Genomic DNA, 72,089 nt, shown 5'->3' with positions numbered 1-72,089 from the left:
CAAACAAGATTATAAGGAAAAAGAGACAACAGATAAAAGAGCAAGACAAAGGAGATGGACAGTAGCTTATACCATGAATGAGAGAAGAAGGCAGAATTGTATTTCTAAAGTTTGAGGGAAAAGGATTTAGAATTTTATTGCAGAAAATTGCCATTTAGATAGAGGGTATGAAAATATATTTTTGGCTATGTAGGGCTGCAGAAGTTCTGCAACACAAAAACCACACTGAACACAGTTGTGCATGAAGCACAGAAAAATAGAAGACACCGATTCAGCCGATATTTGAAAAAAAGATGAACAGATACCTTAGTAATGTTTGTTACTTTCTTAAACTTCTCTAGATCTATCTATGTACTTATCTAGATCTATCTATGTATCTGTTCATCTATGTATCCTTCATAACCCAGCCTTAGAAATCTAATAGTATGATGAAGTTGGAAGGAGATCAAGAGTTTTAAGAATGTAGAAAGTTATTTTAGTTTTAGGCTGAAAATAAAGATTCCAATTTTTTTAAAGGAAAAAAAATGGAAATATAAGAAATTACAATAAACATATAGTAAATTATGTTATTGAAGCAGACTTAAATATATTGATATAAACAATTAATAGGAATGGACTAAACTCACCAGTTGAAAGACAAGAATTGACAAATATAATAATAAAGGCTTGGAGTACACCAATACTCTTTTTTCTTTTTCTTTTCTTTTCTTTTTTTTTTTTTTTTTTTTTGTCTGTACTCACTTCTGTGTGATGATATCATTTAGCCTCATGGCTTTAAAAAAAAATTTTTTTTTAATGTTCATTTATTTTTGAGAGAGACAGTGCATGAGCAGGGAGGGGCAGACACAGAATCCAAAGCAGGCCCCAGGCTCTGAACTGTCAGCACAGAGCCCTACAGGGGGCTTGAAACCAGGAACCATGAGATCATGACCTGAGCCAAAATCAGACGCTTAACCGACTGAGCCACCCAGGTGCCTCACTAACCTCATGGCTTTAAATACCATTTAAATACTGATGCCTCCAGATTTATATTTCAAACCTGGACTTCTCAAAACTCTAGACACATACCCAATTGCCTGCTCAACAACCAGAACAAAACAAAATCACATGATCTGTCATTAGAAGAGGTAATGGGATTATAATCTGAGGTGGTCAGTAAAGGTTTCATGAGATAATCGTATTCATAGGGAAATTTGAAGAATGAATATGGGGAAAAGTTTAAGTTGGGGTGGAAGCAGAGGACTTTCAGGGGAAAAGGAACAGACTGAGCAAAGGCTCTGAGGTAGGAAGGAGCCCAGCATCAGAGGAATTGAAAAAAGGTTGTTGTGATGATGGTCACCAGAGAAGAAGAGGGTGGGAGATTGGCATAATGGGTGAAGGGGAGAGGGAGACACAGGCCTCCAGTTATGGAATGAATAAGTCATGGTTATAAAAGGCTCAGCATAAGGAACGGTAGCTATGCGTGTGGTGAACGTAGCATAAAGTATAAATTTGTCAAATTCACTAAATTTGTACACCTGAAACTAATGTAACATTGTGTGTCAACTATAGTCAGATAGATGATAGATAATAGATAGATAGTTTCCACATTGTGCACACTTAGATGTGACACCCTGAGAAGGACATAGTGTGGCTGAGAATGTATAATTCAATATATAAATCAATGTATAACTGACAAAATCATCAAACTGAAAATGAGAAAAATTCTATTTAAAAAATTAAACGGGGAACTCTGTTCTTCCAAAAAAAAAAAAAAATGCCAGTATCATAAAAGACAAAGAAAGTTTGTGGACATGGTTTAGGTTAAGGAAGATTAAAACATTTACATGCAATACCTGCCCCTAAACTTGATTTCATACTTGTTAGAGAAAAGGAAAACAGTCTATGAAGAACATTGTTAGATTAAGCAACACAATTATTGTATGCACAGTGAATTAAATAAAAGTATCTGTAAAAAAAAAAAAAAAAGGTGTCGTGGCCATATGTGAGCACACTACAGAAAAGTGTTACAAATGTGGCTCTAAAGATGGTCAGGGCCAGCATCCTCCAAAGCCTTTGAACTTCTTTAAAGATTTTGATCTTTATCCTTATAACAATGAGAGGGGATTGAAGGGCATTAAGCATTAAATAATCACATTTTAATTTGGAAAAACACCTTAGGAAAATAAATCGCATCTTATTTATGTCCAGCATTTAGCAGAACAGTCAAGGCTCAAAAATGTCTTTTGTATGTATGTGAGATTATTCAAAGCTACATTACTTGTTAATAACCAAGTTTTAATAAATTTTATTATTACTTTCTAATACTGGGAATTGCTTTTTCATCAGCTCTGCAAAATTATATTACTTCATGTAAACACTCCCTTCTTTTAGTATTATTTTAGATATAGGATGAGTTAGCCATGAGTTGTACTTTTCAGGAGTCATGATTTATCCATTTGATATAAAAGTGAAAAGGTAGAGTGCATTTACTGGGAGTTATGAATATCAATTGAATGTTTAAAAATCTTTGGGTCATTTTGTGTGCTAGGTAAAACTTCAAAACCTACTTTTGACTCAGTTGTAATTTAGGACCCTGAGCTGCTAATAGAAATTAAAAAGAAAAAAAAATACTTTCACACATGGTCGGCAAACCAAATCTGCTGAGGTTTCTAGCAGTCTAGCTTGCTGTTGTCTGCTATTTAATTAACCAGTACACAAATAAAATGTCCTCAGTTTAATTTCCATTCCGTAGCTCAATACTGTAAACTATTCACAGCATAATTAAAAGTCCTGAATTCTCCCAGGAATGATATTACCAGTAAGCAACTAACCCATGAAATAGAGAAGCCTGACTGTTACTCTGCTAAATTGTGTGTGTTAATAAAGCTGCACAAGTGTTCTCTGCTTAATCTGACTGAGCTGAAAAAAACCCAGCTGGCATGCAAGCTACCTGCTTTTAAAACCTCTTCAAGCATCTGAGCTCTGGGAGAGCTTTATTAAAGTTAATACAGGAATTGCATTGTATTTTATTGAATTTCATTGAATTTTCTTCGTGAAAGAACTTACTCTCAAATCATACAAATTCACTCCAGTGTCACCAAGTGTAATTATTGTCAGGCTTCAAGTTTGATGCTTATCTTGAATCAGAGGAAAAAATAAATGTAATATAAGGTTTTAAAAGAAGAACAAAAAGGTTAAAGCCTGGCTTATGTCATTTAGAAAAATTACTCAGCTTTATTCTGATATTTAAAATTAAAGGCTATTTCTTCTATGAGTATTCATGATTTACAGAATCAGTAATTTAAACTTCTAACTAAAATAACTACACTGGGCAAATTGACCTAGTTATTTCAGCCTATGCAAAGAACCTGATTATGGCATGGTGAATACCTCTTCCAATTGCTTTAGTAGTCACAGTAAAGAGAATATAAATATGGAACTAATAGTGTATGGCTACAGTATTTGTATAATTATCCTAGATATCCAAACTCTCCTCCCCTGGAAGTCAAATATTTTCAGAAACCTAGCCTGTTACTTGTTACTTTGATATTTTTGCTGCAACGCATTAAACATGTTTCATGGTTTGGATCAGATCTCAGTTTTATGAATGATCCTCCATCTGCAATATCTCAATACTTGATTGTTTTGTTGATAAATAGAAAAAAGGGGGGGGGGACGTTTGGCCTGATCACTTTATTTCCTGAAGGATTGCTCGTTTGTTCCTTTGCCAAATCCTAACTGATCTCACATTTGAAAAATTATCACTTGAATAGCACTCATTTATTCTGCGTGCGTGTTAGGGGCGATTGTTATGTGCAGAATGCTAGTGTCTGTGAATGAAGGAATGGATAAGAGTTGTGCTGTATTTCACAGATGTTTTCTTGGCAGGTGACCATGAGGGGCCAATCCTATTGATTTTGATGCTGACTTGCATATTGCATATTTAGAGAAGTTCAATATCAGAATTGATTTAGGTTAAACAACTGAGTATGCATACTAGGCCATCTTGATTGTTACCAGATTCGTAAAAGTTGAAGGCTAAACTGAGCATATAGAAATTTCCCAGTTTAGAGCGGGAAACATGTATCAATATGGCTGTAAACATTTCAGGGGAAATGTTCTATAAGCTCCTTTGATTAACTCACACTGGTGGTCAAAAATATTTTTGAGAAATGTTTCCCCATAAATATTCTCATATATTTATTTATACACTTTAAACATTAAATAAAATGTTTACTTTGAGAGAGAGAGAGAGAGAGAGAGAGAGAGAGCGAGAGCGCATGCGCACCTGTGAGCAGGGCAGAGGCAGAGAGAGAGGGAGAGAGAAATCCCAAGCAGGCTCCGTGCTCATGAACCTTGAGATCATGACCTGAGCTGAAATCAAAAGTCAGATGCTTAACCAGTTGAGCCACCCAGGCTCCCCTTCATGTTGTTATTTTTATCTTAACTTGAGTAGAAATGAAGAAACATGTTCTGAAGTTTAAGTGTTCCTTCTTATAAATGAGAAATGGATAACTCTTTTCTTCTCTAGACGAGATAAGGAGTCAAACTTGAGGCCCAGTTTTTATATGGGGGCTGTTTTGTTAAAAGCATTTTGTTGTTAGTGTCTACTCTGTATTTTAAAAGGGCATAATACTTACAAGAATTGGATTATAACATAATTAGTTTGGTGCCTACCATTTCACCTGGAATGCTTCATACGTGTAAGTTAGCATCTCTTGTAAACTTTTGAATATGTGTTATCTGGATTAAACAGTCTCAGTTTTCTACGTCTACTTTTTATTTTTTAAAAATATTATATTACCTGAACTTGTGGGACTAACTTCTCTCACTTAAAATGTAGGTAAATTTCGTCCATAGTTTTGCATAGATTAATAATTTATTCCTTTTTATTGATGAGAATTATGTCATTGCATGGGTGTACTGTATATTGTTTATCCATTTACTTATTGAAGAATATCTAGATCGGCTTCATATTTTGGTGATATGATAAGACCACTGTGATATTTGCATATAGATTTTGTGTGTGCATCTGTGAACATCAGTTTTCAATTCACTTGAGTAAATACCTGAAGTGAGGTTCCTAGGTCTTATGTTGATTGTGTTTGCTGCCAAATAGATTTCCAAAATGGTGGTACCATTTTGCGTTACCACCAGAAATGTAGAATTCCACTTCTTTCACATCCCACTAGTTCTTGGTGTTGTCAGCATTTTTTCTATTTGTTGTTTTAATAGGCATATAATAATATTAGGTGTATTTTTAATTTGCATTTCTGTAATGACAAATGAAATTGAACATCTTTTCACAGGCAAATTTGCCATATGTATCTCTTCTTTGGTGATGTGTCTTTATAGACATTTTTTTCTTCTTTTTTTATTTTTATTTTTTAAATTTATTGTCAAGTTAACTAACATACAGTGTATACAGTGTGCTCTTTGTTTTGGGGGTAGATTCCCATGATTCATCACTTACATACAACACCCAGTGCTCATCCCAAAAAGTGCCTTCCTCAATGTCCATCACCCATTTTCCCCTTCCCCCCATCAACCCTCGGTTTGTTCTCTGTATTTAAGAGTCTCTTATGGTTTGCCTCCCTCTCTGTTTGCAACTATGAAGTCAAACTTTCACTTTTCACAGATGACATGATACTCTACCTGGAAAACCCGAAAGACTCAACCAAAATGCTGCTAGAATTGATACGTGAATTCAGCAAAGTTGCAGGGTACAAAATCAATGTACAGAAATCAGTTGCATTTCTATACATCAATAATGAAGCAACGGAACGAGAAATCAAGAAATTGATCCCATTTACAATTACACCAAGAACGATAAACTACCTAGGAATAAACCTAACCAAAGATATGAAAGATTTGTATGCTGAAAACTATAGAAATCTTCTTTTTTTTTAAATTTAGTTATTTCTCTTCTCACTGTGAGTTTTAAGAGTTCTTCATATACTATCATGGGGAGGGGAGAGGGTGTCCTTTATCATGTATGTGATGTGCAATTATTTTTTCCCCAACTGTGACTTGTCTTTTTTAGTTTCTTAACAATGTCTCTCGAAGAGTGAATGTTTTTACACCAAAAGTGCAATTTGTCAATATTTTTAATGCTTTTGTTGTGGTATATAAAAACTGTTTTGCTAAAACCCAAGCTCCCATATTTTTTCTCTTACATTTTTCTCTAAAATTTTAGAATCTTAATTTTATACTTAGGTTTATTGTCCATTTTGAGTTAATTTGTATGTAAGTGTGAATAAGTTCTGATTTTTTTAAATATATGGATGTTTTAGGTTCCAGCATTATTTGCTGAAAACACATTTCTTTCTCCATTCAATTGTTTCCATTTCTCTGTCAAAAATCAGGTGTCTATATTTGTGTGGGTGTATTGCTGGATTTATGTCTAATCTGTCCTATTGATCTGTATGTCTAGTCTTTTGTAGATATCACATTATTTTGCTAATGCTGCTTTTAAAGTAGATAAAACTGCTTCTTAAAATAAAAATCACGTATGTTTAAGGTTAACAACATTATATTTTGATATATATATATATATATATATATATGAATTATTTCTGCCGTCAAACTAATTAACATATCCATCTCCAAAGGTTGCCTTTTGTGTGTGCCTGTGCTGTGAGAGGACCTGGAATCTGTTCCGGCAAATTGCCAGTATACAATACATAATTATTAACTATAATAATAACAAATCATCTTGTATATTAGATCTCTAGATGTATTCATCTTCTATAACCACAACTTTGTATCCTTTGACCAACATCTCCCCATTCTTCCCCCCCCCCCCCAGCTTCCTATCCCTGGCAAAAGCACTTTTCTACTCTTTGCTTCTGTGTGTTCAACCTTTTTAGATTCCATGTATAATTGAGGTCACACAGTATTTTTCTTTTCTTTTTTAAAGTATAATTGACATACAATATCCTATTAGTTTCAAGGTGTACATCATAATAATTTGATATTTTTATATATCATGGAGTGATCTCCATGATAAGCCTAGTTACCATCTGAGAGGGAATACTTTCCTTTTTGTGTCTGGCTAACTAGGATGACATGATACTATTACTTTAAAGTATGTCCTTTAATGAGACACCAGGGTGGCTCAGTCGGTTAAGCATCCGACTTCGGCTTAGGTCATGAACTCACATGAACTCGTGGTTTGTGAGTGCGAGCCCTGCTTCAGGTTCTGTGCTGACACCTCAGAGCCTGGAGCCTGCTTCGGATTCTGTGTCTCCCTCTCTCTCTCTGCCCCTCCCCTGTTCATGCTCTGTCTCTCTCTGTCTCTCAAAAATAAATAAATGTTAAAAAAAATTTTAAATATGTCCTTTAAACTGACAGTGTGTGTCTTTGAGTTTTGTTCATTTTCCTAATTCTTTCAGCTATTCTATTCCTTTCCTTTTCCTTATAAATTTTAGAATCAAGTTTGTAAACATCTTCAAAAATTTTCTGAGATTTTGATTGCAAATGCATTAAATCAATAGACCAGTTTGGAGGGAAATGACATCATAATACTGAATCTTCTAATTCATGAACACAGCCTATCTCTCCATTATTTTAGATCTTTTTTATTTCTTTCATAAGTGTGTGTGGTTTTCAGCTTCCAGATGCTTCACATATTTTGATAAATGTGTTCCTAATTATTTAACTTTGTTGGCACTAGTATAAATGGTAATGTTTTGGTAATTTCCAACTCAAATTGATAATTGCTGGTATGTAGTACATAGTACAATTGACTCTTGTATCCTTACTACTTGTGAAACTCATTATTTCTGGGAGCTATTTTGCAAAATTTTAAGATTCTCTACATAGATGATATTTTACCTTCGAGTAGAGACAGCTTTCTTTCATCCACTTCGATCTGCATTTTTTAATTTTTAATTTCTTTTTATTTCACTCTTACCGTCACTAAGACTTCTAGTATAAAATTAAATGAGACTGGTAAGAGAGAACATCTTTGTCGTATTCTTTATCCCTAGGGGAAAGCATACAGTGCTTTGTTATTAAGGTATTAGCTGTAGATTTTTGTAAACACCCTTTATTAGGTAGAGGAAGTTCCTCCCCACTCCTAGTTTGCTAGGTGCTTTGTATCACAACTAGATATTGAAATATTATCATTTTCTTTCATTTATTGAGATAATCATATTTTTTTCTTGTTTTAGTCCACTAATATGGTTAATTTCATTGATTATTTTTATTCACACAGACTTGTATTCCTAGCATTAATCCATTTACTTTTAATACCTTATACTTTTTACATATTCTTGAATTCAGTTTAATAAGCTTTTGTTGAGAATTTTGGATCTATATTCAGGAGAGATATTGGTCAGTGATAGTCCAGCAATGTCTTTGTCTGATTTAGTTATTAGTGTAATGAAAGTTTCATAAAATAAATTGAAAAGTATTTCTGCCTCTTTTGCTTTTTCAAAGATTTTGTACAATTGTAATTTTTGTTCCATTGATGTTTACTACAATTCTCAAACTTTGGGAGAATCCATTACTGAAAGAATCTAGAGCTGGGGTTTGTATTTTTGGAGTGTTTTTAACCATAATTAAATGTATTTAATAGATACAAAGCTATTAATATTATTTACTTATTTTTGAGTAAGAGTTAATTTGTGTTTTTTAAAGAATTTGGTGCATTTTAAGTTGTGTAGGTTATGAGCATAATAAAATTGTTCATATAAATACTATTTTTCCTATTGTAGTCTGCAGACTCCTTAGTGATGTCTCTGGCTTCATTCCTGACACTGACAATTTGAGTCTTCTCCTTTATTTCTTGATCAATCTGGCTAGAATTTTTTTTTCAATTTTATTGATATCTCTAACCAATCGTCTTTGGATTTGATTGGTTTTACCGTTTTCATTAAATTTTCTTTTTCAGAATTTATTTTTTATTTTATTTAAAGTAAACCTTGGGGTGCCTGGGTGGTTCAGTTGGTTAATAAGCATCTGACTTGGGCTCAGGTCATGATCTCAGGGTGAAAATATCACATTATTTTGTTTGCTACTGGTTTTTGGTTTGGTTCCTGAGTTTGAGCCCAGCCTCACACTCTGTGCTGACAGCTCAGAGCCTGGAGGGTGCTTCAGACTCTGTGTCTTCCTCTCTCTCTGCCCCTTCCGTGCTCTCTCTCTCTCTCTCTCTCTCTCTCTCTCTCTCTCTCTCTCTCTCAAAAATAAACATTTAAAATTTTTTTAAAAATTAGGTAGATTTTAGTACATTCACAAAGTTGTACAACTATCATCACTAATTCCAGCGTATTTTTGTTATCAGAAGAAAATTTAATACCCATTAGCAATCATTCCCGATTGACTGTCCCCCCAAACCTTGTTCACCATTAATACATTTACTCTTTCCATGGATTTGCGTATTCTAGACATTTTATGTAAATAGAATCTTACAACATCTGGCCTTTCCAGTATGCCTTTTTTTTCTTCTTAATGTAATCTTTTCAAGTTTCATCCACCTTGCAGCATGAGTTATTATTTTATTCCTTCTTTTTTGGCCGATTCATCTTCCATTGTATGGATGTACTACATTTTGTTTGTCCAACCATCAGTTGATAGACATTTGGGTTTTCTCACATTTTGGCTGTCATAAATAATCCGGCTATGAATATTCATTTATAAGTTTCTGTGCAGATATATTCTTTCAATTCTCTTGAGTATATACCTAAAAGTGAAATTGCTTGTTCATATGGTAACCATATTTTATTTTTTGAGAAACTACCAAATTGCTTTCCAAAGTAGCTGCACCATTTTACATTCCCACCAGAAATGTGACTGTTCCAATTTTTCCACATCCTTAGCTATACTTTTTGTGTCTGTCATTCTGATGGTAGGCATCCTAGTGTTTCTGTAATGATACCTGATCATGGTTTGGATTTGCATTTCCCTCCTGTCTCATTTTGAACATTATGTGTGCACTCATTAGCTTATAATTCAGATATAATAATAATAAATTCAGTTCTTATTTTTCTCAAAATATAATTTCTTTTTAATTTTTGAATGATGCTATTGCTAAATATGCAATTATTGGTTAATAGTCTTTTTCTTTCAGTACTTTGAATATAACATCCCTGCCTTGTGACCTCCATGGCTTCTGAAGAGAAATCAGCTATTAACACTATTGAGGATTGTACATGAGTTGCTTCTCTTTTGCTGTTTTCATGATACTCTTTGTCTTGACAGTTTGAATATGATGTGTCCAAGTATGAATATCTTTAAGTTTATCCTACCTGGAGATCTTTGAACATCTTAAATGTGTATATTAATGTTTTTCAACAAACTGACCTGTTTTCTGACAATATGTCTTCAAATATTCTTGTGTCTCTTTCTGTCTCACCTCTCCTTAGGCTTTCGTTATGTGTATGTTGATAAGCTTGATGGTCTCCAACAGATCACTAAGTATTTGTACATTTTTCTTTATGTTTTTCTTTCTGTAATAAAGAGTGAATAATCTCTGTTGAGCAATTTTCAAATTCATTGATTTTTTCTTCTGCCAGCTGAAATTGTTTGAGCCTCTGTCATGACATTTTTTCAGTTACTATACTTTTCAACTCCAGAGTTTCTATTTGTTTTTTAATATAATAAATATCTTTATTAATATTCTATATTTGGTGACACATTGTTCTCAAGCATTCTTTTACTTTTTCAACCTGATTTTTTTTATTTTCTACATTTTATATATATATATATATATATATATATATATATATATATATTTGAGAGAGAGAGAGAGACAGAGCGCACACAAGCAGGGGAGAGGGTCAGAGAGAGACAGAGAATTCTAAGCACACTCTATGTTCAGTGCAGAGCCAGACATGGGGATCGATCCCACGACCCTAGGATCTTGACCTGAGCCAAAAGCAAGAGTCAGAATCTCAACTGACTGAGCTACCCAGGTGCCCTTCATCCATTCTGTTAGTTTCTATAACATATTTGTAATAGTTTATTTAAAGTATATTTCTGGTAAATCTAACATTTAGACTTCCTCAAGGATGGTTTTTATTGACTGATTTTTTTTCCGATGCTGGTAATATTTCCTAATATTTTTGCATGTCTCATGTTTTCATTGTTGAAAATTGAACTTTTAAATATGTAATGTGGCATAGGCTTGTAAAATATTTCATAATTTTGGGAAATCATTTTTCATTCCATAGTGTTATATGTTAATTTTCTTTAGCATTTAGCTATTGTTTTCTCAGTAAACAAAACAATAGTGATGTTATCCCAAAAGAGAAACTTTTCTTTTCAACTAATTTTCTTGGAATCCTTGGTGAAATTTCTTTGAAGAGTGCAGTAGTGTATGCCAATAACTATAAAAAAAGTGGAATAATTTATAATATCATTATTACCATTATCTAATACTTTTGCACATTTTTTTCCATTTCTTTACATTGTATGTGAAGACTATACTCATGTTGTAAGCCATAACAATTTTTATTCACTGAAAAGTTCGATTGTCATAAAAATTGGAAGAGTCCAAGGCTTAAAATTCCTGAGAAATCAATTGAGCACATGGTATTAAGTTAATTGCTTTACTTCCTTACTATATAGTGATTTATTTAAATTTAGTAACAGTCTTTAGGTCCCTAACTTTGGATTTGTTGCTTGTGGCCCCTATTGCAGTTTTTAATTTAAAATACTTTTTTTTTCTGAGTATAGGTGGTTTATTTCTTCATATGTCTTCTAATCAAGAAAACTCACTTTCTAAGCATATATTATACTATGCTATTTCCCATTTAATACTTTGAAGTATGTAACATTTATATTCCAATAGTGTTGATTTCTTAATTGGTTGGAAAAGTACTTAGCATTATAGCTGACTTATATTCAGTTGACCCTGTATGTATGTGTGTATATATGTATGTATGTATGTGTGTATATATACATATATAAACACAGATTTGAAATGCCAGGGTCTACTTTTATGCAGATTTTTAAAATAAATATACTATAGTACTGTAAGTGCATTTTCCCTTGCTTATGATTTTCTTAATAACTTTTTTGTCTCTAATTTACTTTATTGTAAGAATATAGTATATAATACGTATGACATACAAAATGGATTAATCAACTATTTATGTTATTGGTAAGGCTTCTGGTAAACAGTAGATTATTAGAGGTTAAGTATTGGGGGACTCAAAAGATATATGTGGATTTTCAACCGTGTGGAGGTGGGTCTTAGCCCTGTTGTTCAGGGGTCAACTGTAGTTCTTTCTGATTCGTAAGTAAGAGATGCTATCTAACTTTTCTAAATGATATGCCCCGATTTGAGAGACCCCCGAAAACAAACCACCAGAGTCCAGAGCCAAAGCCAAGCGGCAAGGGTCGTTTATTGCAGATTCGAACCGGTCCTCCGTGCACTCGTCGCCGGTGATGCAAGATGCCCCCAGCAAGGATCTTACAGCTTCTTTTATAGACAGGCACAAACAAGTTAGGGATTTTTTGAGGTTACAGAGTTGTTATAGGCTGACATTTAAATTTGAACGCTCAGCAGAACTTGATTGGTTCCCGCCTTTATTTCAAACCATTCAGCAGAACTTGATTGGTTCCCGCCTTTATGTCAGACTACCACTGGGCACGCCCTGGCTGGTTTCGGGAACGGTGGGGGAAGGGAAAGATTTTTCTTTGCAGTTGTGAGTACACCTGGTAACTTTTCTCTTAGCCTCTCATAAACACACAAACATCTTTCTAAGTAAAAAAAAAAAAAAAAAAAAAAAAAAAAGTTTTTATTTTTTCCCTAAGAAATAAATACTTTTTAGCTAAATTAAAACAAAGCAAAACACAACAAAACGTATCTTAACATTTTCAAGGTATCAACAGTCCATTCTACTTGTACAGTTTTGACAAAAATAAGTATTTATATTAAATAAACATAATTTGAAGGTGTTTATTCATTAACACTCGTGTATAGTATCTAACAACCGAACTACATATTGCATTTCCATGCTATGGAGAAAATGTTCACGTAAAAAAAAGAGAAACGTGAAGTCGGAATGTCTGGATAGTAAATTCAGGGCACATAAAAAAGGCAATAAACTATCTAAACTTGGATCTCATATTTGTAACTTGAAAAGCTTTTAAAAAGTATTTTTAAGAAGGTATAAATAAGATAAAAGAAGAAAAGAAAAATCAGACCATAAATTCTGTTGTGAGGAACAGTAGTAGAGCAAGATAAAAATTCATATTATACAATTTTAATGTTATTGTCTGCAGGCTTTTCACATATGTGCCTCACATCCAGCCAAAGTCTTCTCAAGGAAGGTAGGGATATATTCCTTTTCAAATACCGTTAGTCTTAATGAGGTATTTTCTGTGCCTTAGATCCTTGGTTCTGCAGTAATGGACTGTTCCTTTATAGAAGGAGTTATAAATTATTGTGTATCTCTAGATCTAATCAGAAGGGGCTAGTGAACACTTTTAGTGTTGTTCCTATTGTTCAAGTGAAGTCATGCAACTTTTATTCACCCTTAAATCTATACGCTGGATTTCCTTGCTTTTGGCTCCTAACTCACTGTTCACTTAATTAGTTACAGGCCTGTTCCTCACTCTGAGGCTAGGAAAGCACTTAACCCAGATGCTCCTGAAACTGCAAACTAGAATGCTTTTCAGTTGAGAACAGTATGTGGGAATTATTCTTAGTCCCTCCAGGAATGGAAATTATGAGTACCTCTTGATGTTTTCAGCTGCTGCAGGTAAAGTAAATAGCACTTGTGCTATTCATCTTTGTCCTAGTGTTGCCATCTGAAAGCTAAGAAAAACAATATATATTTACAAAACTAATGTTATATTTTTAAAAATAGAATTATTTTAACGTTTGCTGATTTTAATCTCATTTTAGATGAATTTAATGTTTATTTCATCTTTTACGTACCATTTGGGATATCTTAAAAATGGAATTAGGAAGGTGTAATATGCTGTTAATTTGTGAAGATGCAAACACATAGATTTGACATAATTTTAATGCATTGTCTACCAAAGCAGGGAGAAAGAATGCATGATTCTGAAGGAATTCAAGACAGCAGGAGAGTGAAGCAGAACCAGTAATAAGCTTTATATTATTGGGATATATATATATATATATATATATATATATATATATATATATAATATACCATTATATCTATCTATCTATGTATATATATACACACCTTATATAAATACCATTATATATAAATAATTTTATATATACCAGTTAAAACCATTGTGTATACCTATATATATATACACATATATATACCTTATATATACCATTATTTATGTGAATCATTTTATATGTACCTATTAAATATATATGTGAATATTACTCAGCCATCAAAAAGAATGAAATATTGCCATTTGCAATGATGTGGTTGGAGCTAGAATATATTATGCTATGCAAAATAGAGAAAGACAAATACCATGTGATTTCACTCACATGTGGAATTTAAGAAACAAAACGGATGAACAGGAGAAGGGGAAAAAAAGAGAAATGGAAGCAAACCATAAAAGACTCTTAACTACGGAGAACAAACTGAGCGTTGCTGGAGGGGAGGTGGGAAGGGGGATGGGCTAAGTGGGTGACAGGTGTTAAGTAGGGTATTTGTTGTGATGAGCACTAGGTGTTATATGTAAGTGATGAATCACTAATTTCTACTCCTGGAACTAATGTCACATTATATGTTAACTAACTGGAATTTAAATAAAAATTTTAAACAGATATATCAAACTTAATGGATAGAGCAAAAACAGGTCAGATTGAGTAGCAGCAGGTAAATATAACCTGAGTAAAGGAAAATTATTCGTCTTGCATGCAGAATAAGGTAAGTAGAACAGCAAGGTCTGTAGGAGTTCTTAGCAGGAATTGGTGTGGGTGTGTTGTTACCATTTGTGTTTAGCCTGTTGGTTGTTATTGCAAAGGCTTCTGCACTGGCTCTCATCTTTCTGGATTAGAAGACTGAACTGATAATATTAGGAAAGCCCCATTCACTCAAACAACCAAAGCTTTTAGCAAACTATGTCCCTTAGAGCACTGGACCTACCACCTTCCTTGTAAATACCCATTCATAAAATTCTGTGTAATACTTCCCTCGCTTTGAAATCTTCAAAGTGTACTGGAAATTTAAAAGCTCTGTAATCTCTTGCAGCAAACAAATCTGACTCTAATGTGTAATTTAGTGTCTCCTAAAATTAAGAAGATATTCATTTATTTATTCATTTTTTACTTGTAGTAGGATATGATTTCACATCTTATACAACACGCTTTTAGAAATACTGTCTTAATTCTGCTTTACTTAGAGTAGCCCTTTAGATGTTTAGAAAGAATTATATTATTCTTATTAGATATTCTTCTCTCCAGGTTTCAAATCCAATTTGTTTGTATGAAAAGATTTTTAATTCCTTCAGTATTATAGTGAAAAAAAAAGGCATCTTAAAATTACATTTGTAGAATAATATAAAGGAACAAGAAATTGAGGGTACTGGATATATGAGTTTGCCTTTTTGTTCTATTACTAGGTTGTTAGGTCAACAAGGGTCATTACCTAAAATCACTGTTCCGTGTTCTGGAAGAGAAAAAAAATACTCATGCAATAATTAAATAGAATAGGATTTTATATGTATATAAAAGCAGTTATTTTTGTTCCTATCTCCCAAAAGTCATTCAGTCAATCCTATTTCCATCTTATTTTCTCCACTTATGAAATACATATTTTTTATATTATCCTATTTATGAGAATTGTATATTTAAGAATTTAATGTAGTTTGTTTTAAACCATGTATTTAAAACATTTCCCCCAGATGAATGATGGGGAGCATCTTATCAAAAAAGTTTTTTTTTTTTTTTTGAGAGAAAGAGAGTGCAAGCAAGGGAAGGGTAGAGGGAGAGGGAAAGAATCTTAGGTAGGATCCATGCCCAGTGCAGAGCCAGAAACATGGCTCAGTCTCACCACTGTGAGATCATGACCTGAGCTGAGATCATGACCTGAGCTGAAATCAAGAGTCAGACACTTAACTAACTGAGCCAACCAGGTGCCCCTCAAACAATTTTATTAACATGAAGATTTTTAGATACTTATAAAGGATATTTGAGAATAGGAAAATTCACATTAAATATTTTTTAAGAAGTTTAACCAATTTGCATCAAAACCTTTAAAAATATGTTTTCCTGTGATCTAAATTTTTTAATTTTATGAATCTATCTCAAGGTAATCATATAAGTACACAAGTGTATGTAAGGAAGCTTAGTAAGAGGCCATTTATAATGAAAAATGTATATCAGAACATGGATAGGCAGTGAAATACTGTGTTCAATATTTTTAAGCAATATATTTTTAGAAAATTCTGGTTGGACATATATTAAAATGTAATACTTTTTATTTCTTAGTGGTGAGGAATTAATACATTTTCCCTTTTTGCTATCTGTATTTGTTGAATTTGTATAAAATAAGCATGGATTAGCTGTGTAAATTTTAAAATAATGAAAATTAGTTGGCACAGAATAAGCATTAAATATTTTCTTATAATTTTTAAGAGCAGTTTGAATCTTTGTAGACCATTCTAAAGAAATTGAAACTTTGTTTAAATGAAGTGCTTCAAACTTGGCTTAGCCGTGGAAATTGTATGTTTCTCCATAGCATCCCTGAAACTGTGTCTATTTCTGTCCTCACTAAGTACAAAAGACAAGATGAAGAATGGATAAATTCAGAAAAATGTCCCAGAGCATTTCTGATAACAGTTGTAACATTTGCTCTATCAATATTTTGTAAATCAACTAAAGACATTTTGCAATAGCAGTTGAAGCACAATACTGTTCCATGAAATTAGGTCACTGAAATTTCAAGCCGGACTTTATTATTTGAACAAGTCTAGCATTTTTCAGCAGTTCAAATAGACTGTAAATGTGCAGACAGAACTAGGCTTTGGCACTAATTATGTTCTGCTTTGTGTAGCACAGCCTTATTTAATATTCCTAGTGCCATAGTAAATCTTACCACAGTTTAGGCTGCCTGTTGAGATTTAGCCAAGAAGAACCCTGAATGGGAAAACCTACTAATAACTCAAACGTAATTTGAATGTTATAGCATACTATAGGCCCAACTGCAGAATCAGAAAATAGACACCAAAAATGTCAAGGGACATTGACAGTGCATATGTCTCTTAAACTCTTGTGAATCCCAAGAGGGAGGTGAGCTTGTTTTCTATGTACCTACCTTTTCTGCTTGACCCAAGACATACTAACATTTTTGAGAATGGAAATAGAGGTAGAAAAACAAAATAAAATAATTAAATATCCTACAAAAATATATTTTTATAGCTTTTGAGGTTTCATTTGTATTGCTGATAATTTTAACTGAATCTCCAAAGTTTTGTCAGTATAAGCTCTATTTTATTTCCCTAGAAATTTAGGAAGAAAATACCACAGACAGGGATAATAGAACATTAGTGGAGTTTGAGTATACAGTGTTAGGGTGGGGAAGGATAAAAGATGCTACCGATCGAATCCAGGAATGGCAGTGCTGAAACAGAGAAGTGGATGGTACATTAGAGTCCCTGACCATAGTCTTGAAGCATTTAGGGTCTAAAATTAAAGTAAGTAAAAGCTTAACATTCTATTTGCTACTATCATTAAAAGGTAAAATAGTTTATTTTGTCAAAAAACTGTCAAAAATAATTACCTAGTATAGCTTATGTAGATTACTAAAGCCCATGTGTTACAAATCTTCAAATGCCTAACACTAAAAGTAGTATGTTTAAAATTTATTATTTTTTGTTGTCAAGAATATTGCCAGATTGCATATTATCACTGAATCATAACTCTTGGGTAGAACTGTGTTATAAACTTGCATTATTTGAAAATAAAATGTTCTTATGTATAAAATGTGGGAAAAACAGTGGGAAAAGTAGATGTGGTTTCTATTGACCAATGTGTCTTCACATCATTATAGTTGTAGTTAAAGTGAAAACAGTCACAATTCCAAATTGTAGCCTAGGAGATTTCTTTTGCTTTTTTAAAATTTTATTTTATATTCTTATTTTTTTAATTCGAGTATAGTTAACATATAGTGTTATATCGGTTTCAGGTGTACAATATAGCAATTCAATTCTATACATTACCCTGTACTCATCTTGATAACTGTACTCTTAATCCCCTTATCTATTTCACCCAAGACCTCACCCACCTCACCTCTTGTAACCGTCAGTTTGTTCTTTATAGTTTTTTGGCTTGTCTCTTTTTTCCTTGTTTATTTATTCTATTTTTTAAATTCCACATATGAGTGAAATCATGGTAGTATTTGTCTTTCTCTGACTTATTTCACTTAACATTATACCCTCCAGATCCATTCATGTTGTTGCAAATTGCAAGATTTACATTTTTATGGCTAATATTCCATTGATGTGTATATATTCATTTATATAATTTATATATATATTCATTTCTTTATCAGTTCATTTACCAACAGACACTTGGACTGCTTCCATAATTTGGCTATTATTAATAATGTTGCACTAAACCTATGGATGTATATATCTTTTCAAAATAATGTTTTTGTATTTGGGGGGTAAATACCCAGTAATGGAATTACTGAATCATATGGTAATTCTATTTTTAACTTTTTGAAGAACCTCCATACTGGTTTCCAGAGCGGCTGCACCAGTTTGCATCCCCACCAACAGTGTAACAGGGTTCCCCTTTCTCCACATCCTCGCCAACATCTGTTGTTTCTTGTGTTTTTGATTTGAGCCTTTCTGACGGGTGTGAGATATCTCATTGTGTTTTTTATTTATATTTCCCTGATGATGAGTGATGTTGAGTATCTTTTAATGTGTCTCTTGGCTATCTGAATGTCTTCTCTGGAGACATGTCTGTTCATGTCTTCTGCCCATTTTTTAATTGGATTATTTGCTTTTTGGATGTTGAGTTGTATAAACATCCTTATCTTGTTGCTGGTCTTAGGGGGAAAAGCTCTCAGTTTTTCCCCATGGAATATGATGTTAGCTGTGAGTTTTTCAGATCTGTCCTTCATTACCTTGAGATGTGTTCCCTCTAAACCTACTTTGTTGAGAGTTTTTATCATGAATGGATATTGTACTTTGTCAAATGCTTTTTCTGCATCTACTGAAATGCTTATAAGGTTTTTATCCTTTCTGTTGTTGATGTGATGTATCACGTTGATTGATTTGCAAATATTGAACCACTCTTGCATTTTAGGAATAGATACCACTTGATTATGGTGAGTGATTTTTTTAATGTATTGTTGGATTCAGTTTGTTAATATTTTGTTGAGGATTTTTGCATCTATATACTTCAGAGAAAATGGCCTGTAGTTACCTTTTTTTTGCTGTGTCTTTATCTGGTTTTGGTGTCATGGTAATTCTGGTCTCATAGAATGTAATTGAATGCTTTTCTTTCTCTTCTGTTTTTTGGAACAGTTTGAGAAGCATAGGGATTAACTCTTCATTAAATGTTTGGTAAAATTCACTTGTGAAGACATCTGGTCCTAGACTTTTGTTTCTTTGGAGTTTTTTGATTACTGATTCAATTTCATTGCTGGTATTTGGTCTGTTCAAATTTTCTTCTTCTGATTCAGTTTTGGGAAGGTATATGTTTCTAGTTATTCATCCATTTCTTTTAGATTGTCCATTTTTTAACATAAAATTTTTCATTATATTCTCTTAGAGTTCTTTGTGTTTATGTGGTATCTGTTGTTATATCTCCTCTTTCATTTCTGATTCTGTTCATTGGACCCTTCAATTTTTGATGAGTCTGGCTAAAGGTTTATTAATATTATTGATCTTTTCAAAGAATCAACTGCTGGTTTCATTGATCTGTTCAAGTGTGTGTGTGTGTGTGTGTGTGTGTGTGTGTGTGTGTGTTTAGTTTCTGTTTCATTTATTTCTGTTCTAATCTTTATTATTCCCTTCTTTCTACTGATTTTGTGTTCTTTTTCTAGCTCTTTTAGGTGTTTTGGTTGTTTATTTGAGATTTTTCTTGCTACTTGAGGTAGACCTGTAGTGCTATAATATTGCCTCTTAGAACAGCTTTTGCTGCTGTTCTAATCATCCCAAAGATTTTGGACGATTGTGTTTTTATTTTCATTTGTCTCTGTTTATTTTTTAATTTTCTCCTTGATGTTTCAGTTGACCAATTTATTGTTTAATAGTATGTTATTTAATATCTCCATGTATTTGTGTCCTTTCCAGATTTTTTCTTGTGGTTGATTTCTAATTTCATAGCATTGTGGTGGGAAAAGAGGCATGGTATGTATCAGTCTTTTTGAATTTATTGATACTTGTTTTGTGGTCTAACGTGATTTTCTACAGAATGTTCCATGTACACTGGACAAGAATGTGTATTCCACTCTTTGGGGATAGAATGTCTTGAATATATCTGTTAGATCCATCTGATGTATCATTCAAAGCTGTGGTTTCCTTGTTGATTTTCTGTTTGGATGACCTGTTCATTGATTTAAGGATTTAAGTGTGGCATAACATCCAGTACTATTATTGTATTACTATTGATAAATTCCTTTTCTGTTTGTCATTAACTGCTTTATGTATTTGAGTGCTCCATGTTGGGTGCATAAATATTTACCATGTTATATCTTTTTGTTGGGATATTTTATAATGATTATGTAGTGTCCTTCTTTGTTTCTTATTACATTCTTTGTATTAAAATCTATTTTGTCCATTATATGTATTGCTACCTTGGCTTTCTGTTCATTTCCATTTACATGATAAATGTTTAGAAAGCAAGGTATGGTTTCAATGAGTATTTATTGCTTCTGGAGTCACTGTGCATCTAGACTCTGTCAGTGGACAGAACTTGGAAATGTACCTATATTAATCCAGCCATATATACACAGCAATATCTAGTTCTATATTTATGTATTTAAAAACATGAATTTGTATTGATATCTTTGTTTCCAATCCAATCATGTAAGTTTATTCTAACGTTCTCCCTTTCCTTTGTAACTTCTTTCTCTAAACATGAAAAATTAAGTTCATTATGTATAATATATATCCTTATATTGTCAGTTCCATTATACACATAAAGGCCTTTCAGAATTGCTAAACCATACCCATATGAAAAAAAAACAATTTACTAACTAGAGTTCAGTATTTCTGGACATTTCCTTTTGTCTTTAGCCTTACAATGTCTAGTCAAGATGCAATTATCCAAAGTAAAATATTAGTTCCTTTCTTTCTCAGTATAGTTACATTATTCATTTGCAATATAGTTCATTTGTTACTGTTTTTATTCCACTTGCCCCTTCTATTATTATTTGTTCTGTTTAATTTGTTGAGGGTTTGTGAAATAGTACTATAAATATTAGCAGTCATGGCTACACAAAAATGTATACTAAGAGAAGTATCACTTTTTCTCAGTCCCTGCCATCCCATCCCATTTCACTCTTCTTTCCAGTCCTTTCCCCTAAAACCCTCTCAGTAACCAATTTTTTTTCTGGCTTCTTTTTCCTGTACTCCTCTTGCAAGGATAAGAAGATAAATGTGCACTTTCTTATGTCCTCTTCTCCTTACATGAAGGATGGCACGTTCTTTTCCATTTAACAGTTATATTAATTTGTGGGGCTTGCCATAACAAAGTACATACCCTGGGTGGCTTAAATAACAGAAATTTATTTTCTCACAATTCTGGAAGTGAGAAGTCCGAGATCAAGGTGTGGAGAGGGTTGTTTTCTTCTGAGGCCTCTCTCCTTGATTTATAGATAACTATCTTTTCTCTGTGACTTCCCATGATCTTCTGCCTTGTGTGTATTTGTGTCCTAATCTCCTCTTAGGAAGACTAATCACAATGGATTAGAGACCACCTCATGACCTTATTTTAAGTTAACTCTTTAAAGACACTATCCCAAATACAGTCACATTATAAAATAGTAGGGATTGAGACTTTAACATATGTATTTTGCAGAACATAATTCAGCCCATAACAATAATATATCATGGAAAACACTTCATATTTAAGTTAATAGAAATATCCCTCTTTAAAAGAAATAACAGCTTCCTCATATTCCATTGTGTTGATGTGACAATATTGATTCACCATTTTCTTTTACATGATCACACAGGATATTTCTAATATTTTGCAGTTACAAACAATGCTGCTATCAATAACTTCATACACGTCTATTTTCATACAGATAGAGATGTGCCTTCAGGGTAGGTTTCTAAAAGTGAAAATTTGGGTGAAACAATAAGTGCATATATAGTTTTGTTAGGCTTGAAGATTTTCTATCTAGAAGAGTTTTATCAGTTTATGTTTCAAACATTCAGTGTATTAGAGGACCTGTGTCACCAGTGTCACAGACCTTTTTTGATCTTTGACAATTTGATAAGTGGGAAATTATATTGTTAGTGTTACTTTAATTTGCATTTCTCTAATTCTGAGTGAATGTATTTACTTAGTCTGAAGGCCATTTTTGTATCTTATTTGAATTATCTGTTTATGTTTTTCCTATTTTTAAATGTAGTTTTGCTCTTTTTCACCCAATTTTTAAGTGTCTTTACATATAAAGGATATTATCCTTTATACATATGTAATACATAATCATATGTTTTTATATATAATATACATTATATTCATATAAAATATATAGTAAGTTTTTTCCCAAATTACTGTCAGTTGTTGTCTTTTTAATTTATGTGTGATTTTTTTAGACCATATAGAATACCACACACACACACACACACACACACACACACACACGTCAAATTTGTCAATTTATATTTGTTATAGGTAGAAAATTTCCCTAATCCCGAGGTTAAAGAGGAATTAACCCATTTTTTTCCCTAGTGTTGTATGTTGTTACTGTTTTTTATTGCAGTATAGTTGATACACAACATGACATTAGTTTCGGGTATACAGCATAGTAATCAATAAGTCTACATGTTATGCTAAGTATATGTAGGCTTTTAACCTTTAGATCTCCAATCCATTTTGAACTTATTCTTGTGTATAGTGTGATATATAGATCTAATTTGATTTGTTTCCAAGTCGTTACCCAGTTGTCCCTTATCACCTAGGAAAACATTTACCTTTGACTCAGTGACTTAATAAACCATCCTTATCCTATACTGAATTTCCACATATATTTTCGTCTGTTACTGGGCTACTTAATCAATGTTTCTGGTCTTTTCTTAATTGGTGACTTTATCGTACATTTTAATATCAGGTTGAAACCGTTCTACTGATAGTTTGGGGTTTTTTTCGGTGTTTTTCTGGTTATGCATCTATGCTTAGTTTTCTATGCAGACTATGTTTGGTTTCAACATGTCTAATTCCTTAAAAAACTTGTTGATGTATTTATTAGGACTGCACTGTATTTGCGAATTAGGGAGAATTGAAATTATACAGTACTGAGTCATCCTGTGCCAAAGCAGGGAAATTCCTTTCATTTTGTTGAGTCTAATTTTATGCTTTCTAGTAGTGTTGTAAAATTTTCTTCATACTGGTTTGTGCATTTTTGTTTGTTTTTTCCTAAGTATTTAATCTTTCTTTTTTGCCACTATAAATACCATTGTCCTTTTAACTGCTTACTCTTTGTGTGTGTGAAGGCTATACATTTTTGTTTGAATGCTACTATGTTTCTTGCTTATTGAATTCACTCATTTATCTTATCATTGATTCACTAGGGTTTTTAAGACGTGCTATGTGAATATACAGGTAGTTTTAATTCCTTTTTACACTTTTTTATGTATGAAATAGTTTATTTTTTCTCATTTTAATGGCAAATATGGGCTCAGTCAGTTAAGCATACAACTTCGGCTCAGGTCATGATCTCATGGTTCGTGGGTGTGAACCCCACATCAGGCTCTGTGCTGACAGCTTGGAGCCTGGAGCCTGCTTCAGATTCTGTGTCTCCCTCTCTCTCTGCCCCTCCCAGCTCATGCTCTGTCTCTCTCTGTCTCTCAAAAGTAAACAAACATTAAAAATTTTTTAAAAATGGCAAATATCTCTAGTGCAATGTTGAATAATAGCTGAGAGTGGCTATCCTTTCCTTATTCCTAATCTCAGTCATAATGCAAATAGTTGTAATGCAAATAAGAACCTAACTTGAAATTTATAGAAAATTAGAAAGTACAGAGCTCTCCTGTTCTCCATACACAGTTTCTGCTATTAATATCTGACCTTAGCATGGTTGAAATTAATTACCCAATATTGATATATTGTTAGTAACTGAAGTCCATACGTTATTCACATCTCTTTAGTTTTTATCTAATGTCCTTTACTGTTCAGGATGATGCTCAAGATATCACATTACATTTAGTAGTTCTGTTACTAAGGCTTTTCTTGGCTGTGACAGTTTCTCAGACTTTCCGTGTTTTCGATGATTTAACAACCCTCTATTGGATTTTTTGGATGTGTCTCCCATGCTTAGGGGGAGGAAGACCATAGAGGTAAACTACTTATTTCAGCCTATCATATCATGGTTACTTACTGTCAACATGATGATGATGTATCCCTGTTGATATAAAACTTGAGATGGTATTTATCAGGTTTCTCCACCATAAAGTAACTGCTGTTATTTTTTACCCCTCCATACTGTACACTTTGAAGAATTCACTGTGTGCAGTCCACACTTAAGAAATGGGGAGTTACGCTCCATTTCATGGGGAGACTATCTATATAAATTATTGGTAATCATTCTGCATAGATTTATATATATTTTTTCTATTTATGTATCAATCTCTTACATATATTTGTATAAACTCATGGAAGTGGATTATATACTTTGGAGTATATTCCAATACTATTTATTTATTTTGTTGCTTGAATTATTCTAGCTTTGTTCTTTGTTAGCTCTTTTTGGGTCCTTTTGACATACCACCATCATTATAAGATTTGTTTGTTTGTTTGCTGTAAGCATAAGATTCTTCAGGCTTATCCTGTATAATTCCTGCCCAGTCCTAAAATCAGTCATTTTTTCCAAAAAGCTTGTATCCTTTTACTGGAGGACAGTAATAGAAACCAAGATCTGGCTGCTAGATATATTCATTCATTCCCCAGTGTTGTTATGGCTTTTAGGCTTTCTCAACTGATAGAGAAAGGAAATATGTGTGTGTGCATATTAACCCATATGCATACACATATGTATAAATATTCCTATGTGTAACCAACTGTGTCTATATTTAGCTAAACATCAGTTCATAGCATAGATTCCAATTATAATTCATTAGCATGTGAGTAACTCTAGCATCTTCCCTTTGCTTATATGTAAATTCCCATTCTAACAGTAAGAAACTTGGCTATCAACCTAAACCATTGTTCATATACACTTAATTGTGAATATTGTTAACAAAATTGTTAACCTGTATCCATGTGGAAAACAATTTTATTAAGCAGAGTACATTGCTTATGTAGTTTATTTTGCCTTTAGTCTTAAAGACCTGACTCCTTTACAAAGTTATTTAGGTTAGTGACTTCCCACCTCATCTCTCAGTGAAGTTATTTCACATATTTGTAATACAGTTATGTTGTTAGCCATAGTTTGCAGTCCATCCTAGGATCTTCTAATCTCCTAAATTGTATAAAATAAGGTTCATTCTTGGTGATGTAACAGTCTATGTTTCTTGACAATGTATAGTGTCATGTATCCACCACTCCAGTATCAGAGTAAATAGTTTCATCACACTAAAACAAAAACAAAAAGAAAAACACCCTGAACCATACCTGTTCAGTTTTCTTCCTCTCCTGTCAAACTGCTGGCAACAACTGATTTGTTTACCATCTCTACCTTATGCTTTTTATTGAAGATCATGTAACTGGAATCAAACAGTATATAACATTTCCAGATTAGTTTATCATTTAGCAATATGAATTCAATGTTTAGCCATTTTTTTATGGTTTGCCCATTCATTCTTTTTTATCCCTATAAGTAGGGATAGTGTGTCTAGTAGTTTTTATCTCTCTGCTTAAGTTACCCATTAGTTTTTCAACTCATCTAGCTTTTCCAATAGAATCCTTAACATATTAATCATGGTGATATGAAATTGCCTCCTGATAAATTCAGTATCTGTACCACATCTGAATCTGATACTGATGCTTTCTTTGTCTCTTCAGACTCTCTTTATGCCTTTTAGCATGCCTTGTGATTTTTTTGTTGAAAACCAAATATTATATTGGGTAGTAGGAACTTTGTTTATCTGGATAGTGTTTGAGCTGTGTTTAATGCATGCTGTAGCTGGGGATTCCATAGCATATGTTCATAGTCCAAAAGTATGTTTGCGTTCATGGGCAACTTTGGGTTTCACAAAGTATTCTTCCTCAGAAAGTCAGTATCTTGAAACTTTTCCAGCTGTTGATAAACTGAATTTCTGTTGGTGTGGAGATCAGAATCAGGAGAAGATCTTTATCAGATCTTTGCCATGACAATCTGGTGGGATTTCTTAACAAACACAAAACTATGGAGGTTCCCATATGTGGCTCATTGAAGTCTCTCCTTGTTACACTAATCCACTCTCAGACACTAGTGATTTACTGAAATTACCATTTAAGTGTCCCAACCAATTTATGACTATCACATTCTGTTCCTGTTTTTAAAATGTTATTTGAGAGAGAGAGAGAGAGAGAGCGAGCGAGCAGGGGAGGGGCAGAGGGTAGAGAGACAGGGAAACAGAGAATCTGAAGCAGGTTCTAGGCTCTGAGCTGTCTGCACAGAGCCTGATGTGGGGCTTGAACCCACGAACTGTGAGATCATGACCTGAGCTGATGTCAGGAGCTTAACCAACTGAGCCACCTTCTGTTCCAAATAACTAGGTTTTTTTCGGTTTCTTTCTGGATTTGCCTTTCTCTCCATATGTAGGCATGACATTTTTCTCTGACACTTCATTTCTCTGTTGGGTTTTAAAACCACCACTAATTTTAACTTTATTAAGATTTTTTTTTTCTTGTAAGTATTTGAAAGATGACTTCAAGCTCTTTATCGGTTGGTACTGAAGCAAGAAGTCCTATAAGTTCAGTTGGAAAGTCTACAAAATGTTTTGCTTTGTTTCTTATTTGAGCTCTTTTCCTGCAGGTTTAGAAGAGTTCTTTACCTTTGAAATCTAAGTTTTACTCTGGTAAGTCTCCGAGCTGATCATTTTGGGTTAATGTTTGGGGTACCCAAGGAACTGTTAGTAGTAAATTCACCTCTTTTCTTTTACTAGTTTTCTTTTTTTACTAGTTTTATTACTAGTTTTCTTAGTTTTAAATAATAACAATATTCCTTCATTTTATTTTACTTCTTCAAGGGACTCTAATACTATAAATATAATAATTCTGCTGTGCATTTTCACTGCTTTCAATACCCACTTCCATTTCTAGTCCTTTCTTTATGATCATTTTTACTTGTTTATGTTACTTTCTTTCCTTGGTTTCTGCCTTTTTTGATGCCCTTTATTAATTATCACATGAGTCTTTTTTACTTTGGGTATCTTCTAATTTATTATTTCTAAGCCAATTTTGTCATTTTTATATTTCTTTGCTGAGTTCATTCAAACCATTTCCTTTGTTCCAGATTTTTATTCATTTCCCCTTGTAATTTGTAAATTTCTGATTCAGGGTGATCTCATACCATTAAGTGCTTGCTCAAGTACATTTAATTCTTTTCAGACTGTTGACTTACAATTTTCCTGTTTCATGGATTTTTATCTATCTATTGTTTTTTGGTAAGGGTTTTCCTCTGTTGAAACTGTGAAATTCCTCAACTGTATGAGATACTGTTTCCTGAATTTTTTTTTTAATTTTATATGTTTATTTATTTCTGAGACAGAGACAGAGCATGAGAGGGGGAGGGGCAGAGAGAGAGGGAGACCCAGAATCAGAAGCAGGCTCCAGGCTCTGAGCAGTCAGCACAGAGCCTCATGCGGGGCTCAAACTCACAAACTGTGAGATCATGACCTGAGCCGAAGTCGGTCACTCAACCGACTGAGCCACCCAGGCGCCCCACTGTTTCCTGAATTTATGCAACTATTTTGTGTGAATTTATTTTCCTCTTGTTCATTATTCCCAAGCATTTCACAGAATTTCTAGCTTAAAGGTAGGTACCCTTTCTTTCTGAGTAGCAAGCCTACCTTGGTGGTTGTCCTTATTTGTTTTGATGGTGGTATGATTGTGGTTGCAAGTCTTATTTTATGGATTTATGTTGTCTTTCAAGATTTTAAAATTTGTCCTTATTTCTTTTTGTTCCTTTCCTGCTGCAATTCTTTTATTTTTTAATTTTTTAAAATTTACTTATTTTTTGAGACAGAGAGGAAGAGTGAGATTAGGGGAGGAGCAGAGACAGTGGAAGAGAGGGAATCCCAAGCAGCCTCTTCATGGTCAGTGCAGAGCCCAACACGGGGCTCAAACTCAGGAACTATGAGATCATGAACTGAGCCAAACCAAGAATTGGACACTTAACCGACTGAGCCCCTCTTTTTTTAATGTTTGTTTATTTTTAGAGACACACAGGAGTGGCAGAGTACACACAGGAGGGGCAGAGAAAGAGGGTGAGGGAGACAGAATCCCAAGCAGGCTCCACACTGTCAGCGCAGAAACTGACGCTGGGCTCAAACCCATGAACTATGAGATCGTGACCCCAGCCGAAATCAAGAGTTGGACGCTTAACCAACTGAGCCACTCAGCCGCTCCTTCTACTCCAATTCTAAAGGGTGCTTCTCCCTTTATTTTTGTCTCTTTCTTCCTAGAATCTGTGTGTTTCAAAGACTAACCTATAAATTGCATCTCTCTCTTTAAATTATGTCCTTCCTTTTAAATCATTATAACTGCTCCTTTGAATCAACCATAGTTTGAGGTTTATTCCTTATAACCTGTATTCTAATGTGCATGGATACATTGTTAGTATTTTCAGATTTTGAATGGACTTAATCTTTCTGATGGCCGTGTCTGATCAAACTGGGCCCTTTTCATACTTTTCCTCTTCTACCTTGCTCCCCTACTTTTTTTTTTTTTTTTTTCTCTAACAAGCATGGATAAAAGCTTGTGGCAGCATGAGGCTATGTTGGAAGAGGTCACGGGGAGGACATGACCATTGTTGACTTGTGAGCAGGATGGAGCCTTGAGACAACAAAATGTTATTGAGACCATCTGGGTATTATAGTGATTGAACCCCATTCCATGTAAACTTTTAAGGCCTCCATAATAACTTTTAGGATTCAGGTGGGTGGGTGCAGAGATCTTGCTGCTGCCCAAGACAACCCTCGTAAGTTTCTTTTTTTACTCAACCTGCCACCAACCAATCTGGGGTGGCCTGCCTCTTTAGTCTCTCCCTGCCCTCCTTTTTCAGGAACCAGTTTTGAATTCCTCTTGAGGAAAATCCCAAGGTTGTGAACCAAAACGTTGAGCCCGGGATTTGGTATTCTTTTCTCTCTTTACTCAGCATTAATTTGAAATGTTTTATTCTCTTTTTTCAGCTTACGCTGAGAACATATTTTTCACGTAGAATTACTTCTCTACTGTATTATTTTATATTGTCCTGAGAAATATTAGGAGGTAGGTAGTAAGGCTAGCCATAATTGTCTATCACCATTATTTTTTCCACTTTTTTAATAATTTGCATGAAAAGTTAGTTCTAGCCTCTCCAAGAGCAATTAAAATATTAGTTATTCTAAATGCACATACTTCTATGAGATTCTAAAAGATACAAGTGAGGGGCACCTGGGTGGCTCAGTTGGTTGAGCGTCTGACTTCAGCTCATCTCATGAGCTTGTGGTTCATGAGTTTGAGCCCCATGTGGGGCTCTGGGCTGTTAGCCCAGAGCCTGGAGCCTGCTTCAGATTCTGTGTCTCCCTCTCTTTCTGCCCCTCCCCTACCCATGCTCTTTCTCTCTCTCTCTCTCAAAAATAAACACACACTAAAAAAATTATAAAAAATAAAAATAAATAAATGATACAGTGATTCTCACTTTTTAAAATGTGATGTCCAGAACATTTATATTCCCATTAGTGATATCCACTAAGGAAGGGATTTGGGAAGCAATTTAATATTCCTGTAGTGCTTCCTCTGATGAAAGTTTCCTAACATTGCTTGAAAGTACTTTCAGAACTAGTTTCTACTCCACATTTAAAAATTCCCTCAGCCTTTCAGTTGCCCCTTATCTTTGGCCCTCAATGATAATGCTGTGCTCGAGCTTAGCATTATCTTCATTATATTCAACTATTATCATAAAATTGAGTTCAGTCTCAAAGGAAAGTTTTTCTGTCCTTCAGTCTATTCATAGAATTGTTTTTATGGCACAGAAGACAATTTTAATGGAATAATTAAAAATATTTTGGAAAAGCAAGATGACTGTTTTGAAAGAGGAAACACTAATTTAGATGCATAATGCTAGTGCTGTAGCTTGAAAATTATTCTCCTTACTTTATACTTTCAATTCTCCTGTGGGTAGCAAGCATGAGTTGAATATCCATGAACACAAGAATATATCCAGTTCATCCTTTCTCTTTCATTTTATATATCAAATAATAAGTGGAAATCAGATAGTTACTGGTTTTAAACTCCACAATACTTTTACAAATGCTTTGCTATTATAATTGGAACTTATTTTAATTAGTAATTTGTATTAGTTCAAAGATACAGTCCATTAAAAAGATCTTATTGAAGTTGTTATCAAAAACAACTACATTAGGTTTTTGTTGTTGTGGTTGTGTGTGTGTGTGTGTGTGTGTGTATGTTTGAATAAGACACTTCTCAATTTTTGTTTATGGCTTCTTACCATTGGTATATGAGAAGCTTTATGAAGCCTAGTAAATATTTTCTCTTGTTCATAGTTACTTAAAAATATATTTATATCTATGCATTTGAACTGTTACTGTATGCGACAGTTTTCTTTATCATAAAATAATGAAAAATAAAGAATATCAAAAAAGTGCAATGATAATTAAAATACAAAAGTCTTTTTTTATGCTTATGATTTTCTTTTATATCATATTATTTCCATTCGATTTTTTGTGGTAAAAGATTTTTATTTTGAATTCCCTTCAAATATTAAATGCTTTAAACAAAGCTATCTCATTGCTTATATTTTTCTGTTTAGAATGCAATTATCTGCTGTTCTTAGATGTGAAACCCATGATATTTATTTAAAATGAAGGTTCATACTAAAGGAAGTATATCTCTGATCATTTGCCTTGCGTTTAGTCTTTCAAGCGCCCATGAATTACACATCAGTATGCATCTCACACTAAAAGAGTGCAGAACAGAACCAGCATTGTACCATTGAAGAGAACCAAACAAAACAAAACCGAAAAAACAAAAAAAGCCTTGCTCATTTTTAAGAAGATAAGAAACTTGCAGGGGTCAGAGAAATTTATTTTTTAAAATAAGGGTCATGCCCTCAAATATTAAGATAGGCCAAAGTAATCGTTATCATGATATATTTATTATTTTTTGGTTGGTGACTATTATTACCAGGTTATATATCCTAACTGTTGGCACTGTAGGGAAGCCTAAGACCCAAAGCCTGGAATTTTATATTTCAGTCAAGCAGCATATACCACATTATAAAAATTTTGCAGAGTTTAAAAATGTGAATAACTGTCCTTGTTCTTTGTCTTTCTTTTGAAACGCCCAAGATAGCAGATACATTTATAATTTATTTTTTCAAGTAAACTGGAACATATTTAATATTATCTTAGGGAATCAATTTCTTTAGGATTTATTGGTACAGATAATATTGGTTTGTGTGAAATCTCACAGTATTTTTTGCTTGGAAAATAAACCTGTTAATCTAATAAAAAGTTCCTAGTTTCACACTGATGGATGATCATTACTCTAATTAGATCCAACTAAATGTAGTTGGAGCATAATCTCAAATGTAATACCCTTTTTATTTATTAAAAAATACAAAATCTAATTATTGCTGTAGAATTTATGTGTTATATAAAGGACTTGGCATATAGACTGAGTCTTTTTCCTTTTTGGACTTTAATTTATAATCACATGTTTTCATGAGACCATTGGAACATGTTTACTGTTACTAGTTTCCTCACCAGAAATACTTTGTAGTTAGCTAGAGGGTCATCCATAACAGATTTGGTACAATTTTCTTTCCACAGGGGATTTTAGTCATTTCCAAATATCCATCTGTCAAAATGTTGAAGTGTTATTTAGGAAAAGATTCAGTTAAAGTGAACAGAAACTTTGACAGGAAGCTAAGCTATGTATGTTCAAAGCATGTGTGGGGTGTGTGTGTGTGTGTGTGTGTGTGTGTGTGTGTGTGTTTGTACATGTGTTGTGTATAGAGGAGGAGGAGGAGGAGGGAAGGGGGAAGAAAGGGAGGTGAAACACCTGGAAGGGTTAGATGCACTAAAATAGTACTGGATTTGGGAAAATAGATACAGTTTTAGAGAGATACTGGTTTATATTCATGGAAAAATGGTGTCCAGTGTTTCCACTTTCTTATCCGGAAAAGCAGTGAAGATTCATCTTTTGTACTTGACTTATTTATATAGATATGGTCTGAACTTTTTTCAGTGCACTATAAATGCATGTAAAATATTGACATACACCCTTTGACTTCAGTTAGCAAATTTATGGGTAATTATAGCATAGAAAATATTCTAATTATAAGGGTGAAGGAGGGAAAGTCAATGTAGACTGTTTCCTACAATGTCTGTAGGCATGGCAGACAGAAAAAGACCCATTTCAGACAGGGAAAGACAAATACTCTAAGATCTCACCTAAAAATCTAAACACAAAACAAAAACCTCATAGATACAATGAGCAGATTGGTAGTTGCCTGGTGTGTGGGGTGAGCGTTGAGTGAAATGGGTGAAGGTAGTCAAAAGGTATAAACTTTATTTATAAAATAAGTAAGCTAGGGCACCTGGGTGGCCCAGTCGATTGAGCGTCTGACTCTTGATTTCAGCTCAGGTCATGATCTCATGGTTTGTGGGTTCGAGCCCCGCGTCAAGCGCGGAGACTTCTTGGGAATCTCTGTCTTCCTCTCTCTCTACCCTCCCCCCCCCCCCCCGCCGCTTACACACTCTCTCTCAAAATAAATAAATAGACATTTTTTCAAAAGTAAAAGAAATACAATGCCTAAGTCCTGGGGCTCTAATGTACAGCATGATGACTATGGTTTAACAATACCATACCGTATATTTGAAAGTTGCTTGTCGAGAGTAAATCATAAAAGCTATCATCACAAGAAAAATAATCTTTGTGCTGATGAATGTTAGGTAGACATTGTGGTGATCATTTCACAATATGTACATCTATAAAATCACTGTGCTGTACACCTAAAACTCTTATAATGTTACATGTCAATTAAAACTCAATATAAAAGAAAAAGAGAAACTCATAGGGGTCAGTTGTTCCTGTTTTGCCACTTCTTTCAGGTATCATTTCTATGTTTGTTCTTTAAAATAGAAGTGCCATACACACTTTACAAAAAATAGGAGTGCCACAAGCTCTCAATATGTATAGGTAGCTTGAGAGAGTGTTAAGAAAAGACAAGCTGGAATATTTGTATTTTTTTGACAGTAAGAATGATTTGTCTTTGACTTGTGACCTTATGTCAGCATCCTGGTAACTTCTTACTCAAGGAAGTCCTGTTTCTGAAAATGCCATCAATAAGCAGCACAGGGAGCACTTGGGAGCTTCAAGAAATATGGAATCTCAAGACTCAGCCTAAAAGTGCTGAATTAGAAGACGACTTTAAGATCCTCAGGTGATTTATAGATAATTAGAGTTTATACAAACTCCTGCCTTAGAACACAGTGATTTCTAGAAAAGATTGAGATAAACATTGTCTCGTACAAATGATGATCTTGGTTTTAATAAATGTTTTTCTCTTGCCTATTGTGCAAAATTATCTCAAATCATAATCATTTAATGCAATGACACATAAAATTTGAATGTTTTTGTCCCAGACCATAATATCTAATGAAAATATCATTTCTGGTTTAAAACCAGAGAGTTGGCAGTTCTTTACTCAGTTAAATGAGAGTCATAGTCATGGACTTAAGCCGTGGGGATTGTTAGACCTAATATGTTTAATAATGTTCCAGATAATTCTGGAAAGCTATAAGGGTTAAAGGTTTGGTGAAATTACGCGACTTTCAATAACAAGTATTTTGATATATTGTAGCATATATATTTCAGTTTAGCAAGTTGATAAATCTAAGCCCTGAGCATTATAACAAGCAGGATTCAAGTATTTAAGTAGAGCAAGAAAGAATAGAAAAAGAGAAAAAAAGTCCACAAGGAATGAGCACATTTAGACTATTTTTTGCTCTTGGAAGCTGTGAAAACCTCTCCTGAGAATGCCATAGTTTCTTGCAGATTGTCATTTTCTTTGGTTCTTATTACTTGCAGTAAGTTAACAGGAACAAATGTACTTCCAGGAGATGCAAAGAAGACTGAGAAGTATAAAGCCCTTTATCAAGGTGATGCACCTACAGTGTAAAGTGTAGGGAACAGCCTGATTAGTAGAAGCTGGTTATCTCTGAAGCTACTCTATGTTCAGTCTTGCCAACACAGAGCCTAATAGGAAGGGCTGCCAGTGGAAATCAGCCAAAGAACTGTCATCACGTTCAGTCCATTGTTTCCTACTGGAAATGTCTCCTTACTCATTGCATGAACATCCAGTACACATGAAGACAAGTAGCCTACCCTGCAGAAAAACTGAAAAAGCAACAAAAGGTGCCATGCCATGCAGGCACATGATATATATATATGTGGGCCTGTGCGCAAAGCTGCCTCTTATTAACCAGATGTATGCTCTTCACGTTATACTTCTTTGGACTTAAATTGCCTTATGAAGAGCTTGGAGTCATCATTGGTTCTCAACTGTGGATGTGCATTAGATTTATCTGAATAACTTAAAAAAATGCCCATGTTTTACTCCAAATAAATCAGAGACTCTGGCAGTATAACCCAGCCATAGATTTTTATTTATTAAGCTCCCTGGGCACTTCTATGTATAGCAAAGCAGTAGAAACCCTGAACTATGTAATCACTTAAGTCTCTTACATAGGTAATTTTCCATGCTCTCTAGGGAAGCTCCATGTCCTCCAGTTTTCCCCATCCACTTTGCTTTCCTGTGTAAGTAGTCTTTACAGATTGAAGAATAAAAAAAAAAAAATGTAAGGGAGGTACTATTTTAGCCACACATTTTATAAATAAATATCTTCATATGCATAGGACTCCATTGCTACAAACTCAGGTGAACTATGTCAGGAAAAGCTTTTCAATATGGGAAATGAAATAACTGGGGAGATAAGGTACAACTAAGATATTCTGGGCAATACTTCATCTATGCTGGAATCACAGTCTTTTTTACCCAGGGTGTTCGAACAAGAAGAGTTTTAGTAAAATCCCCAGTGAAAGCATTCTGCTTGACAAGATCCAGGCTCTGATTCAACTATTAGGGTTTACTAGAATTTATCATAAGCACTCTTAGGCATACCACGGGGAATTTTCCAACTATTCCCTAAGAAGAAATGAGCACATGAGATTTTGTGGCATTTCTTACAGTACATGCAGTGATAGGAAGAATTTAGCTTCAATACAGATTCCAGTTCTGAGTCTATAATGAAGGCAGAATACTTGAGTAAGTAAACACTGGGCAGTTTACAAAATAGTGAAAGAGATGTTTAAATGGTTGAAAACTATTATATCAAATATATATATATATCTCCATTAAGTAAAAATCCTGAAGTCTTGTTTTAAAATTGGAATGATTGTTTGTTAAATCAAACTGTATTTTAACGAAAGCACGTATTTCTTTGCTTTTGTTATTAAAAACCCTGGAGACAATGGCCAACTCAGGAGCAATGAGCACGTTATGGCAAATAAATTGTAGTCTTTAAATACAATTTTTCACTGAAAGGGGATAGGGTACTTTGAAGAAATGGCTGATTGTCTGAGGTGAGAAATGTTCAGGAAGAACTTAGAATAGCTTGACATACAACAAAACAAGAAAGCTCAAAAAGACTACTAAATTATGACAAAGGAACTTAGGTGTCAGTGAGGATAAACTGTGATACAAAAATGTGTGAACTGATGAGAATAATTACTGCAAGAGCTGAAATGAATAAGGTACATCTAAGCCATAAGCTCATGATTATAACAAAAAGCAAATGCATACATATATACATATACATCCCAAACCTCAGTTTTACCTTTGGAAGTTGGTAGAAGCAACTCACTTTAAAACTGATGAATTAACAGGACTCCCAATTCTCCACCGGTCCAACTGCCCTGAACCCAGAGGGTCTTTAAACCTCCATACAGAAGGCGCTGGGTACCTAGAGAGGGAAAACTGATGAATTGACAGAAGAAATCAGGCATTCACCTGTCTTTTTTTACATAAAGTTTACACTGGGAGAATAGAATAGTTGACAAAATAAAGCTTAAGAATGCATTCTAAGCAGTAAATGAAGAAATAATGATCCATTTAGATTATCAATATTTTCCAACATAATTCATGTATTTAAGTATTGCTAAGCTATGGGCACTAATGCGGGGTACATACAAGAAGAAAGGCAGACAGACATCAGACATAGTCTCAGTAAAACGATTAAACCTGAATCTTACCAAGACTTTTGTTTTAACTAACAAGAGAGAAATACAGGACAGAAATGCTGAAGGATACCATGAGGCTTAAATAAGTGAAATTCAGCAATGGCAGAAACAAGCCTATTCCTTCAACAGAATCTTGAAGGAAAGTAAAAAAAGAATTGATAGTAACAAAAAATTACAGTCTATAGACCTATAGAGAGAAGCAACATATCAAAAAATTGCAGTGTATGTACCTTATATATAATCCATAGAGATAATAACATACACAATGTGTGTGTTTTACATAACGTGTTTTTTATAATGCAACCAGAAAAAAAATGAATATTTATTTAACATTTGATGGTATGCCTGTGATATGCTTCAATATAATATGGAGGGTGTAGAAAATAATATGAAAAAGTTTGGCCATAATTTAATGATTGTTGAATTAAGGTGACAGGTACATGGAGATTTCTTATACTCTACTTTTGTATAAGTGTGAAATTTTCTATAAAATTTGAAATTAGCCACTCTGTCAAGTATCAATATGTTCATCAATTAATGTTAATAATATATAATAATTACTTTAATATAATCAAATATTTTGCATAATTTCCGTGTATGTTATACATTTATAGAAAAATAAGAAATTTTTTGAAAGCCAAATCGCTATATAATCTCCACAAGAGTTAACCATAAAAAACTGATAATGTTAAAAAGAGGACTCTTGGGGCACTTGGGTGGCTCAGTCAATTGAGTGTCCCACTCTTAATTTTGGCTGAGGTCATGATCCCAGGGCCTGCATTGAGCTCTGCGCGGAGCGTGGAACATGGAGCCTGCTTAAGATTCTTTCTCTTGCCCTCTATCTCTGTCCCCTGCTCTAAGTTAATTAATTAATTAATAATAAAATGAGGACTCCTGGTTTATAGTCAATCATTATTAATAAGGCAAATTTTTAAAAAATAGTATCAAAAAACATGAAATAATAGATGTTTTTCTATAATCTATTTTCTATGCTACTATTCTTAGTATATTCATGATGGATTAATAGGGACAGTCATCAATTTCATTTGATTGATTTGGAGATGGCAAATTGGGCTATGGATGTCCATCATTGTACTAGGCCTGTGACCTTGATCTGGTCATTGAATTCTTCTAATTTGTGAAATAAATGGGTTAATTTAGATTTTCTTGATCATGGTCAGTATTGAACATTTACAATAGAATCGAGTATAGATAGATGGTTAGAAAGATAGAAGTGGCAAAGGTTGAAATTGAATTTAGATTTGTTTGCCTAATCCATTGTGCTGAAACTAGTATAGTGCCTTTTAATGCTATTCATAAATTTAAGTTAGCTGTGATCAAAGACAGAGAAAACAATTTGTTATTCGCAGTCCATATTTTCAAACATTCCAGCTGTCATCACTATTCCCAAACTCTTTACCCCATGACATAGCGTTCAGTATAGATTTAAACATTTCTCTCAGGGATCTTTGAAAGACAACATTTGAGTATCTTGTTCATTGGTACAAATGTACAGTAGCTTCAAGGTAGTAAATCAGAGTTGAACGATGATGACCAATGTTTTATCACCACAAACTTAAGTCATTTCTCTCTACACTTTGGTGGTTACTCAGACCAAGGAAAGCAGAGGATCCCTGCAGTGGAATCAGGTGCTTTCTCTTTATTCTTGTTATCCTCAGGTATACGCCATTTAATGTGAAATTGTTGAGATGAAGTCTATTCTGATACTTCAGAGTAGTTGTGCACATTTTCCCAGAAAGAAAAGTAATTGTAGAGCAAAGAGAAAACTTAACTGAAAGGCAATAGTAACAGCAATACACTTTTTTTCAGGGACCTTTAGAAGTCTGAATGTAATCTGAAGAACAATAATTATTCAGATCGAGTCTGTAAACTTCTATATTTCTTTGCTCCTGTTAGAAGAAAATATATTTAGTATTATTAATAATATTTCATATTAATATAACCTCATGCTCTTTTCCAGAGTTGTGTTCTATCAAAGAATCTATTTCAATGTTAGTTTCCTCCTTTTAAAGTATAACTTTTCTCATGTTATATGTGATCAAACTTTTTAAATCTTTCCTTCTAAAATGTTGCATTTGCTGTTCACTCTCTTGAAGCACTCTTCCTAGATTGTCCTGGAGCCAGTGACTTCTGATCATTCAGGCCTTTGTTGATTCCTAATAGTTAGCAGTTACTCTCATATTTCTCTAATTTATTACTGCACAATATTAAAAATTACTCAAAAATTTTCGTGTTAATTTATTTCTTTCTTTAGAATCATTGTAAAGCTTGAAAGCTTTTTTTTTGGTTTGTTTTTGTTTTTTCGGTTTCGAGTTTTTATCTAAATTCCAGTTAGTTAACATATAGTGTAATAATGGTTTCAGCAGTAGAATTCAGTGATTTATCACTTATATATAACACCCACTGCTCATCATACCAAGTGCCATCCTTAATGCCCATCACCTATTTAACCCTTTCCTCCTGCCCACCTCCCCTCCAGTAACCTTCAGTTCGTTCTAATTAAGACTCTGTTTAATAGTTTCCCTCTTTTTTTTTTGCCTATGTTCATTTGTTTTGTTTCTTAAATTCCAGATATGTTAATTTATTTTGATGGTATATTGTCTGTATTACTCTACAAAGTCCCCTAAAAGCAGGGCCATTGTCATATCCCTTGTGTAACTCTAGTAGCTAGTAGTACATGATGATATTCATTGAGTATTTCTGAATAAATGTTGGATGAAACCCATCCCTTAATGCACATTCTACAGGTTGTTCATACATCCATGTTGTCATCAGTTGATTTACATTTTAAAATGGAAAAGTTAGTCATTATCTGGAAAATTCAACAAAAACACTTGATTGAATGTTTTTCAAAAACGTGTTTGAAAGCTCTGTAAGGGATGGGTTAGGTCAGATAAGTTGAGTCAGGTTTTAGGAAAATAGTGATGTTTCCTAAGGTGAGCGAGGTATGAAATCCACTTTAGCTGCTGATATCCAGGGAGATATGACAGGTGACTTGGTGATCCATACTAGCAGTCAGTGTGTTAGGGTTTAATAAGAAAGGACAGGTATATGTCTCAGAAAGCAAAAAAAGCACAAAGACTAAACAGCCTATGAGCAGGATATATACAGAGTGCCAGGAATATCTCATTCTAGGAAGAAATGGGGCAAGGAGTGGCCCCCAGGTGGGGTTTCAGGGCAGGACTCACATGAGGAGAACTGGTAAGGTGGGGACCCTGTGTCGCAGGCTTTTATTGTAAAATGTAGGGGCAAGGAAGAAGTCTGCTTCTTGGTATTAAGAGATGACTTATGTTGATACTTAATTTTTTTTAATTTTTTAATGTTTACTTTTGAGAAAGAGAGAGAAAGAGAGAGAGAGAGAGAAAGCAAGCAGAGGAGTGGCAGAGAGAGAGGGAGACACGGAATCCAAAGCAGTCTCCAGGCTCTGAGCTGTCAACACAGAGCCTAATGCAGGGCTCAAACCCACAAACTGCGAGATCATGACCAGAGCCTAAGTTGGATGCTCATTTGACTGAGCCACCCAGGCACCATGATATTTACTTTATTTTTCAAGCCTGTTCTATATTGAAAAGATCTCCTTACATGTACTAAGAACACAGTTGATCCAAGGCCATGGTGAAATTCAACATGAAAGCAAAAGGAAAAGGAAATGGCTGAATAAGAGTAAAGGAAGCCAAGAGAGCCAGACCAGCCATGGCAATTTTTGTTTAAGAAAGATAGTAAATAATTTTGTATGGAGACCATTTTTGGAATCTGTGTTTAGATTATTCCTGTTGATGAACACACCTGAAGAACGATAACCAAGTTCAATGGCAGTCTGCTCAATGAGAAGATAATAATTCAATATAGGAAAAGTCCATCTTTTTTTAAAAAAACTATATATTAATAAGGTCAGGTGTAGAATTTTGAAAAAGAAGTCAGTTTGAAAAACAGGTCTTTCCCAAATCTATTGAAAGGGTTTGGAAAATCTGTCATCTTTTCAGGGCACGTGAATTAGATTAGAATATTATTGCTAAAGATATCTGGTAGACATTCCTGCATGTTCACAAATCTTATTCGAATCCCAATTTGAGTTTATTAAATCATCCATGGCATACTTTCAAGTCAAACTCTGGTTCCAGAAGAAAAAGAGATGGAATAATTCCATAAATAGAATTTTTATATTGGTAATAAAATCAGAGAACTTCACACAGTAGAAATATTTCAGAGTATTTTGATGCTATTCAGGATTTAGCAAGGACAGTTTATTCCACAAAATATTTTTATTTGGAAGGCAGATCTATTTAACTGCCTTAATCCAGTTCCACTGACAACCACTTTTTAAAAAGGAAGGAGGAGGGGTGCCTGGGTGGCTCAGTGGTTTAAATATCTCAGACTCTTGATTTTTAGCTTAGGTCATGATCTCACTGGTTTGTGAGCTCAACCCGCGTGTTGGGCTCTGCCCTGACATTACTTGAAGTGCTTGCTTGGGATTCTCTCTCTCTCTCCCTCTCTCTCTCTGCCCCTCCCCTGCTTGCACTCTCTCTCTTTCTCTCAAAATAAATAAATAACCTTAAAAAAAAAAAAGGAAGGAGGTACTAAAGCCACATACTCCTTCAATCATCTTAGTTGAATCATTCTGATTTAATTACATCACTGAAAAAGAAAATTATAGTTCAATTAAGGGTGTATAACATGAGTCAGATTACAGAATAGACTTCAAACAATCTGTGAATTTAAGGATGAAATTTTTTTTAAGGATTAACAAATGAACTTTAGTGGTTTCCCTAACAACTCTGAGTGAATTTGTGCTAGAGTATTTAATCAGAAAGATTTGAGAGAGCAGTTTTAATTGCTGACATTTCTGCTAGGTTACCTTCACCATCTGACTGAAATCCACCCAGATGGTATCCTCTCTTGAGTGTTAAGGTGCTACAATAAAAGACGATCTTGACAATAGTAATTAGATCTTTTTTATTGATAAAAAGCTTTCCATCTGTATCTTTCTTTGGAGACAGCTTTTTGTGTGTGTGTGTGTGTGTGTGTGTGTGTGTGTGTGTTTTCTTTTAGCGTAAAGAGCATTTTCTTTCTAGGTTTCTCACTGGGATAAATAGTTCTAAACTTGATTTTTATTATTTATTTATTTATTTATTTTTTTAACGTTTATTTATTTTTTTGGGACAGAGAGAGACAGAGCATGAACGGGGGAGGGGCAGAGAGAGAGGGAGACACAGAATCAGAAACAGGCTCCAGGCTCTGAGCCATCAGCCCAGAGCCCGACGCGGGGCTCGAACTCACGGACCGCGAGATCGTGACCTGACTGAAGTCGGACGCTTAACCGACTGCGCCACCCAGGCGCCCCTAAACTTGATTTTTAAAATGCTCTGTGGTTGTTTCAAAGTCAATTGAAGGATGCAGGTCAATTTTCTTTAGGTTCATTTTTCTTTTCCTCATTTGAAATGTATGCTGAGTTCACTCACAAGGATTTACTGTAGGGTAAACTCAATAAAATTTGCCAGAGTGAACTGGACTGTAGGATCCAATCCAAAAGAGGAAATTAGGATCGAGAGAAGTATTGATAATTTAATGAAAAATGCTTTAATTGAAAAGATTTAAATGAATAGAATTAACATTTCTTTGACACTATTTGCTTTTATCCAATTTCCTCCTGCTATTATATCAGAGGATCTTATTCTCATTACATTTAAATAACTAATAGGTTAACTTATGTATCTGGAAGGTGATATAGTGATTATTTTTACATAATAAATGGACATTCTCCTCTACCATTTTATAATTATTTTAATTACAGTACTTGAATTTTTAGAAAACTTTACTAATTAAAATTTTTCTTATATAGCACTTGGTAAACATAGAAGGCTAGATAGGTGTTGATAGTCTATTTATAAGTTTAGAAATATCATAATAAAACCATAAATTAACCCTTCGTGAGTTCACCCCCTGACTTAAGAATTAGAATATTTTCAGTAACAGTGTCTCTATGCTTTTCTGTGAATCTGTCTCCTGTGCAATTTATGTATGCATTCTATGTTTTTTTATTTTAATGTTAAGTTTTAAGATTCATCCATGTTATTAAATTGAAATAGTTTCATCACTGTGTTGAGCTTTATATACATTATTTCACTCAATTCTTACAACAGCTCCATGCAGTATATACTATTATTCCTATATGTAAGCATAATATACTATTATTCCTATATGTAAGCTCCATGCAGTATATACTATTATTCCTATATGTAAGCATTCCTATAATGTAAGCATTCCTATATGTAATCAAAGCTAAGAAAATCAAAGGAAATATCTCAAGGTCGCATCCCAAAGGTGACAGACCTACCCGTGGTTGGTAACTTCACCTCTCTGTCTCCTAACCCTATACTATTTGATATAGCATAATTCATAACTTCAGATTGCAGAAAGAGCTCAAGACTGAATTGTTTTGAGGTTGTGGTATCTCCATTTTGCGCATGAGCAAAGTAGAGATATTTCCTAAAAGTTGTCTCTTGTGGGAGGCAGAATAATGGCCTCACCAAAATGTCTACGTCTTAATTCGTAGAACCTGTGAAAATATTATGTTACATGGTAAGGGAGAATTAACATTGCAAATGGAATTAAGAGTACTAATCACCTAACATAAAATCAGGAGATTATCCTGGACCATGTGGGCGAGTTTGAAATAATCAGAAGGGTCCTTTAAATGTGAAGGAGGAAGTCAAAAAAGCAAATGAATATACCAGCTTGAATAAATACACCTCCAAAGTGATAAAAACATTTATGTATACTGCATTTTCCAAATATCAAACTTGAAAATTTTATAATTTGTAATTTTTGTGGCTTTAATACATTGGCATGTTGCAAATTCTAATTATATAAAATAATAAACAGTGAAAAAGTCCATTTGACATAACTGATCTCCAATTATGTACTTTCTTTACTTGAATGGCAACCTGTATCACCCTTTTTGATGGTTACCTTCCATACATATTTTATGTTTATATAGCCAAATGTGCATATACATACATGTACACCTCCTTTTCTTTCATATAACATACATGCTATTGTACACTTGACTATTTTACTTAACAATATGTCTTGGAAAATATTTCATTTCATTGTGTGAAAAGGTTCTTTACATATTTTTAAACAACTATGTAAAATGTTATTGCATTGACACACTACAATTTATTTAACCATTCTGCTATCAATAGACATTTAGGTTATTTGTTGTTTTGTTTTTTGTGTTTTGTTTTTTGCTGTTTCTCATTTGCCATTAACATAAAAGAAACTCGGTTTTACCTAAACTTTGTCAATCCAATGTGTTCTCAAGCTTTTTAATGTTTACCAATATTGAGGGAGAAAAAAATGGCAGTAACATTTTAATTTATATTTACTTTATTATGATTGAGAATAAGCACTTTTCATCCTTTAAGTTTCCTTTGCATTTCCTTCCCTGAGAAATCTCATTATAGCATGTGCTCATTCTTCTATTATTATTGATTTTTCTCTTATTGATATATAGGCACTCTTTATATGTTAGAAAAATGGCTCTTTCCCTGTGAAATGAGTGACATGTTTGTTTGGTCTTTGTATAACTTTTTGTTATGTATCTGAATTTATAAATATTTTATTGTAATGCTAAAACGTCGTTCCATTCTTATATCCAAATTTTTGTTGTACCTGAAATTTATTCTAATGTAAAGATTAAAGTTTGTTCCAAGCATTATTTTTTTAAACAAGTGACTACAAAGTTTTTCCCACACATATCTTTCCATTGATTTGAAATGTCATTTTTAGCCAATCCAAGTTATGAATGTATTTTTGTTACATTGTCCATTTTATTATATGTGTCTTTTCTTGTTCACCCAATACCACCTAGTGCTCATTACTAGGATATTCCAACAGAGCCCAAACAAAATCTGAGTGATCCCTAAGGATGTTGTATATATAGGGTCTTTTTATGATGAGGGAAGATCTTTGTTCTTCCTTTTTTTTTTTTTTTTTTTTTTTTTTTTTTTTGGAGAGTGGGCTAATGCAATACAAGGGCATATGGGATAAGGAAATAGAATAGGATGGAGAAGATGTTAACTGTAGACTTTTTGTAGGTATTATCAAGTTGAAGAAGTTCCCCTTTATTACTAATTTGCTGAGAGTTTTTACCATGGATAGTTTTTGAATTTTGTGAAATGCTTTTTCTGCATCTTGATATGATAGTGTGCCTTTCTTTTGCCTGTTGGTGTGGTGGGTTACATTAATTTATTTTTTTTTACATTAATTGATTTTTAAATGTTGAACCAATTTTACATGCGTGGGATAAATTCCATTTGTTCATGGTGTATAATTCTTTTTATACATTGTTGGATTTGATTTGCTTGTATTTTTTGAAGATTTTCACATCTACATTCATGAGATATAGTGGTCTCGAGGTTTTTTTTTTTTTTGTATGTGTTTCTATAGTTTTTATACTAGGATAATACTGGCTTTATAAAATGAGTTAGGAAGGATTTCCTCTGTCTCTGTCCTCTGAAAGAGATTGTGAGAAATGACATAATGTCTTCATTAAGTCTATGGGAAAATGGGGCTCCTGAGTGGTTCAGTTGGTTGAGTGTTCGACTTCGGCTCAAGTCATGATCTCACAATTCATGAATTCGAGCCCGGCGTTGGGCTCTGGGGATGGCTCGGAGGCTGGAGCGCTTCAGATTCTGTGTCTGCCTCTGTCTGCCCCACTGCTGCCTGCACTCTGTCTCTTGCATTGTCTCAAAAATAAATAAAAATTAAAAAAAATATATATATATATATGGTAAATTTACCATTGAGCCCATCTGGACATATTACTTTCTGTTATGGAAGGTTATTAATTGTTGACTTGATTCCTCTGATAGATATAGACTTATTCAGATTGCCTATTGATTCTTGTGTGAATTTAGGCTGATTGTGTCCTTCAAGGAATTGGTCTATTTAATCTAGGTTATCAAATTTGTGATGATAGAGTCATAATATTTCTCTATTATCCTTTTGATGTCCATAGGATCTATAGTTATGTCGTCTTTATTTCAGAATTTAATAATTTGTGTCCTCTTTTTTTTTCTTTAGGTAGCCTAGAGACAGAGGCTTATTGATTTTATTGTTCTTTTCAAAGATTACCTTTTGGCTTTGTTGATTTTCCTTGTTAGCTTCTTGTTTTCAACTCCATTGATTTCTACTCTAATTTTTGTTTATTTTCCTCTGCTTACTTTGGATTTAATTTGCTCTTCATTTAATAGTTTCTTAAGATAGAAACATAGATTATCGATTTTAGGTTTTTTCTCTCCCTTATATGTATATTCAGTTCTATAATCTTCCTTCTAAGCACTGTTTCCATTGCATCCCACAAATTTTGGTAATTTGTGTTGTCACTTCTATTTAGTTGAAAATATTTAAAAATTTCTATTGAAATTTCTTCTTTGAATCATGTGTTACTTAGAGGTGTGTTGTTTAACCTCCATGTATTTTGGGATTTCCCAGTTATCTTTCTGTTACTGATTTCTAGTTTAATTCCATGGTGGTCTGAGAGCACACATTGTATGATTTCTATTCTTTTAGATTTGTCAAGATGTGTTTTATGGCCCAGAATGTAGTCTGTTTTGGGGAATGTTCCATGTGAGCTTGAGAAGAATGTGAACTCTGCTATTGTTGGATAAAGTAATCTTTAGATGTTAATTATATCCAGTTGATCAATGGTGTTGATTCCTATGTCCTTACTGATTTTCTGTCTGCTGGATTTGTTCATTTCTGAGAGAGGGGTGTTGAAGTCCTGAGTGTGTTAGTGGATTCATCTATTTCTCCTTGAAATTCTATCAGTTTTTGCCTCACATATTTTGATGCTCTGTCGTTAGGCTCATATATGTTAAGAATTGTGTGTCTTAGGGAATTGACTCTTTTATTGTCAAGTAATGCTTTTCATTTTCCCTGATGACTTCCTATGGTTTGAAGTTTGTTTTGTCTGAAATTAATGTAGCTATTCCTATTTTCTTTTGGTTAGTGACAGTGTAGTATATTTTTTCTCCATTTATTTAACTTTTAATCTATATGTGTTTTTTAAAGTGAGATTCTTATAGAAAACATATAGTTGTGTCTTATTTTTATGGTCTGTTCACAAATTCTCCTTTAATTGGTGCACTTAGATTTTCATATCCTAAATTAATATCTAATTTATAGTATCTAAATTAATATCTAAATTAATATCTAAAATATGCATCACTTTTTTCTATTTGTTATCCTTTTTCTTGTTCTTATTTTGTCTTCCACTTTTCTGACTTCTTCATTTTAATTGAGCATTTTTTATTACTTCATTTATGCCCCCTTCTAAACACATCAGTTATACTTTTTTTTTTACTTTTTTTAGTGATTGTCTTAGAATTAACTGGATATTTAATAATTGCAAAGATTTGTTGTTGTGTGCATGTTATATGAGCAGACTGGTTTTGTAACAGATTGCCTATTTAAAAAAAATGCTTACAGGCAAAAAACAAAAGAAAGAAAGAAAATGCAAAATGAAGCATGTAGGTGAAGGTATTTTAGTTTTGAGATTTCCCTTAAAATTTTAGTAAATATATTTTAATAACAATGGAGGAAGAGAAATCTTAATAATTTTTGAACATTTGATATGTGTTGGAGATTTAATTATACTCCTCCATGCACTTTGGTGTGTTTGAAATATATTCCATAAATAAAATATTCCATAAATTGTAATTTTAAAAATCTTTCAGATTCAAGAGTACTCTACAAAGTAAGTCACAAATCTACAGATTATCTCCCCATCATATATATTATGCATAATTTAACTTTTATGACTAAGAAAAACTTTAGGTATAGATTGGTCTAGAAATGCATTCAATGCAATAGAATGAGTTAGTCTTGGGAGAGTTGCCAGTCTGGATTCATTTTCTCTGTCTGCCCAGGACATACATTAGGCTGTTATGTTCTCTGGTATTGCCTGAGGTTTGAGCTAGAAAACACAGGACTATGACTGATGCTTTTCAAATTGATCTGAAATAATAAAAAGTTTAAGTTTTAAACTGTCATCTTTAGTTCAAGAATGAAGCAAGTTTTCTTTTATTGCTACAGATGAATGGCAGGGAAGGTTTAAATTTAAATCAAAACTTGTAAGAACTTAGCAAAAAAGTTAGAATCTCCTGTGCTTGCTATAATCACCATTTTTAGATGTACTTTATTTTCATTTCTTTGAAGAAGCAGGAAATGAATTGAACAAAGATTTATGCCATTTAATGTCACAGTTGATTACCATTAGAAATTGGAAGAATACAATTTTTATGACTTTATGTAAAAGTAAGCTATAATTCAGAATGAAATGGAGATTGGCTAGACAGACAGATTTAATTTTTAAGAATATATGTTATCTTGTGAGAAATATTGAAATAAATTAAGAAAGTCAAATCTCTAAATTGTTTGGTTTAAATAATTGATCAGACTGATACTAGTCACATATATTTCTTAGACATAACTTCATTAAGCAAACTTTTCTTGAAATATTTCAAATTCATATCTCTTATTTCAGGTTCCCTCAAATTATTAAAAAAATTCATAAAATACTAAAATCTTAATGACATAATTTAGTGAATTAAGCAGTTATTATCTGCTTTTTCTATTATTTTATTATTTGTGTTTTGAACTATCTAACATGGCCAATATTAAATGTTTAGTAAACCCCTACAAATTATACTCATTCATTAATTTTGGATGTATGTAGGCATATTACTTTATCTTTCACAAAAAGATAGCCTTCCTAAGATGATCATTCTCATCATATTAAACAGTAAGAACCTGGTTGTGAGAGACTATCAGGAAAAAAACGTAACCATTCGAGCCTCGCATTCAGCTCTGTGCTGACAACTCAGAGCCTGGAGCCTGCTTCAGATTCTGTGTCTCCCTCTCTGCCTCTCCCCTGCTCATGCTCTCTCTGTCTCTCTGTCTCAAAAAATAAGTAAACATTAAAAAAAATTAAAAAGAATATATTCCCTGCCTTTTTCTCCCCTACCACCTCTGAACGATTTGGATTTTTTTGTAAATGCATTTATCCACTCGCTTATTTCATAAATATGTTTGGGTGCTTACTATGTACCAGGAACAGTACTAAGATGAATTCAATTTATAAGATCTCCACTGTGCTCAGAGTTTATAGATTACTAGGAAAGATAATTGTTGAATGATTTGACATTCTTTATAATATTGTACAATTCTGTATCTATGTATTTGAACACGTTCCTTCTGCTTTAAATGCCCTTCCATATTTAGGCCACCTAACGAACTGTTCTTTATCCTTCAGGTCAAGTTGTATACTGATTACATGTCTTGTTTTATTTTTTCTAAAGCTGTCTGTGAATTTCATTCACTTGGTAATATTGTTACCTATATTTGGAAATGACACCTCCTAGCAAGCATATGCCACTTCTCTGAGAAGGTTGAAAACATGGTGTTATTTGAATTTGTGTAGCATATGTATCATCTGACTATCCTTATTCACAATAAAAGCAGATCATTTTAATATTATACTACTCATATGTCATTAAATCAGCATGTGTTTAATTGAAAAATGAAGAAACTGCATAATTGAAACGCTCAGCTTCACATGATAGAGGTACAGCTATAGAAATTTATCTAAATGGAGATCTATTTTTCTCATATATCAGGAAGCCTCAGACATAAAGGAGAACAGAGCTGTTATGGCACAGTTTCTAAGGGTAGCTTTATCTTTGTTTTCCAGTGTCCTTACTCTGTTGCTTGTTGCCTTATGCTTGGAAGATAGTTGCTAAATTTATTTTTAGGAAGGAATGAAGGAAGGAAAGGAAGAAGGAAGGAGTGAAGGAAGGAAAGGAGGGAAGGAGGGATGGAGGAAGTTAAAGACAAAAAATAAAGTACCGAGTTTGATACTTTTTGTAGATATCAACAGCTTTTTGGAAGTGTTACCCAGTAAACTGAAACTTATATCTAATTGGTTAGTTATGGGTCATTTATATGAATTTAACAGCATGGGAGTCTAGAAGGCTGATTAATTTTTGCTTGGTATATTATCATCTTGAAAAATATCAGAGTTTAATAGGGAAAAAATGATGATATGTAGCAGGTACCTTGCTTGAAGTATCTATCACGCATAGTCTTGCAAAATAAATACACTCATTTTAATTACTTTGTGTACAAAGTTCAAAATGATTTCAGCACACTCATGTACTTTCTTAATGTATGTATTTTCCAATTATATTTGATCTGTATATTGTGTGGGACACTAATCTGCCTTTACCATTGTTGGTAAAATAAGTTCAGTGGCTTGTCAGAAATAAAGACTCAAAAACATTTATTGAAGTTAATTAATTAATAGATATAAATAGAAATGGATGTAAAGAGAATAGAATAGATAGAAATAGATACAAATTTGAAATATTTCAAAAAAAGGTTATTTAATTTAGTTAATTAATTAATTTGAGTAACATTTTTAAAAAATTCCAGAAAGGCCAAATTGATGTTTAAATATTAGCAAATAAGTCAGAACACTGAAACGTGAACTTCCTCAGTTTAACTGTTGATGTTCCAAACATAGATTGCATATACAGTCCAAAGCATAAACTCTATGAAATGTAAAATCCTAGGAAAATACATACATACCTAGAACAGTCCATTCTTTGCTCAGGTAGAAAATTGAACCCAGGAAGATAAAATGACTTTTCTGAGTCACATTTCTAGTCAATGACAAATCTAATAGTAGAAGCATTCTGACTCTAGTTTAAAAATAAATAAATGAATAAATAAATAAATAAATAAATAAATCTATCTATAAAAGAGGGTATCATTTTCTTTTGTATAGTGCTTCACATATAAATATAGTATTCAAAACAAATATTTAAATTATTTAACGTGGCACTCTTTTACATGTTTTAGTTTTTTAAATAACAAATATGTAGGTAACCTAATGAAATAAGGAAAAAAAGTATTATTTATAAATTACAAAACATTTTTTGCTGTATGGATGCAAGGTAGATAAAAAGAGATTTCTAAAGTTGTAATATCGGCAGGACCTACAGAGAATCCAGTGTGTACTTTCCTTTTTAACCCTTTGGGGAAATTGTTGCTGTAATTCAGCTGTCATGGAAAGAATAACATAACAGACAGCATTTTGGTTCCCTTTTCGAGAAATTATTGGTAAATATCATGCTCAAGAAATTTTCTCTGCTGGCAAATGTATCTTTATACCAAATGTAATTTAGCACTTAAATGTTATATATAGGCTTGCAATTTAAGAAGGAAGACGTCGCACAGCCATCTATACCCCATTATCCCTCAGCTGCACACCTGTGCTCTGTAGAAATAATGGAAAGAGAAAAAGAACAGAACAACAACAGCAAAGAGAAACAAAAGGGTCTTCGTAAGTAGGTGAGAGTTTTTAAATTTTTCTGTAGCTGGACCCTGGAGAATGTTAATGGAAGAAGCAGAGAGGAAGATGTCACTGTGTCATGAATGCAGATTGCCTGGCCAAACCCCGAAAAGGCTCCGGGCCTCTCTTGGGCAGTTTGTTGTAGGGCCAAGGTGAGAAGGAGTGTTGAAAACAGGGGAATTGACTGAAGTTTAACAAAGAAAACAGCTGTTGTCTTTTCGGACACTGTGTAAGTGAAAAATACCATTCAGCCTAGCATTCAGCCCCAGGATAAAAAATGGTTGAGGTAGTCTCTGAAGAATCAAGCAGACCTGTGGGGACTTGCTGCTGTTCTCATCATTATAGCATTTGAGAAACTATAGTAATGGACAGCAAACCTAACTCCCTGTAAATGGAAGAAAATGCTCCTCTCATATATCAAGTTAACAATCAGCAAACTTCATGGTAGTAGCCACGTATTACACATTTAGAAGAGACTCAAAAATAGCAACAGAATAAAAATAAAATCCAAAAGAAAATGAACAAAAAATTAAATCACAGAGAAATGAGAACTAATTCTGGGAAAGACAAGAACTTAAAAACAAAACCTATCATTGGTTTTCAGAGCTTTTCAAAGCTATTGATTTCTAGAAATGATATAATCATGTTATAAAATAGGGGAGGGCATTCTTAGATTAAAAATGTGGTTGCAGAATTGAAAAATATATATATATATATATATATATATATATATATATATATATATATAAGGGTCTGAATAGAATGGTAACTTTCCAAATGATAAAGATATAGTAACTCTCACTGGAAAAAAAATTCAAAAACTATAAATAATACAGGTGGGCCAGTATTCAAGTAATAAGAGTTCTAGGCTGAGAGAATAGGTAAAATATATGGGATGAAGTTAACAAGGAAACGATGGAAGGAAAAATTGCACTGTTGAGAAACAAGCCTTAAAATTGAGTGTTTACCCAGTATCAATGAAGATAAATTTTAAAATTAACACCCATACGTGCACCAGTAAAATTTCAAAGTCACAAGGGAAGGCAAAAGTAGAAGAAACATGAAGAATTTAATCCTGGACAACATGGTATAGACCTATTTTTCCCTAAACTTCCTCGCTAAGACGACTATGCAATCCCTAGAAAAGGAATAAGAGACAATCAAAGGAGAACTCTGAGGTGGTAAGAAGGTGAGCTGGTTCAAGACCTTTGAGCAGGAAGGACAGCATAGCAGCTGGGAATCTAGGACACTGCCACTCAATGGAAGACCACCCAGACCTGATGTTTCCCTCCCCTCTATCTAGCAACAGAAAACTTCTTAGGTAGACTCCTTCTTCCCCTTGATGGAATGAGTGTTCACATAATACCAACTTTAAGGGGGATAGGTTGGGAGCTCCACCAGAAATAATCAGCCAAGGGAGGTACTCTCCTCTACCAGGCTTGAGATTTCCCTTTTCCACCAAGAGATATCAAGGAAGGTAGGCAGAGCCAATAGGAGAGAAACACTATAGCAGTAGATCTACCACTCACTGTGAAATGTCTTTGTCCCCTTGGGCCAGAAATTCTCTTCTCCTGCCCAGAGACAATAGGACAGATATGGAATAGTGGCACGGGGTGTGGAGGGGAATGGAAGAAAGATCCCACATTCTAACCTACTGAGAGAGATCTGGTGGCTTAGCCTGGGATAAACCCTTCTGTCCTTTCAGGCATCACCAATAAGGACCAGTGGATGCCCCAGTGGCACCAGATAAATGAAGCAGTCCAAAACAATACTACAAAAAACAGAAAACCAAATTGTCATTGGAACCACAAACCACATAAGGGAGGCTAAGGCCTCAAGAGAGACCATGTAACTTCCTTTCCAATTTGGATGATTTTGAATTCTGCTTTCTTACCTGATTTGTCTGGCTAAGACTTTTAGTATTATGTTGAATAGAAGTTTTAAGAGTTGACATCTTTGTCTTGTTCCTCGTTTTAGAGGAAAACCCTGTTAGCTTTCCATCACTGAGTATGATGTTAGCTGTGCACTTGTCATATAAGACCTTTATTATATTGAGATACATTCCTCCAGTTTGTTGGACTTTTTATCATGAAACGATGTTGAATTTTGTCAAATGCTTTTTCTACATCTGTCGAGATGATGATATAACTTTTTCCTTCATTCTGTTAATATGGTATATCATGTATTGATTTGTGTATGTTGAGCCATATTTTCATCTCAGGGATAAATCCCACTTGATCATGATTTGTGATCCTTTTTATGTGCTGATGAATTAAGTTTGCTAGTATTTTGTTGAGGATTTTTGCATTTATGTTTATCTGGGTTATTAGCCCTTAATATTTTTCTTGTAGTGTCCTTTTTGGTATCAGAGTAATGTTGACCTTATAAAATGAATTTGGAAATACCCCTCCTCTTCAGTTTTTAGAAGAGTTGAGAGGGATTGGAAGCAGAAGGAAGGAAATAATGAGGAACAAAAATCAATGACATGAAAATAATAAAGGAACAAAAGCAGATTCTTTTTAAAGATCAGAGAAGTTGAAAAACCTCTTGCAAAACAAAAAAAAAATGGGGAAGACACAAATTACCAATATTAGGAATGAAATGAGGGATATCTCTAGAAAACCTGCAGTCATACAAAGCATGAGAAGGAAATAATGAAAACAGCTTTAGATACATATATTTGAAAACATAGATGAAATTGACCAATTTCTAAAATACCACAAACTACCGCAACTCACCTAATACTAATAGATAATATGGATTACCCTAAAAATATTAACTAAATTGAATTCATAATTTAAAAACTCCTCTCCTAAAATGGCAGACAACTTCCTCAAAAACCACCAACTACCAAGCTTCAAGTGAGGTACCTTAGATATCTGAGCACCCTGTACTCATTAAAAAAAGTTGAATTTCTAATGTGAGTTTGGTATCACAGGAGAATTCTACCAAACTTTAAAGGAATTAATACCAATTTTATACAATATCTTAAAAAAATAGATAAGGAGGGAATACTTCCTGATACATTTTATGAGGCATTATTACCCTTATATCAAAACCAGACCAAGTTAAAACACACACATATGCACTCCCCCCCACACAACTGCAGTCCAATATGACTTATGAACTTAGACTTAAAACCCTCACTAAAATATTAACCGATAGAATCCAATCATATAAATAATTATACAAAGTGACTAAGTGATACTTATTCCAGGTATGCAAGGCTGGTTCAACATTTGTTTTTTCTGTGTTTTGTTTTGTTTTTATTTTTTTTTAATTTAAATTTTAGTTAGCATATAGTGCAATATTTGTTTCAGGTGTAGAATTCAGTAATTCATCACTTATATACAACACCCAGTGCTCATTACAAGTGTCCTCCTTAATACCCATTACCCATCTAGACCACCCCCCGCCCACCTCCTTCTATCAACCCTTAGTTTGTTCTCTATCTTCAAGAGTCTCTTGTGGTTTGTTTCCCTTTCTTCTCTCCCCCCCTTTCCCATATGTTCATTTGCTTTGTTTTTTAAATTCCATATATGAGTGGAATCATAGGGTATTGGTCTTTTCTCTAATTGACTTATTTCACTTAGCATAATACATTCTACCTCCCTTCATGTCATTGCAAATGGTACGATTTCATTCTTTTTGATGGCTGAGTAATATCCCATTTTTACATATATATATATATATATATATATATATATATATATATATATACACACCACATGTTCTTTATTCATCAGTCAATGGACATTTGGTCTCTCTCCATAGTGTGGCTATTGTTGATAATGCTGCTATAAACATTGAGATGCATGTACCCCTTCAAATCTATATTTTTGTATCTTTTGGGTAAATATCTAATAATGCCATTGCTGGGTCATAGGGGAGTTCTTTTTGTAGTTTCCTGAGGAACCTCCATAATATTCTTGAGTGGCTACACCAGTTTACATGCCCACCAACAGTTCAGTGCAAGAGGGTTCCCCTTTCTCTGTATCCTCACCAACACCTATTGTTTTTCGTGTTGTTAATTTTACTCATTCTGATATGTGTTAGGTGGTATATCATTATGATTTTTATTTGTATTTCCCTGATGATGAGTGATGTTGAGCATCTTTTCATGTGTCTGTTAGCCATCTGAATGTCTTTGGAAAAGTATCTATTCATGTCTTCTGCCCATTTCTTAACTGGGTTGTTTGTTTTTTGGGGGTTGAGTTTGGTAAATTCTTTATAGATTTTGGATACTAACCCTTTTTCAAATATGCCAGTTGCAAATATTTTCTCCCATTCCATAGGCTACCTTTTATTTTTGTTGATTGTTTCCTTTGTTGTACAAAAGCTTTTTATCTTGATGAAGTCCCAATAGTTCATGTTTGCTTTTATATTCCTTACCTCTGGAGATGTTGTCTAGTAAGAAGTTGCTGTGGCTGAGGTAAAAGTGTTGCTGCCAAAATCTGGGATTTTGATGGTTTCCTATCTAAATTTAGGTCTTTCATCCATTCTGCTTTTATTTTGTGTATGGTATAAGAAAGTGGTCCAGTTTCTTTCTTCTGCATGTTGTAGTCCAGTTTTCCCAACACCAGTTTTTGAAGAGACTGTCTTTTTTCCATTGTATATTCTTTCCTTCTTTGTCGAAGATTAGTTGACCATATAGTTGTGGGTCCATTTCTGGGTTTTCTATTCTTTTTCATTGATCTGAGTGTCAGTTTTTATGCCAGTACCATACTTTCTTGATGATTACAACATTGTAATACAGCTTGAAGTCTGGAATTGTGATGCCTCCAGGTGTGCTTTTCTTTTTCAGGATTGCTTTGAATAGTAAGAGTCTTTTGTGGTTCCATACAAATTTTAGGATTGTTTGTGCTAGCTCTGTGAAAAATGCTGGTGGTATTTGAATAGGGACTGAATTGAATGTCTGTATTGTTTTTGGCAGTATAGACATCTTCACAATGTTTATTCTTCCAATCCATGAGTATGAAATCCTTTTCCATTTCTTTGTGTCATCTTCAACTTCTTTCATAAGTGTTGTGTAGTTTTCAGAGTATAGATCTTTTACCTCTTTAGCTAGGCTTATTCCTAGGTATCCAATTGTTTTTGGGGCAATTGCAAATGGGATCAATTCCTCGATTTCTTTTTATTCTGCCCAGTTATTGGGGGCACCCAAGTATATAAATCAATTAATAACAAATATAAATAAACTCATTGATAATAATACACTAATAGTAGGGGATTTTAACACCCCAGTTACAACGATGGACAGATCATCTAAGCAGAAAATTAACAAAGAAACAATGGCTTTGAATGACACACTGGACCAGATGGACTTAACAGATATATTCAGAACATTTCATCCTAAAACAGCAGAATACACATTCTTTTTGTGTACACATGGAGCATTTTCCACAATGGATCACATACTGGGACACAAATCAGCCCTCAACAAGTACAAAAAAGATGAAGATCATACCATGCATATTTTCAGAATACAAGGCTATGAACATTGAAGTCTACCACAAGAAAAAAATTGGTTCAACATTTGAAAATTAGTGTGTAATCCATTAACAAGCATTAATAAGCATAACAAGGGGGAGAAATCATATGATCTACAGTAGACAAAGTAATGCCTCCTCTCCAAAGATCTCTATGTTCTAATTCCCAAATTTATGAATAAATTAACTTATATGGAAAAGGGAGCTTTGAAGTATGATTACATTAATGATTTTGATGAGGAGATCATCCTGGACTATTGAGTAGGACCAATAGAATCACATGAATCTTTATGAAGTTGAGGTAGGAAGATCAAAGTTGGAGAATAAAGTGTGATCATGGAAGCAAAGGTAGGAAAAGCAAAGAGACAGAGACAGAGAGACTGAGAGAGAGATAAGAGAGAGGTTGAAAGAAAGATTTGATTATGCTGTTCTGCTGATATTGAAGATAGTGGAAGAGGCCATGAGCTAAGAAATGCAAGAGACCTCTAGAAGCTGGAACTGCAAGACAACATCTTTTTTCTTTGTGTTTCCAGAATGAAAACTCTCTGCTAACAAATTAAGACCCCTGAATTTTAGAACTCTGAGGTAATAAATCCATGCTGTTTTAACCAAACAAGTTTATGGATATGTTATAGCAGCAATTTGACAAAATTCCATATCCATCTGTGATTAAACTTCTAGCCATTTAGGAATACAGGGGAATTAACTTGAAAGAAAGAAAGAAAGAAAGAAAGAAAGAAAGAAAGAAAGAAAGAAAGAAAGAAAGAAAGAGAAAGAAAGAAAAGAAGAGAAGAGAAAAGAAAAGAAAAGAAAGAAGGAAAAAGAAAGGAAGGAAGGAAGGAAGAAGGAAAGAAAGAAAGAAAGAAAGAAAGAAAGAAAGAAAGAAAGAAAACATGTACAGAACTTTACATTTATTATCATACTTAATGATGAAAGACTGAATGTTTTCCCCAAAGATTGGGAGCAAGACAAAAATGTCTGCTCTCACCACTCTTATTCAATATAGTACTGTAAGTTCTAGTGATAGAATAGTATAAAAATTCAAATAAAATAAGCACTAAAAAACCATACAGATTTACATTAAAAAATAAATCTATCTCTACTTGTGGATAACATAATTGTCTACATAGAAAATCCTAAGCATTCTACAAATTACTCGTAGCACCAAGAAGTCAGTTTAATAAGGCTGCAGGAGGCAAGATAAACACACAAATATCAATGGCATTTCTGTTTACTCACAATGAATATGTGGAAACAGAAATTAAAACACTATGCAGGGGCATCTGGGTGGCTCAGTTGGTTAACCATCCAACTTTGGCTCAGGTCATGATCTTACATTTCATGGGTTTGAGCCCCATATTGGGCTATCTGCTGTCAGTACAGAGCCTGCTTCGAATCCTCTGTTTCCCTCACTCTCTGCCCCTAGCCCCTCTCTCTCACTCAACAAAACCAAACAAAACAACACAGAACAAAACAAAACAAAACAAACCACTGTGCCATTTATAACCACTCCAAAGAAAATTAAATACTTAGATATACACTTAATATAACATTACAAGATACACGTTCAGAAAATTAAAAAATGCCAATGAAAGAAATCAAAGAAGACTCAGTAAATGTAGAGATAAGTGGTGTTCATGAATTGGAAGACTCAACACGTTAAATATGTCAGTTCTTCCCTAATGGGACCATAGGTTTAACGCAAATCCTATCAAAATCCCTGCAAGGTTTTTGTAGATATAGACAATTTTGTTCTTAATTCAGATGAATTCCTAGGCCCCAGATTAGCTAAAATATCTTGTGATGAAGAAGAAACTTGGAAGGAATTACTCTAGATAATATTAAAGTTTAATATATAGCTATAATAATTAAGACCGTATATTACTGATGGAGGGATGGTCACATAAATCAGTGGAGCAGAACTGTATCCACATAATACACTCAATTGATTTTTAACACAAGTGGAAAACAATTTAATTGAGGAAAGAAAGCCTCAACAAATGTTCCTGAAGCAATTTGACATCCATAGGCAAAAGAAGAAACCGCAAGTTAAATCCCATACCTTAAACAAAAAACATCTCATGATTGCAGATTTAAATGTAAAACATAAAAATAGAGACTTAAAAAGTAATAGAATATTTTTGTGATCTCGGGCTTTGCAAAGAGTTTTTGCATTTTATAATAATAGGATAATCCATAAAAGGAAAAATTGAATAAAAAAATTGGACCTTATAAAAATTTAAAAAAAAATTGGCTCTGTGAATGCCCATGTGAAGAAAATGAAAAGAAAAGCTACAGACTGGGAAAACATATCTGCAAATCATGTATCCAACAGAACACGAATATCTAGAATATATAGAAATCCAAAAACTTACCATAAAAAAATCCAGTATGAAAATGGACAAAAGTGGGGCCCCTGGGTGGTTCAGTTGGTTGAATGTCCAACTCTTGATTTTGGGTCAGGCCATGATCCCATGGTCAGTTGTGAGATCAAGTCCGGCATTGGGCATGGAGCCTACTTCAGATTCTCTGCCTCCCACTCACTCTGCCCTCCCCTGCTCTCTCCCTCTTTCTCTCTTCCATAAATAAATAAATAAATTAATTAATTAATTAATTAAAATGGACAAAAGAAATGAACATGCTTACCATTGAAAACAATATACAGATGACAAATAGCATGTGAAAACATGTTCTGCATCATTAGTTCATTATAGAAATGCAAATTAAAGCCATGATGAGCCCTCACCTAGGCATATTGAGATGCCTAAAGTAAGAAATAAAGACACCACCAAATAATGATGTGGATACTGGATTGCTCATACTTTGCTCGTGGCCACATAAAATGGTACAACCAATCTAGAACACAGTTAATAGAGTCTAAAAAAAGTAAACATGCTGCTACCATTTGACCCAGGACTTGTATTCAGGGACATTTTTCCCACAGAAAGGCAAATTTATGCTTACACAAAATACCTTGATTCAAATGTTAAGAGCAGCTTTATTTGCAATAGCAAAGAAGGAGTCAGTCCAGATATTCTTCAGCAGATGAATGGTTAATCACAACTAGATAAAGGAACAACCTACTGACACACAAGAAACTTGGATGAATCTTCAGGGAATTATGGTTAATGAAAAAGTCAATCCTAAAAGAGTACATACTGTATGATTCTATTTATATAACATTTTAAAAATGGTAAAGTTTTAGAGGACAGATTAGTAGTGTCCAGAAATTGGGGACAGGAGCACTAGAGGTAGAAGGAAGGTTGTGTTCATAAAATCACTGTAGGAAAGGTACTTGTAGCATTGGAACTATTCAGTATCTTGACTATGGAGGTGGAAGCAGGAATCTACACAGGTGATATAATGGTATAGAATTTAATGCAAACATATACACACACAGAAATATGAGTAAAACAGGAGAAATCTGAATATGATTGGTGGATTATATCAATGCCCATATTCTGGTTGTGATATTATAGCATAGTTTTGCAAAATGTTACTATTGTGGAAACTAGGTAAAGTGTGCAAAACTTTTCTGCATTATTTTTACAATTTCATGTGAGTCTATAATTATCTCAATAAAATAGTAACAGAAAATTCAGAAACCCTTATAAAAAAAAAACAATGGAATCTCACAGATTAAATGACTTTTTAATAATGTTATTTATTCCCAGCCAAAGAATAATCAAGCCTGAAGTCAAAATAAATAGATTTCAGACATGCAAGACCATACAGATCTTTCTTGTGTCCCTTTCAGAAGGTAGCTGACAATAAACGATAAGAAAACAATGCCCCCAAAAAAGGAAGATTGAGATTCCAGTAAATCTAAAAGACGCTCATGTGAAGAATTTTGGAACATGTCAAGAAAGTAATTAGTTCAGTTCAAAACTTCAGGTCTCTAGAAGAGATGTTTCTGAGACAGAAAATGGACCTCATTCAATAGGAAACATTATTTTAAGGCTAGATAAATGTGAGTTGGATAAGAAGTTACATTACTTGTATTTTGGGGGTCATTAAGAAATGAAAGCTTTTCAGTAATTTCAGTAAAACAAAACCCTTGATTTACATTTCAAACAAACTAGCATGTGGCATTGTTTTATAGAACTGAAGGGTATGGTAAGCAAATGCATTTGACCTTGATGCTAGGGACCTTTTGTATTTATTATATGGAGTATTCATTCCTAATCAGCTTCTCATTATATAACTACTAGACTTTCTGAAGTTTATTAGTCTTTGACAGTATTAAAGACATCTTTAAGTTGAATTTTTAATCATGTCCCCTGTAAACTGTATAATTTTAGTACATGTGAGAACAGAGATAACAAAAGTGTTTATTTCTTTCAAAGTTCTAATTAAGATAACCTTTGATTGCAGCTGAACTGAATTACTAAGAATTTGTCTTATTAAATGTATTTTTTATTCACTATAATCACTAACATTTTATAACAAAATGTAATATTTCAAGCCCAGTAATAACCAGTGGGTCAAAATGGTTATCCATTATTTCTACAAAATGTGTTTCCTTCTTAGAAATGAATGGGAGTTTGCAAGTCACATTAATTAAGTGTGATTGTTTATCTGGATGACAATATGCTGGACATTTTAATAGGTTCAGAGAAATCTGTGAGCATCATGTAATAGTCATATAATGAAAAAGCCAAGCTGATATGAGGAAGGGAATTGTGGATGGTAGAAAATGAGCTATTAAAATAGAAAAACGCAGCTGGCAAAGAAGCAAATAGAAAACATTAAACTGACGAGCAATTTCTCAACCTTGGGAATAGGGTCAGGATGAAAAATGTTACTACAATGGAATCGTCCCTTAACTATTACATTTGCAGTTTTCCTGTAATGAGTGAGAAATCCTTATCAAGGAAAAGCAATTACTGAAGAATGTACCTTCTGGGAAGCAAATTTATAAGGTGAACACACTTAACCTAGAGATTAAATCTTAAAAAAAAAAAAAAAAAAAAAGATCACTAAGGTTCTCACAAAACACTGACATTTTATTGGTTGCCAGAAGTTGCTGGCAGGTCGTTAATAACAATAGCAAGTGTTGAAAAGAGTGTCAAGCTTCCTGTTAACCAGTCCATGTGGTTGTCAATTTTAAAGATTCATTTTATTGTATGTACACATTACTAGATAAAACCAGCAAGTGAGTCGGTTTTGTCTAACTCCTGCCCCACTTTGACTTCAGAAAATGCACTGATATTTCTATTCAGCTCTGTACTAATGCACCAGACTCTTTTCTGAAACATTAATCAGCCACAGCCAGAACGAAAATCAATATAACCCTGAAACATAGCTCCGGATACCAAAAATAAGTGTGAAAAAAAGACAGAGCACGCAGCATCTTTCTCAATGTTTTGGAGAATTGTGCTAGCATTGCAAAGTGCAACTGTTCTTTTTTCCCTCTGTAAACAGCTACGGATATGAATTTTATATGACATTTTCAATGCTAGGTGATGTATTCCCCAAACAATATTATTAAAGGCTGAGTCTCTGTCGTCTACTGGCTGTTATTTATGATTGTTGCTTTGTGGCAAACAAAACACCAAACACAAATAAATAATGCTGTGCTCTGTATGCGCTTTCCCCTTCAGTGTAAAAAGCAAAAATATACATTTTGGGTTTTGCTCAGGAAAGGGGTTTATTCATGTAAAACAATATTCCTTTCAAGAGGGTGTGTAAGGAAATAAAACTAAGCTAGGCAATAACTTCTGTTGTATGAACTAATTGATTCAGCTGATAAAAAATAATGTGGGGCATGACAGATAGAAAGGGATTCATTGCAACTGAATAAAGAAGCCAAACCTTTTTCCTTCTCTCTCTGTCTCTCCCTCCGTCACACACACAAGCCTTTTAAATACAAAAGAGTATGTGTGAAACCCCAATTATGTGACGATTTTAAATTATTTTAATTGGCAGTTAATTTCAAAGTTGTTTATTCATCTGTACTAGGTTCCTTTTTAAATAAATATGTGATGTCCTTAAATAATGGTAGATCTGACTTTATCACAGTGTTTTTTTAAAAAAAATGCAAAAATAGTGATAGTTCCATATTTTAGTAAGAATTTGAGATATGAAGACATAGTTGCTTTCACACCAATAAAATTAGGGATGGTTTTTAAAATTTTTTTTAACATTCATTCATTTTTGAGAAACAGCATGAAAATATTCATTCATTTGAGAAACATTCATTCATTTTTGAGAGCATGCGTGGGGGAGGGGCAGAGAGAGAGGGAGACACAGAATCTGAAGCAGGGTCCAGGCTCTGAGCTGTCAGCACAGAGCCCCAAGCGGGGCTCGAACTCACTGACCATGAGATCGCGACCTGAGCCAAAGTCGGACGCTTAACGGACTGAGCCACCCAGGTGCCCCAGTAGGGATTTAAGAATCAGATTTTGTTCATAATTCTAGTAAATTAAAAAACAAAATTTCAGGAATAATATTTCATTTGATTACAGATTTGGTTGTATTTAATGTATTCAGTTGTGTTCTACAGTACCTCATTCTCACTAAAACACAAGCATTATACATCTGCATCCATAACTACTGCTTTCACCTCACACAAAAATATTAAGATAATATATGTTGTTAGCTACACTATTTTACAAATGAGGAAATTGGGGTTCAGAAACTAGTAAGTATATACTAGACAGATAATTTCTACCCAAATCATCTAGAATTTATTCAGGTGTGGCTCTCTCTATATTCTTTAAGCCTACATCAGTATTTTAGAGAGGTCCTACCTCCTTGGAATTGTCGCAGATTTTCTCTTACTTTCTGTTGTCTGCACACATTATGCTTCATTCTTATTTACCAATGGTCAGTCATGGGGTTGACATGTTCCCATCAAAAGGCAGAACCTTACTGCCTTCGATCACCAATAGCTGTAGTTGGTTTTTCTCTGTATCACATTTCTCTAGTTAAAGTTCTTAACAATATGATTTTGATTTAAGCTAGCATAATTTTAGTTTTTTCTCCTTGCTTTCTAGGATTATTGCTTTTATCCTGTCAACTCGGTCTCTTCTATGTTGGATGTAATAAGACTTTGTGCAAAGAGATTACTCTGTGTGTGAAGTGTGCACAGTCAAGTGGGAGGAGGGGACCACTCCTTCCTCCCATGGCACTAACTTCCCTTCAGGTTCTACAACACCGGCATGTCAAATTGACTTTGGATCCAAATTGACCTTGGATCCTTGTTCCCAATGCTCGAGATTTTATGTTTCTATTCTGTTTGGAAATACACTGAGAGAACTGACCCTCAATTTCTATGTTTTTAAAAACTTATTCAGGAATAATATTGTGGGCACATGGGAACACTGTTATTTGCCTCAGTCTAACTATTACCATCTCTGTTAACATCTGCTAGAGAGTGCTGATTTGCAGCATTAAGTGGAAGCTCAGACCATTTAGCAACAGAAATTGCTGAAAGTGTTAAAAATTAGTGAAAAGAAAAATAGTTAATTTGAGTTACACCTCTCATCCTTATCATTTCTTCTTTATTGCTAAAGAAGAAAATTGCTCAGCAATTAATCAAAAATTCTCAGACAGGAGTCAAAGGCAGATATAAACCCCTAATAATGAATAATAAGGAACAGGCTGTATAAAAATGATATTACAACAATTTTTATTGCTTTAGATGGATCTTGAAATTCCTCAGGAAAAGAAAAGAGAAAGGGGATTTCTAATCCTTGTAATTATGACATTTTGATAACCAGATCTCATCTTTAAAATAATTGGGTGTGATATTTTACAAGTTTTCACATATATTCTTTGGATCCATCTCAAAAAAAATTAAATCTTTGGAAATTTTCATAATTGAATTATTATCTTCACCAGTCCCACCTTGGAAGGCTGGAAGGAGCATTTCTTTTTCTGGGTGTTATTCACAAACCTGTTAACCAGGAAGAGACCTTTTGTTTGTTTTCTTGTTTTGAGCTCCACTCTGGCCACTCACAGTTATGCAAAGGGGGAAGTATTAGAAGTCTTTAGGAAATCTGCATTAAAATTACTTGCCAGCCTGATCCTAAAGTAACCTGTTTGTCCTATGGGGCATTCTGAGCCACTTGGGAGTTTTTAGACTCTCTAGATGAGTTATATCAAAGAATCAATAATTGTTAATTTTCATGGTACCTAAGGATCACTTGTGAACAGCAAGAACTATATGCTATAAACCTACCTAATATTGAAAAAAATGCAATTAGATTTGGTCTTTCATTTTCCAAGCAACATTGATCATATTATTTTCTTCTCCTGTGATTCACAGGCTCAAAATGTCATAAACTTTCCTTATTGGGCTACTTGGTTTTATCCTGATTATGCATACGAGACTCTAACCTAAAAATTGTATGTGTAAATATACACATGAGTTATAAATATTAAGATATGTAAAACCTTTAGAATTCATTCTGGCACATAATTAGCACTATGGTAGTATTTTTTAATGATATTTCATTTAATTTTTATAATGTGATATAATCGATTGTACAAGTTTATAGGTAAGTAACTGAGGTTCACAGGTTAATTAGCTTCCATAAGTTAATATCATTAATTACTTATTCTGTGCTTTAAATTCATACTTCTGATTACAGAGTAGGTACCAATTTCACTAGATTATTTTACCTCCTATTTAAGAAAAACATAATAATTTCAGCCAAGAAACTATTTGGAAATAATTATTCCCATGTAAGTCTTTTTTTGATAGAGAAATACCACACGGAGAGTTGATTGCTGCAAATTCAGCCCCACAGAACAAATTATATGACTCTGAAAATATATGAAGAGAAAAAAAAGTTTAGGAGCAAAAATCTTTATTTCAAAGTTTCTCAACTAAAGCCTTGAATTCTACTCATATGGCTTCATTTTGAGCTATATTGATTCTTATATAAAATATAACTCAAAAGAAGCTTTGATATATATTTTACTAGCCACCAAGAGATTAAAAGCTACAGAAAAGATATAAAGGCTATTTGAAATAAGCATCATTACTGTTGAATTTTCAATGATTGACACAAAGAACATAAGAAGAATTAAAGAAATAAAATTTCATGAAGATGTGATACCTAACATGATGTTCAAAATTAGAACTTGAGGCATGATAACAAAATAATGTGAAAGCAGTATCCTTTGCTTTTAAAGACCATTATATTTATAATGGTCTTGATGAATATCACTATGAATTCCCATTTTAAAATTCTAATAGAACTAAGCCTCATTTTACTTAGAAAGTTAATTATACTCAGTATTTTTTTCCCCAGCACTGTTTTATCTGCAAACACACGCATTGTCTCATATAATACCATATATGAACAGTCTTCCACCACAACAAGAATGTAGAAAGATAAAATCAGGATTGTGCATGTAAATGTAGCAAGATTAAATGACTAGCCAATGCCAACGTCTAGGAAATACAACACCTGCCGTACATTTCCCCTTATGGTGCATTAGCCATAGGATGAGTGTTTAAAGAGCCGCTTCCAGAGTGAATTAGAATGCCATTTAGCTTTTTACTTGTCGTTATTTCTCAATATTATTGATAGCTAAAGTGTAAAATAATGAAGAGTAGAATATCTATTAGTGGCCGGTGTTGCAATGGAGTGCAAAAGAATGTTGCAAAATTCTAGTGCCCTGAAATGATGAGCAAATTACGCATAAGGGCCTGAAGACTATAACACACATTCCTGATATGATGTATATTATTAAAATATGATGCACAAAGTTCAGTGCATTCCTCCAGCTAAAATGTGTGTGTGTGTATCGTGTTTCTAGCAAAAGGGAGACAGTGTTGGAAATTATAATAAAAGAATATGCATGCATATTTATGAATTTATTATGGAACATAAGGAATTTTGTAGTTATTGGTCTTTCATCATTAAAATTATTTATTGTGTACCTATTATGTGCCACGCATTAGAAGTACTGAGGGTAAAGGGCTGCTATAGAATCTCTGTTTTTGTTCGTAGATTCATTCACTTATTATTTCATTATTTGTTTCACCAAATATTTATCATTTCCCACCATCTAGGAAGACAAGTGCTAGGCCTTAAAAATTCAGTTTGGAGAAAATATACCAAATCCTTGCCCTTATAGAGTTTGAACTTTGGATGAGTATAAATCAATCATTGTGCTAATTTCCTTGTTAGAGTCAAATGTACACCGCTCTGGATGTACTAAGGAAAACACAGTAGAGAAGAGTAGAAAGTGCCCCTATTGTCTCTTTTGGCTGGGGAGTCATGACAGGTAAAGCTCCTCAGAAGTGATGCTTGAACATATTCTTTAAGAAAAAAATAAATGTTTTCAAGGAGAAAAGGATTAGGGGAAGGAGTTCCAAACTAAAGTAACAGTTTAAATAGTTGTTTACCACTTTCTGATAGTTTATACTTAAATTCAAAACAGACCCGTATATCCAGATTCCTACTGAACATGTTCAGCGCAATGCTCAACAGAAAACTTAAAGTGGATCAAATGGATTCATTATCTTTACCATTTCCCATTTACCCATCCTTCTTCTATATCCCCTCTGTTGGTAACTAGACTCACCCTCCAGTCTGCCACCCTTCAGTCTTGAGGATTCATCCTCCCTTACTTCTGTGTAATCAGGGAGATACTAAGATTTATGAAAGGTACCTTCAAAATTGCAATTAAATCTATCCTTGTCTTTTCATTCCATACCAGTTAATTCAGGTCCTCTTCATTTCTCACCTGGATTATTACAACTAATCTCTGTGCCTCAGGTTCTTTCTTGTATTCATTCTTGTCACAGATACCAGCATGATCCTTTCTTAACTAAAACACACATTAGTTCCTGTCCCTTCTGCTTTAAATGCTTCAGTGATTTCCTAGTGCTTTAGAATTAAATCTATATTACCAGCGTGGGCTAACAAGTCATTGAGATCTGGTTCTTGTCTACCTCTGCTTTTTTATATCCAGTAATTTGCTCACTTATATCCTTCTTTCCAATAACAGTTGAACCATTTATAACTCAGAATATATGAAATTTAGTTTTAGGAATCTGTGCCTTTGAACCTGGTAGTCCATTGATTTATTCAAATGAATATTTAAGGAAATAAACTTTGAAGTGATCATCTTTTGTTTTTGCTTAGTTTTTAACATTTAGTCCACTTTTTGTGCAGCAGGGACCAGGGTAACTTACCTCATTAGGGGAGTGTGAACATAACCAGAAGAATGCCAATCAGATTTTCTGTCGAGATTTGAATCTTGAATGAAGAGAAACAAGAGCAAAATACAATTAGAGAAGAGTATTTCTAAGAGATGGTCCAAAAGTTCTTGTGAGAAGATAAAGCTTATCAAATGCCTTGTTTAAAACAATTATATTTATCAAATGTTTTTTCCTGCATCTATTGAAATGATCACCTGGGGTTTGTCTCCTTCATTCTGCTAGTCTGGTGAATGGTAGTAATACATTTAAAAATTTTAAACCAACCTTGCATGCTTGGAATAAACTCAACTTTGTAATGATAAGGTAATCACAATTTGCGCAGATTTGGGAAAAAAAATGAAGCCCGACATACATACAAAAGAGTTTACAAGTTACTAGTGTGTAGCTCAGTGAATATTCAGAAGCCAAATGCATTCCTGTAACCAAAACGCAGGTCAATAAACCGACCAGCATAGATTTCCCCAGAAGCATACTGTCTCCCCTTCTGGTCAATATTTCTACCAGCTGGAAGACGTCTCCTGATTTCTATCACCATATCACAGTGTACCCTGTTGTTGACCTTTATGTGAATTAAGGGGATTCTTTGGAGAAACCCACACCCAATCATTGGTTGACACAGGATGTAAAGGTCTGAACTTGGGACAATTCAGAAGGGCCTTAGAACTTCAGGGCTTTCCATTGGTGCCTGTGAGGTCTTGCTGTATCAGTGACACTCAAGTTACTTTACCTCTCTGAGCTTCTGTTTATTTATTTATTTTTGAATAGAGATAATTATAGTACATAATTATAGTACATAAATGTAGAGTTTTGAGAATTGTATGAGATTATGCATATAAATTCATTAGCATAATGCTTAAGATATATGAAACATTATATGGATCCTATTGTATGTAATTAGACTCTGATTCAGAGACCATCATGTGAATCCTAAATTCCTATTGAGTTAGTTTTTTGTCCAAATTGAAGTGTTCTTGGATCTCTCCATTATCCTCTGTGTTACAGTTACTATTGCTGTATAACAAATTGTGTCCAAACATAATGACTTAAAACAACAACCATATTATGTTCAAGAATTGCGAGGCTCATGGATTTAGAAAGGATATATAGTAGGGACAGCTTGACACTGTTACAAATTATTTGGGCCCTCAGCTGCAAGGGCTGCAAGGCTGGGGGTTGAAAGTATCTGAAGGTTCATCCATTTACACAACTGACATCTAGGCTTGGAGGCTGAAAAGGAAGTATACTGGCTGAAGCACCAACATGTGGCTTTTCTGTGAGGCATGGCCTTAGGGTAGTTAGAACTTCAACTGTGGGAGCTTGAGTAAGCTAAGCGGGAGACTGCATCACCTTTCCTGTGTATGTGCTGCCGAAGCCAGCACTGCATCACCTTTTCTGAAGTAGCCTTGGAAGTCAATGCAGCATAATTTCTGCCACTCCTATTACTTACAGGAAAGTCATAAACCCACTAAAGCCTTACCAAAATAGCTAATATTTTGATAGCTCCATGCTAACCATTTTTTCTGTGTTTTTTTTTTTTTTAAGGCTTTAAAGTGGTAGGAGTGTGCTGTATAGCTAGTCTATGAGAGAATTAGAAACCTAATCTTGTGACATAATTGCCAACAGTAAGTGGTAGAGAGGAAAATAAAATGAAAGGAGCTGTGGAAATATAGCTCAGGGACCTTGTTTAGTTTTGGGTTTCATGAGGGCTTGTCAAAGAAGTGACATTTAGGCTTAGATACCAGTGCTTCCAGAAATTATCTCCTTATCTCACCTACCTTTCGTCCCCAAGAGTGCACATTTGTCTCTCAATAAATATCTCTTGCATAGATGAGCCATGCTTTGGAAAATTCCTTCTCAAATGGGACCAGTAATTCACTGGTCATTGTTCATTAGAAGATGATTTAACAAACACCTGTATTATAATAAGATATAATCAAATGCTCTCTAAAAGCCTTCAAGAGGGGCGCCTGGGTGGCGCAGTCGGTTAAGCGTCCGACTTTAGCCAGGTCACGATCTTGCGGTCCGTGAGTTCGAGCCCCGCGTCGGGCTCTGGGCTGATGGCTCGGAGCCTGGAGCCTGTTTCCGATTCTGTGTCTCCCTCTCTCTCTGCCCCTCCCCCGTTCATGCTCTGTCTCTCTCTGTCCCAAAAATAAATAAAAAACGTTGAAAAAAAATTTAAAAAAAATAATAAAAAAAATAAAAGCCTTCAAGAGAACCTCTGTCAACAAACTTAATTAGTTGAAAATTTTTGTGCTCATTTGCTGCATTAACAATTAGGTGTATACTAGCTCACTATTCCCAAAGGACAATGATGAGAATTGTCCCTTTCCTCTAAAGAGTACTTCTTGTAGAACTCTTAGTAATGGACTATAGAGGTTTATAAGAGACACTGTGACATCTAACGATTTCTGTGACATGAGCTTGATATTATAGCAACACCAAGGAAACTGTATCACCACCATTAGAATCATCATCATTGCTTATGTTGAATGATTTCTATGTGTCACGTATATTTTCTTGTTTCTATTATTAAAAAAAATTCCACAAAAAAGAGGATGCTCAATTTTTCCAGAGCAACTCATCTTTGAAGTGGCTTAACGAATATTCCAACCAGTTTGTGTTTTGTTAGGCTTTGTTTTTTACATCAAACCCTGTGTCCTGGATCTTGACTGTTTTGTTTCTTGAAAACATAAGTAACTTTTAAGGCTGACCCAAATCCAGTATTCATAAATAGTATTCTTCATGACAATAAATTTAGGTTTAAGTCACAGGACATCATCCCTCATGATTGCACATCTCCTTGAGCTAAAATACCTCCTATTACTGGACCGAACTGAAAGATTTTCAAATGATAGAATGACATGCCTTCTCCCTACATATTTGTGCAATAAAAGGAAATACAAGGCATGGTGTAGCTTCCTATATAATTGATTCCTAAAACATTCAAAAGACTTCCTATTTCAACTCCAACATGCAAACATTGTGAGAGTCATCACTCCTATATTTGCCACAAGAAAAAGAAACCGTAATATTCCTTAGACCCATCAAATATTTCAAGTTGGCAGGCAAACTACCAATGTAACATGCATAATTGGAATACCAGCAGAAGGAAAGAGAATAGAGAAGAAAAATATTTCAAAAGTAATGATAAGATTTGGTGTAGAAAGGCAAATATTAACAAACTTAAAGGTATAGAAAATATGCAAAATATGTTCTCAGACAACAATGGAATTGAAGTAGTAATTAATTGTGTAAAAATAAGTTAAAAATCCCCAAATATTTAGAGATTAAACAATATGATTCTAAAGAATACATAGGTCCAGGAAGAAGTATTAGGATAAATTTTAAAATATTTTTAGCTCTTTTAAATTTTTTTTTCAACATTTATTTATTTTTGGGACAGAGAGAGACAGAGCATGAACGGGGGAGGGGCAGAGAGAGAGGGAGACAGAATCGGAAACAGGCTCCAGGCTCCGAGCCATCTGCCCAGAGCCTGACGCGGGGCTTGAACTCACGGACCGCGAGATCGTGACCTGGCTGAAGTCGGATGCTTAACCGACTGCGCCACCCAGGCGCCCCTTTAGCTCTTTTAAAATGAAAATGCAACTTACCAAAATTTGTGGTATGTCTAGAGGAAAATTTATAATGTTGGATGCATATTTTACAATAGATGATCTAAATCATTAATCTTCTAACTTAGGAAACTAGAGAAAGACGTGCAATTAACATCTAAATCAAGAGAAAAAATAAAATTTAGCTTAGAAAATAATTTGAAAATAGGAAAACAGTAGAGAAAATCAATAAAATGAGAAACTGGTTATTTGTAAAGTTCAGTAAGATTGATAAACCTCTAACCACACTAACTAGAAAAAAAAAGAAGCAGAAACTACCAATATCTATATAAATCAAGGTCCTTCACTACTAACCCAGTAGACATTTATTTAATGGATAATGAAGGAATGCTGTAAAACTGTATTCAATACAGTTTTTTTATATAGCCCTAAAATCTGAAATATTACATAAAGTGGGCCATTTCTTTGAAAGACAAAATTACCATAACTCACACAGTAGAAATAATAGATAACAAAATACTATTTATCTGTTTAACAAATAGAATAAAAAATTCATATATTCCAAAAAAGAAAGCATCTGTCCCAGTTTGTCTCACTGGTGAATTGTATTTTATTTTATTTTAAAGTTTATTTTATTTGTTTTGAGAAAGAGAGAGAGAGAGAGGGATCGATCAGGGGAGTGGCAGAGAGAGAATCCGAAGCAGACTCCACACCATCAGCACAGAGCCTGACACAGGGCTTAATCCCACAAACCCTGAGATTGTGACCTGAGCTGAAATCCAGAGTTGGACACTCAACCAACTGAGCCACCTGGGCATACCTCACTGGTGAAGTTTATATTTAAGCCATAAATGATACTGATTCTTCATGATCTCTTCCAGAAAGTAGAAAAAGA

Source organism: Herpailurus yagouaroundi, unplaced genomic scaffold (genome assembly GCF_014898765.1).
Source record: "Herpailurus yagouaroundi ecotype Mexico unplaced genomic scaffold, PumYag 182, whole genome shotgun sequence".
Lineage (NCBI taxonomy): Eukaryota > Metazoa > Chordata > Mammalia > Carnivora > Felidae > Herpailurus > Herpailurus yagouaroundi.
The sequence above is the reverse complement of the archived record's forward strand: the minus strand, read 5'-3'. Positions refer to the sequence as shown.